The sequence below is a fragment of the Nothobranchius furzeri genome, chromosome 3 (genome assembly GCF_043380555.1).
Source record: "Nothobranchius furzeri strain GRZ-AD chromosome 3, NfurGRZ-RIMD1, whole genome shotgun sequence".
NCBI lineage: Eukaryota > Metazoa > Chordata > Actinopteri > Cyprinodontiformes > Nothobranchiidae > Nothobranchius > Nothobranchius furzeri.
Genome location: NC_091743.1, coordinates 86,021,825 through 86,093,913, shown reverse-complemented (window position 1 = coordinate 86,093,913; position 72,089 = coordinate 86,021,825). Strand labels below are relative to the sequence as shown.

Genomic DNA, 72,089 nt, shown 5'->3' with positions numbered 1-72,089 from the left:
ATTACATTTAGTTTTAATTTTAGAATTCTAAACTAACATTAAGTTCCATTTAGAATTCTAAACTAACATTTAGTTCCATTTAGAATTCTAATAATTACATTTAGTTTTCTTTTAGAAATCTAATAAATACATTTAGTTCAAATTAGAATTCTAATAATTACATTTAATTTACATTTAGAATTCTAATAAATACATTTAGTTTACATTTAGAATTCTAATAATTACATTTAGTTTTCATTTTAGAATTCTAAACTAACATTAAGTTCCATATAGATTTCTAAACTAACATTTAGTTCCATTTAGAATTCTAATAATTACATTTAGTTTACATTTTGAATTCTAATAATTACATTTAGTTTTAATTTTAGAATTCTAAACTAACATTAAGTTCCATTTAGAATTCTAAACTAACATTTAGTTCCATTTAGAATTCTAATAATTACATTTATTTTACTTTTAGAAATCTAATAAATACATTTAGTTCAAATTAGAATTCTAATAATTACATTTAATTTACATTTAGAATTCTAATAAATACATTTAGTTTACATTTGGAATTCTAATAATTACATTTAGTTTTCATTTTAGAATTCTAAACTAACATTTAGTTCCATTTAGAATTCTAATAATTACATTAAGTTTACATTTAGACTTCTTAAAATTACATTTAGTTTTAATGTTAGAATTCTAAACTGACATTTAGTTCAATTTAGAATTCAAATAATTACATTTAGTCTACATTTAGAATTCTAATAATTACATTTAGTTTACATTTGGAATTCTAATAATTAGATTTAGTTTACATTTAGAATTCTAATAATTACATTTGGTTTACATTTAGATTTCTAATAATTACATTTAGTTTACATTTAGAATTCTTAACTAACATTTAGTTCAAATTAGATGTCTAATAATTACATTTAGTTCCATTTAGAATTCTAATAATTACATTTAGTTTACATTTAGAGTTCTAATAATTACATTTAGATTACATTTGGAATTCTAATAATTACATTTAGTTTTCATTTTTCAATTCTAAACTAACATTTAGTTCCATTTAGAATTCTAATAATTACATCTAGTTTACATTTAGAATTCTTATAATTACATTTCGTTTACATTTTGAATTCTAATAATTACATTTAGTTTTCATTTTAGAATTCTAAACTAACATTTAGTTCCATTTAGAATTCTAATAATTACATTTAGTTTACATTTACAATTCTAATAATTACATTTAGTTTTCATTTTTCAATTCAAAACTAATATTTAGTTCCATTTAGAATTCTAATAATTACATCTAGTTTACATTTAGAATTCAAATAATTACATTTAGTTTTCATTTGGAATTCTAATAATTACATTTAGTTTTCTTTTTAGAATTCTAATAATTACATTTAGTTTACATTTAGAATTCTAATAATTACATTTAGTTCCATTTTCAATTCTAATAATTACATTTAGTTTACATTTAGAATTCTAATAATTACATTTAGTTTACATTTAGAATTCTAATAATTACATTTAGTTTACATTTAGAATTCTAAACTAACATTAGTTCCATTTAGAATTCTAATAATTACATTTAGTTCCATTTAGAATTCTAATGATTACATTTAGTTTACATTTAGAATTCTAATAGTTATATTTAGTTTACATTTAGAATTCCAATAATTTCATTTAGTTCCATTTATAATTCTAATAATTACATTTAGTTTTCATTTTTAGAATTCTAATAATTACATTTAGTTTCCATTTAGAATTCTAATAACTTCATTTAGTTCCATTTACAATTCTAATACTTACATTTAGAATTCTGATAATGACATTTAGTTTTCATTTTAGAATTCTAAACTAACATTTAGTTCCATTTAGAATTCAAATAATTACATTTAGTTCCATTTAGAATTCTAATAATTACATTTTATTTTCATTTGGAATTCTAATAATTACATTTAGTTTTCATTTTAGAATTCTAATAATTACATTTAGTTTACATTTAGAATTCCAATAATTTCATTTAGTTCCATTTCTAATTCTAATAATTACTTTTAGTTTTCATTTTAGAATTCTAATAATTACATTTAGTTTACATTTAGAATTCTAATAACTTCATTTAGTTCCATTTAGAATTCTAATAATTACATTTAGTATTCTGATAATTACATTTAGTTTTCATTTTAGAATTCTAATAATTACATTTAGTTTTCATTTTAGAATTTTAAACTAACATTTAGTTCCATTTAGAATTCTAATAATTACATGTAGTTTACATTTAGAATTCCAATAATTACATTTAGTTTAGATTTAGAATTCTAAACTAACATTTAGTTCCATTTAGAAATCTAATAATTACATTTAGTTTTCATTTCAGAAATCTAAACTAACATTTAGTTACATTTAGAATTCTAATAATTACATTTAGTTTACATTTAGAATTCTAATAATTACATTTAGTTTTCATTTTAGAATTCTAAACTAACATGTAGTTCCATTTAGAATTCAAATAATTACATTTAGTTAACATTTAGAATTCTAATAATTACATTTAGTTTACATTTGGATTTCTAATAATTACATTTAGTTTTCATTTTAGAATTCTAAACTAACATTTAGTTCCATTTAGAATTCAAATAATCACATTTAGTTTACATTTAGAATTCTAATAATTACATTTAGTTTTAATTTTAGAATTCTAAACTAACATTAAGTTCCATTTAGAACTCTAAACTAACATTTAGTTCCATTTAGAATTCTAATAATTACATTTATTTTACTTTTAGAAATCTAATAAATACATTTAGTTCAAATTAGAATTCTAATAATTACATTTAATTTACATTTAGAATTCTAATAAATACATTTAGTTTACATTTGGAATTCTAATAATTACATTTAGTTTTCATTTTAGAATTCTAAACTAACATTTAGTTCCATTTAGAATTCTAATAATTACATTAAGTTTACATTTAGACTTCTTAAAATTACATTTAGTTTTAATGTTAGAATTCTAAACTGACATTTAGTTCAATTTAGAATTCAAATAATTGCATTTAGTCTACATTTAGAATTCTAATAATTACATTTAGTTTACATTTGGAATTCTAATAATTAGATTTAGTTTACATTTAGAATTCTAATAATTACATTTGGTTTACATTTAGATTTCTAATAATTACATTTAGTTTACATTTAGAATTCTTAACTAACATTTAGTTCAAATTAGATGTCTAATAATTACATTTAGTTCCATTTAGAATTCTAATAATTACATTTAGTTTACATTTAGAGTTCTAATAATTACATTTAGATTACATTTGGAATTCTAATAATTACATTTAGTTTTCATTTTTCAATTCTAAACTAACATTTAGTTCCATTTAGAATTCTAATAATTACATCTAGTTTACATTTAGAATTCTTATAATTACATTTCGTTTACATTTTGAATTCTAATAATTACATTTAGTTTTCATTTTAGAATTCTAAACTAACATTTAGTTCCATTTAGAATTCTAATAATTACATTTAGTTTACATTTACAATTCTAATAATTACATTTAGTTTTCATTTTTCAATTCAAAACTAATATTTAGTTCCATTTAGAATTCTAATAATTACATCTAGTTTACATTTAGAATTCAAATAATTACATTTAGTTTTCATTTGGAATTCTAATAATTACATTTAGTTTTCTTTTTAGAATTCTAATAATTACATTTAGTTTACATTTAGAATTCTAATAATTACATTTAGTTCCATTTTCAATTCTAATAATTACATTTAGTTTACATTTAGAATTCTAATAATTACATTTAGTTTACATTTAGAATTCTAATAATTACATTTAGTTTACATTTAGAATTCTAAACTAACATTAGTTCCATTTAGAATTCTAATAATTACATTTAGTTCCATTTAGAATTCTAATGATTACATTTAGTTTACATTTAGAATTCTAATAGTTATATTTAGTTTACATTTAGAATTCCAATAATTTCATTTAGTTCCATTTATAATTCTAATAATTACATTTAGTTTTCATTTTTAGAATTCTAATAATTACATTTAGTTTCCATTTAGAATTCTAATAACTTCATTTAGTTCCATTTACAATTCTAATACTTACATTTAGAATTCTGATAATGACATTTAGTTTTCATTTTAGAATTCTAAACTAACATTTAGTTCCATTTAGAATTCAAATAATTACATTTAGTTCCATTTAGAATTCTAATAATTACATTTTATTTTCATTTGGAATTCTAATAATTACATTTAGTTTTCATTTTAGAATTCTAATAATTACATTTAGTTTACATTTAGAATTCCAATAATTTCATTTAGTTCCATTTCTAATTCTAATAATTACTTTTAGTTTTCATTTTAGAATTCTAATAATTACATTTAGTTTACATTTAGAATTCTAATAACTTCATTTAGTTCCATTTAGAATTCTAATAATTACATTTAGTATTCTGATAATTACATTTAGTTTTCATTTTAGAATTCTAATAATTACATTTAGTTTTCATTTTAGAATTTTAAACTAACATTTAGTTCCATTTAGAATTCTAATAATTACATGTAGTTTACATTTAGAATTCCAATAATTACATTTAGTTTAGATTTAGAATTCTAAACTAACATTTAGTTCCATTTAGAAATCTAATAATTACATTTAGTTTTCATTTCAGAAATCTAAACTAACATTTAGTTACATTTAGAATTCTAATAATTACATTTAGTTTACATTTAGAATTCTAATAATTACATTTAGTTTTCATTTTAGAATTCTAAACTAACATGTAGTTCCATTTAGAATTCAAATAATTACATTTAGTTAACATTTAGAATTCTAATAATTACATTTAGTTTACATTTGGATTTCTAATAATTACATTTAGTTTTCATTTTAGAATTCTAAACTAACATTTAGTTCCATTTAGAATTCAAATAATTACATTTAGTTATCATTTGGAATGCTAATAATTACATTTAGTTTTCATTTTAGAATTCTAATAATTACATTTAGTTTACATTTAGAATTCTAATAATTACATTTAGTTCCATTTTCAATTCTAATAATTACATTTAGTTTACATTTAGAATTCTAATAATTACATTTAGTTTACATTTAGAATTCTAATAATTACATTTAGTTTACATTTAGAATTCTAAACTAACATTCAGTTCCATTTAGAATTCTAATAATTACATTTAGTTCCATTTAGAATTCTAATAATTACATTTAGTTTACATTTAGAATTCTAATAATTACATTTAGTTTTCATTTTAGAATTCTAAACTAACATTTAGTTCCATTTAGAACTCAAATAATTACAATTAGTTTTACTTTTAGAATTCTAATAGTTACATTTAGTTTACATTTAGAATTCCAATAATTTCATTTAGATCCATTTATAAATCTAATAATTACATTTAGTTTTCATTTTAGAATTCTAATAATTACATTTAGTTTACATTTAGAATTCTAATAACTTCATTTAGTTCCTTTTACAATTCTAATAATTACATTTAGTTTGCATTTAGAATTCTGATAATGACATTTAGTTTTCATTTTAGAATTCTAATAATTACATTTAGTTTTCATTTTAGAATTTTAAACTAACATTTAGTTCCATTTTGAATTCTAATAATTACATTTACTTTACATTTGGAATTTTAAAAATTACATTTAGTTTACATTTGGAATTCTAATAACTACATTTAGTTTACATTTGGAATTCTAGTAATTACATTTAGTTTTCATTTGGAATTCTAATAATTACATTTAGTTTTCATTTTAGAATTCTAATAATTACATTTAGTTTACATTTAGAGTTCTAATAATTACATTTAGTTTACATTTGGAGTTCTAATAATTACATTTAGTTTTCATTTTAGAATTCTAAACTAACATTTAGTTCCATTTAGAATTCTAATAGTTACATTAAGTTTACATTTAGACTTCTTAAAATTACATTTAGTTTTAATTTTAGAATTCTAAACTAACATTTAGTTCAATTTAGAATTCAAATAATTACATTTGGTTTACATTTAGAATTCTAATAATTACATTTAGTTTACATTTAGAATTCTAAACTAACATTTAGTTCAAATTAGAATTCTAATAATTACATTTAGTTCCATTTAGAATTCTAATAATTACATTTAGTTTACATTTAGAATTCTAATAATTACATTTAGTTTTCATTTTAGAATTCTAAACTAACATTTAGCTCCATATAGAATTCAAATAATTATATTTAACTTTCAGTTAGAATTCTAATAATTACATTAAGTTTACATTTGGAATTCTAATAATGACATTTAGTTCCATTTAGAATTCTAATAATTACATTTAGTTTTCAATTTAGAATTCTAAAATTTACATTTAGTTTACATTTAGAATTCTAATATTTTCATTTAGTTCCAAGTAGAATTCTAATAATTACATTTAGTTTTCATTTAGAATTCTAATAATTACATTTAGTTTTCATTTTAGAATTCTAATAAATACACTTAGTTTTTATTTAAGAATTCTAATAATTACATTTAGTTTTCATTTTAGAATTCTAATAAATACACTTAGTTTTCATTTAAGAATTCTAATCATTACATTTAGTTTACATTTAGAATTCTAAACTAACATTTAGTTCAAATTAGAATTCTAATAATTACATTTAGTTCCATTTAGAATTCTAATAATTACATTTAGTTTACATTTAGAATACTAATAATTACATTTAGTTTTCATTTTAGAATTCTAAACTAACATTTAGCTCCATATAGAAATCAAATAATTACATTTAACTTACAGTTAGAATTCTAATAATTACATTTAGTTTACATTTGGAATTCTAATAATGACATTTAGTTCCATTTAGAATTCTAATAATTACATTTAGTTTTCATTTTAGAATTCTAAAATTTACATTTAGAATTCTAATATTTTCATTTAGTTCCATTTAGAATTCTAATAATTACATTTAGTTTTCATTTAGAATTCTAATAATTACATTTAGTTTTCATTTTAGAATTCTAATAAATACACTTAGTTTTCATTTTAGAATTCTAATAATTACATTTAGTTTTCATTTTAGAATTCTAAACTAACATTTAGTTCCATTTAGAATTCAAATAATTACATTTAGTTTACAGTTAGAATTCTAATAATTACATTTAGTTTACATTTGGAATACTAATAATTACATTTAGTTTTCATTTGGAATTCTAATAATTACATTCAGTTTTCATTTGGAATTCTAATAATTACATTTAGTTTTCATTTTAGAATTCTAATAAATACACTTAGTTTTCATTTAAGAATTCTAATAATTACATTTAGTTTTCATTTTAGAATTCTAAACTAACATTTAGTTCCATTTAGAATTCAAATAATTACATTTAGTTTACAGTTAGAATTCTAATAATTACATTTAGTTTACATTTGGAATTCTAATAGCTACATTTAGTTTTCATTTGGAATTCTAATAGCTACATTTAGTTTTCATTTGGAATTCTAATAATTACATTAATTTTCATTTGGAATTCTAATAATTACATTTAGTTTTCATTTTAGAATTCTAATAATTACATTTAGTTCCATTTAGAATTCCAATAATTACATTTAGTTTTCATTTTAGAATCCTAAAATTTACATTTAGTTTACATTTAGAATTCTAATAATTTCAGTTAGTTACATTTAGAATTCTAATAATTACATTTAGTTTACATTTAGAATTCTAATAAGTACATTTTGTTCCATTTAGAATTCTAATAATTACATTTAGTTTACATTTAGAATTCTAATATTTACATTTAGTTTTCATTTTAGAATTCTAATAATTACATTTAGTTTCATTTTAGAATTCTAATAATTACATTCAGTTTTCATTTTAGAATTTTAAACTAACATTTAGTTTACATTTAGAATTCTAATGATTACATTTAGTTTACATTTAGAATTCTAATAATTACATTTAGTTTTCATTTTAGAATTCTAATAACTATATTTAGTTTTATTTTAGAATTCTAATAATGACATTCAGTTTTCATTTTAGAATTTTAAACTAACATTTAGTTCCATTTAGATTTCTAATAATTACATTTAGTTTTCATTTTAGAATTCTAATAATTACATTTAGTTTACATTTAGAATTCCAATAATTTCATTTAGTTCCATTTCTAATTCTAATAATTACTTTTAGTTTTCATTTTAGAATTCTAATAATTACATTTAGTTTACATTTAGAATTCTAATAACTTCATTTAGTTCCATTTAGAATTCTAATAATTACATTTAGTATTCTGATAATTACATTTAGTTTTCATTTTAGAATTCTAATAATTACATTTAGTTTTCATTTTAGAATTTTAAACTAACATTTAGTTCCATTTAGAATTCTAATAATTACATTTAGTTTACATTTAGAATTCTAATAATTACATTTAGTTTACATTTAGAATTCTAAACTAACATTTAGTTCCATTTAGAAATCTAATAATTACATTTAGTTTTCATTTCAGAAATCTAAACTAACATTTAGTTACATTTAGAATTCTAATAATTACATTTATTTTACATTTAGAATTCCAATAATTACATTTAGTTTTCATTTTAGAATTCTAAACTAACATGTAATTCCATTTAGAGTTCAAATAATTACATTTAGTTAACATTTAGAATTCTAATAATTACATTTAGTTTTCATTTTAGAATTCTAATAAATACACTTAGTTTTCATTTAAGAATTCTAATAATTACATTTAGTTTTCATTTTAGAATTCTAAACTAACATTTAGTTCCATTTAGAATTCAAATAATTACATTTAGTTTACAGTTAGAATTCTAATAATTACATTTAGTTTACATTTGGAATTCTAATAGCTACATTTAGTTTTCATTTGGAATTCTAATAATTACATTAATTTTCATTTGGAATTCTAATAATTATATTCAGTTTTCATTTTAGAATTCTAATAATTACATTTAGTTCCATTTAGAATTCCAATAATTACATTTAGTTTTCATTTTAGAATTCTAAAATTTACATTTAGTTTACATTTAGAATTCTAATAATTTCAGTTAGTTACATTTAGAATTCTAATAATTACATTTAGTTTACATTTAGAATTCTAATAAGTACATTTTGTTCCATTTAGAATTCTAATAATTACATTTAGTTTACATTTAGAATTCTAATATTTACATTTAGTTTTCATTTTAGAATTCTAATAATTACATTTAGTTTCATTTTAGAATTCTAATAATTACATTCAGTTTTCATTTTAGAATTTTAAACTAACATTTAGTTTACATTTAGAATTCTAATGATTACATTTAGTTTACATTTAGAATTCTAATAATTACATTTAGTTTACATTTAGAATTCTAAATAAACATTTAGTTCCATTTAGAAATCTAATAATTACATTTAGTTTTCATTTCAGAAATCTAAACTAACATTTAGTTACATTTAGAATTCTAATAATTACATTTAGTTTACATTTAGAATTCTAATAATTACATTTAGTTTTCATTTTAGAATTCTAAACTAACATTAAGTTCCATTTAGAGTTCTAAACTAACATTTAGTTCCATTTAGAATTCTAATAATCACATTTAGTTTACATTTTGAATTCTAATAATTACATTTAGTTTTAATTTTAGAATTCTAAACTAACATTAAGTTCCATTTAGAATTCTAAACTAACATTTAGTTCCATTTAGAATTCTAATAATTACATTTAGTTTACTTTTAGAAATCTAATAAATACATTTAGTTCAAATTAGAATTCTAATAATTACATTTAATTTACATTTAGAATTCTAATAAATACATTTAGTTTACATTTAGAATTCTAATAATTACATTTAGTTTTCATTTTAGAATTCTAAACTAACATTAAGTTCCATATAGAATTCTAAACTAACATTTAGTTCCATTTAGAATTCTAATAATTACATTTAGTTTACATTTTGAATTCTAATAATTACATTTAGTTTTAATTTTAGAATTCTAAACTAACATTAAGTTCCATTTAGAATTCTAAACTAACATTTAGTTCCATTTAGAATTCTAATAATTACATTTATTTTACTTTTAGAAATCTAATAAATACATTTAGTTCAAATTAGAATTCTAATAATTACATTTAATTTACATTTAGAATTCTAATAAATACATTTAGTTTACATTTGGAATTCTAACAATTACATTTAGTTTTCATTTTAGAATTCTAAACTAACATTTAGTTCCATTTAGAATTCTAATAATTACATTAAGTTTACATTTAGACTTCTTAAAATTACATTTAGTTTTAATTTTAGAATTCTAAACTGACATTTAGTTCAATTTAGAATTCAAATAATTACATTTAGTCTACATTTAGAATTCTAATAATTACATTTAGTTTACATTTGGAATTCTAATAATTACATTTAGTTTACATTTAGAATTCTAATAATTACATTTGGTTTACATTTAGATTTCTAATAATTACATTTAGTTTACATTTAGAATTCTTAACTAACATTTAGTTCAAATTAGATGTCTAATAATTACATTTAGTTCCATTTAGAATTCTAATAATTACATTTAGTTTACATTTAGAGTTCTAATAATTACATTTAGATTACATTTGGAATTCTAATAATTACATTTAGTTTTCATTTTTCAATTCTAAACTAACATTTAGTTCCATTTAGAATTCTAATAATTACATCTAGTTTACATTTAGAATTCTTATAATTACATTTAGTTTACATTTTGAATTCTAATAATTACATTTAGTTTTCATTTTAGAATTCTAAACTAACATTTAGTTCCATTTAGAATTCTAATAATTACATTTAGTTTACATTTACAATTCTAATAATTACATTTAGTTTTCATTTTTCAATTCAAAACTAATATTTAGTTCCATTTAGAATTCTAATAATTACATCTAGTTTACATTTAGAATTCTAATAATTACATTTAGTTTTCATTTGGAATTCTAATAATTACATTTAGTTTTCTTTTTAGAATTCTAATAATTACATTTAGTTTACATTTAGAATTCTAATAATTACATTTAGTTCCATTTTCAATTCTAATAATTACATTTAGTTTACATTTAGAATTCTAATAATTACATTTAGTTTACATTTAGAATTCTAATAATTACATTTAGTTTACATTTAGAATTCTAAACTAACATTTAGTTCCATTTAGAATTCTAATAATTACATTTAGTTCCATTTAGAATTCTAATGATTACATTTAGTTTACATTTAGAATTCTAATAGTTATATTTAGTTTACATTTAGAATTCCAATAATTTAATTTAGTTCCATTTATAATTCTAATAATTACATTTAGTTTTCATTTTTAGAATTCTAATAATTACATTTAGTTTCCATTTAGAATTCTAATAACTTCATTTAGTTCCATTTACAATTCTAATACTTACATTTAGAATTCTGATAATGACATTTAGTTTTCATTTTAGAATTCTAAACTAACATTTAGTTCCATTTAGAATTCAAATAATTACATTTAGTTCCATTTAGAATTCTAATAATTACATTTTATTTTCATTTGGAATTCTAATAATTACATTTAGTTTTCATTTTAGAATTCTAATAATTACATTTAGTTTACATTTAGAATTCCAATAATTTCATTTAGTTCCATTTCTAATTCTAATAATTACTTTTAGTTTTCATTTTAGAATTCTAATAATTACATTTAGTTTACATTTAGAATTCTAATAACTTCATTTAGTTCCATTTAGAATTCTAATAATTACATTTAGTATTCTGATAATTACATTTAGTTTTCATTTTAGAATTCTAATAATTACATTTAGTTTTCATTTTAGAATTTTAAACTAACATTTAGTTCCATTTAGAATTCTAATAATTACATTTAGTTTACATTTAGAATTCCAATAATTACATTTAGTTTAGATTTAGAATTCTAAACTAACATTTAGTTCCATTTAGAAATCTAATAATTACATTTAGTTTTCATTTCAGAAATCTAAACTAACATTTAGTTACATTTAGAATTCTAATAATTACATTTAGTTTACATTTAGAATTCTAATAATTACATTTAGTTTTCATTTTAGAATTCTAAACTAACATGTAGTTCCATTTAGAATTCAAATAATTACATTTAGTTAACATTTAGAATTCTAATAATTACATTTAGTTTACATTTGGATTTCTAATAATTACATTTAGTTTTCATTTTAGAATTCTAAACTAACACTTAGTTCCATTTAGAATTGAAATAATTACATTTAGTTATCATTTGGAATGCTAATAATTACATTTAGTTTTTATTTTAGAATTCTAATAATTACATTTAGTTTACATTTAGAATTCTAATAATTACATTTAGTTCCATTTTCAATTCTAATAATTACATTTAGTTTACATTTAGAATTCTAATAATTACATTTAGTTTACATTTAGAATTCTAATAATTACATTTAGTTTACATTTAGAATTCTAAACTAACATTCAGTTCCATTTAGAATTCTAATAATTACATTTAGTTCCATTTAGAATTCTAATAATTACATTTAGTTTACATTTAGAATTCTAATAATTACATTTAGTTTTCATTTTAGAATTCTAAACTAACATTTAGTTCCATTTAGAATTCAAATAATTACATTTAGTTTTAATTTTAGAATTCTAATAGTTACATTTAGTTTACATTTAGAATTCCAATAATTTCATTTAGATCCATTTATAAATCTAATAATTAAATTTAGTTTTCATTTTAGAATTCTAATAATTACATTTAGTTTACATTTAGAATTCTAATAACTTCATTTAGTTCCTTTTACAATTCTAATAATTACATTTAGTTTGCATTTAGAATTCTGATAATGACATTTAGTTTTCATTTTAGAATTCTAATAATTACATTTAGTTTTCATTTTAGAATTTTAAACTAACATTTAGTTCCATTTTGAATTCTAATAATTACATTTACTTTACATTTGGAATTTTAAAAATTACATTTAGTTTACATTTGGAATTCTAATAACTACATTTAGTTTACATTTGGAATTCTAATAATTACATTTAGTTTTCATTTGGAATTCTAATAATTACATTAGTTTTCATTTTAGAATTCTAATAATTACATTTAGTTTACATTTAGAATTCTAATAATTTCATTTAGTTCTATTTAGAATTATAATAATTACATTTAGTTTACATTTAGAATTCTAATAATTACATTTAGTTTTCATTTTAGAATTCTAATAATTACATTTAGTTTACATTTAGAATTCTAATAAGTACATTTTGTTCTATTTAGAATTCTAATAATTATATTTAGTTTACATTTAGAATTCTAATATTTACATTTAGTTTTCATTTTAGAATTCTAATAATTACATTTAGTTTCATTTTAGAATTCTAATAATTACATTCAGTTTTCATTTTAGAATTTTAAACTAACATTTAGTTCCATTTACAATTCTAATGATTACATTTAGTTTACATTTAGAATTCTAATAATTACATTTAGTTTTCATTTTAGAATTCTAATAACTACATTTAGTTTCATTTTAGAATTCTAATAATGACATTCAGTTTTCATTTTACAATTTTAAACTAACATTTAGTTCCATTTAGAAATCTAATAAATACATTTAGTTCCATTTAGATTTCTAATAATTACATTTAGTTTACATTTAGTATTCTAATAAATACATTTAGTTTACATTTAGAATTCTAATAATTACATTTAGTTTTTATTTTAGAATTCTAAACTAACATTTAATTCCATTTAGAATTCTAATAATTACATTTAGTTTACATTTAGAATTCTAATAATTACATTTAGTTTTAATTTTAGAATTCTAAACTAACATTTAGTTCAATTTAGAATTCTAATAATTACATTTAATTTACTTTTAGAAATCTAATAAATACATTTAGTTCCATTTAGAATTCTAATAATTATATTTAGTTTACATTTAGAATTCTAATAAATACGTTTAGTTTACATTTGGAATTCTAATAATTACATTTAGTTTTCATTTTAGAATTCTAAACTAACATTTAGTTCCATTTAGAATTCTAATAATTACATTAAGTTTACATTTAGACTTCTTAAAATTACATTTAGTTTTAATTTTAGAAATCTAAACTGAAATTTAGTTCAATTTAGGATTCAAATAATTACATTTAGTGTACATTTAGAATTCTAATAATTACATTTAGTTTACATTTAGAATTCTAATAAATACATTTAGTTTACATTTAGAATTCTAATAATTACATTTAGTTTTCATTTTAGAATTCTAAACTAACATTAAGTTCCATTTAGAGTTCTAAACTAACATTTAGTTCCATTTAGAATTCTAATAATTACATTTAGTTTACATTTTGAATTCTAATAATTACATTTAGTTTTAATTTTAGAATTCTAAACTAACATTAAGTTCCATTTAGAATTCTAAACTAACATTTAGTTCCATTTAGAATTCTAATAATTACATTTAGTTTACTTTTAGAAATCTAATAAATACATTTAGTTCAAATTAGAATTCTAATAATTACATTTAATTTACATTTAGAATTCTAATAAATACATTTAGTTTACATTTAGAATTCTAATAATTACATTTAGTTTTCATTTTAGAATTCTAAACTAACATTAAGTTCCATATAGAATTCTAAACTAACATTTAGTTCCATTTAGAATTCTAATAATTACATTTAGTTTACATTTTGAATTCTAATAATTACATTTAGTTTTAATTTTAGAATTCTAAACTAACATTAAGTTCCATTTAGAATTCTAAACTAACATTTAGTTCCATTTAGAATTCTAATAATTACATTTATTTTACTTTTAGAAATCTAATAAATACATTTAGTTCAAATTAGAATTCTAATAATTACATTTAATTTACATTTAGAATTCTAATAAATACATTTAGTTTACATTTGGAATTCTAACAATTACATTTAGTTTTCATTTTAGAATTCTAAACTAACATTTAGTTCCATTTAGAATTCTAATAATTACATTAAGTTTACATTTAGACTTCTTAAAATTACATTTAGTTTTAATTTTAGAATTCTAAACTGACATTTAGTTCAATTTAGAATTCAAATAATTACATTTAGTCTACATTTAGAATTCTAATAATTACATTTAGTTTACATTTGGAATTCTAATAATTACATTTAGTTTACATTTAGAATTCTAATAATTACATTTGGTTTACATTTAGATTTCTAATAATTACATTTAGTTTACATTTAGAATTCTTAACTAACATTTAGTTCAAATTAGATGTCTAATAATTACATTTAGTTCCATTTAGAATTCTAATAATTACATTTAGTTTACATTTAGAGTTCTAATAATTACATTTAGATTACATTTGGAATTCTAATAATTACATTTAGTTTTCATTTTTCAATTCTAAACTAACATTTAGTTCCATTTAGAATTCTAATAATTACATCTAGTTTACATTTAGAATTCTTATAATTACATTTAGTTTACATTTTGAATTCTAATAATTACATTTAGTTTTCATTTTAGAATTCTAAACTAACATTTAGTTCCATTTAGAATTCTAATAATTACATTTAGTTTACATTTACAATTCTAATAATTACATTTAGTTTTCATTTTTCAATTCAAAACTAATATTTAGTTCCATTTAGAATTCTAATAATTACATCTAGTTTACATTTAGAATTCTAATAATTACATTTAGTTTTCATTTGGAATTCTAATAATTACATTTAGTTTTCTTTTTAGAATTCTAATAATTACATTTAGTTTACATTTAGAATTCTAATAATTACATTTAGTTCCATTTTCAATTCTAATAATTACATTTAGTTTACATTTAGAATTCTAATAATTACATTTAGTTTACATTTAGAATTCTAATAATTACATTTAGTTTACATTTAGAATTCTAAACTAACATTTAGTTCCATTTAGAATTCTAATAATTACATTTAGTTCCATTTAGAATTCTAATGATTACATTTAGTTTACATTTAGAATTCTAATAGTTATATTTAGTTTACATTTAGAATTCCAATAATTTAATTTAGTTCCATTTATAATTCTAATAATTACATTTAGTTTTCATTTTTAGAATTCTAATAATTACATTTAGTTTCCATTTAGAATTCTAATAACTTCATTTAGTTCCATTTACAATTCTAATACTTACATTTAGAATTCTGATAATGACATTTAGTTTTCATTTTAGAATTCTAAACTAACATTTAGTTCCATTTAGAATTCAAATAATTACATTTAGTTCCATTTAGAATTCTAATAATTACATTTTATTTTCATTTGGAATTCTAATAATTACATTTAGTTTTCATTTTAGAATTCTAATAATTACATTTAGTTTACATTTAGAATTCCAATAATTTCATTTAGTTCCATTTCTAATTCTAATAATTACTTTTAGTTTTCATTTTAGAATTCTAATAATTACATTTAGTTTACATTTAGAATTCTAATAACTTCATTTAGTTCCATTTAGAATTCTAATAATTACATTTAGTATTCTGATAATTACATTTAGTTTTCATTTTAGAATTCTAATAATTACATTTAGTTTTCATTTTAGAATTTTAAACTAACATTTAGTTCCATTTAGAATTCTAATAATTACATTTAGTTTACATTTAGAATTCCAATAATTACATTTAGTTTAGATTTAGAATTCTAAACTAACATTTAGTTCCATTTAGAAATCTAATAATTACATTTAGTTTTCATTTCAGAAATCTAAACTAACATTTAGTTACATTTAGAATTCTAATAATTACATTTAGTTTACATTTAGAATTCTAATAATTACATTTAGTTTTCATTTTAGAATTCTAAACTAACATGTAGTTCCATTTAGAATTCAAATAATTACATTTAGTTAACATTTAGAATTCTAATAATTACATTTAGTTTACATTTGGATTTCTAATAATTAGGCCCGAGCAGTGAAGCTGCGAAGGCCTATTGTATCTGCTCCGTTTATTAGGCCCGAGCAGTGAAGCTGCGAAGGCCTATTGTATCTGCTCCGTTTATTATTATTATTTATTATTATTATTATTATTTTTTTTCTTCCGCGTCTTTGGGTGGCCTTTAGGGGGTCTTAGCATATCCAAAAAGTCACCAAATTCTGGCCCAATATAGAAAGTGCGTGAAATTTACGTATTTCACTGGCGATGTGAAAGTTCATAAAAAAGTGGCTGAACAGCGCCCTCTAGAAAGTGAAAAATACCCCTCTCCATAAAGCTTAGTTTATCGTACAGTTATGAAATTTGGTTTACTTGTAGTACTCAACAGTCCGCACAGAAAAGTCTCTTGCAACCATGGTCAATATCAAACAGGAAGTCGGCCATTTTGGGTTGAAATGGAGATTTTTAGCCGTTTTGGCCATTTCTAGGGTCTATATTTGGTTGAACAGTTTGGTCATTTTTAGCACGATCGTCTCAAAAATAGTGTGCAATCGAACAGAAGCGATGGACGATTAAAATGAGACAATAAAATTGACTTTTCGTAAATACTGAAGGGGCGGGGCCAGGCCTCAAAGTTCGAGCACTCGTCAAAAAAATTCAAATTGCTATAATTTCATAAATGAAAGAATTACAGTTAAAGTAACTTTCTATGGACAATCGGCATCGCCCCCCGAAGACAAATGAATGGTCGATTGATGATGTCACATAAGCCCCGCCCCCTCAGGACTTAAAAGGTCAAGTTTTACTGGGAAATTTTCAAAAATTCGCCCTTTCAAATAATCATCCCAAATTTGTAGCAGTTAACTGAAGACAAGTTGGGGTTGCTTGGCGTCACTTTATGGGAGTTTTCTGCAGAAGGCGGGGCTGTGGCGGCGCGGCGAAGTCAGGCGTACAGACGTGGCCTTACGTTTGCCTTCCATTTCGTCATTTCTAGAGATATCGCCACGACACTTCTTGGGAGTGATCCTAGTCCGGCCCCAAAAAGAATCTGATGTGAACATCTGGTGGGCGTGGCCTATTTTCTGAAATAGCGCCCCCTAGGACCATTTAAACTGTCAGCCCCAAGCCATGCTTTGACTGAGGAGTACCAGATTTGGTACACTAATATGGTGTCTCAGGACCTACAAAAAAGTCTCTTGGAGCCAAGTGCAAAATCGCACAGGAAGTCGGCCATTTTGGTCCAAGTACTCGATTTAGTGGTTTTCGCACACGTTGTTTGGAGAGTGATGCTCCATCACCCTTTTCACCAATCACCTTCAAACATCTGCTATACACTCTTAAGACATAGAAGAAAAAATTCAACCGTCGGATTTTAAATAAGTATAAAGGTGTGGGCGTGGCTAAGCCTCAAACTTTGACTTGTCGCCACGCCACTCTTTTTTTCACAGCTTTCTATTGGACTCCTTTTACTCAATCACCAGCAATCACTGACAAATAGCAGCAGACAAGTTGAGGTCACTTGGTCTATAGTACTGGCAGGTTTCGAATAAAGGCGGGGCTTTGGGAGCATGGCGAAATTTGCCATCATGCCATGGAAATACGTTTGTCTCTCATTTCTTCAATCATTGTGACATCGCCACACAATTTCTGATGAGTGATCCTACTCTGACCCATAATAGAAATGGACAGCTGAAGTTTGTGGGCGTGGACTATTTTCTGAAATAACGCCCCCTAGGACCATTAAAACTGTCAGCCCCAAGCCATGCTTTCACTGAGGAACACGAAATTTGGCACACTAATGTGGTGTCTCAGGACCTACAAAAAAGTCTCTTGGAGCTAAGTGCAAAGTCGCACAGGAAGTCGGCCATTTTGGTCCAATACTCGATTTAGTGGTTTTCGCACACGTTGTTTGGAGAGTGTTGCACCATCGCCGTTTTCACCAATCGCCTTCAAACTTCTGCTACTTACTCTTAAGACAAAAGGGGAAAAATTCAACCATCGGATTTCAAATAAGTATAAAGGTGTGGGCGTGGCTAAGCCTCAAACCTTGACCTTTCGCCATTACATTCCTTGACTTAACAACTCCCATGTGCATGATCAGATCTATATCAAACTGTGTCTGTGTGATCATTGACCAAATCTCAAGACAATGACAATGTGGACAGCTGACATCACCTAAGCCCCGCCCCCTGACTACAGGAAGTCGATTTTTTCATGGTGAAATGCCCATATTTGTCCCCTCTAATTTAGTGAACATGACACTAAGGTAATGCACTGTCTTCATGATGTTGTAATGACCATTCAGATCTGATAGCTTTTCAGAAAGGGAGGGGATTTGATGCCATGGCGAATTCTGGCGTGACGCTGTGACCTTACGTTTGACTGTAACTTCCACAAACAGCCTCCGATTTGCCCGAGACTGAACATCACATCACCAGTGTGGTAAAGATAGAGTATCTCCTAGTGGTGAGACGTGTAATGGTGGGCTCAGAGGGGATGCTGAGTCAGGGTGAGGTGTGGACGAGGAGGCCGTTCACGGTTTCTGGTGTCGGGGTGGTTGACTTTCTGTTCCGCCAGACGTGCCCTGGAGCCCCCGGCTGCCGGCCAGGACGGAGAAGCGCGGAGCTGGGTTTGGAGAGCATCTGGGATGGAGCGGAGGGGGCACGGACGGAGGACGAGCAGCTTCGCTGCGAGGGCCGAACGACGCTGCTTGCAGCTTTAATTCTTTTTTTTTTTTCTTTTTTTTTTTCTTTTTCTTCCGCGTCTTTGGGTGGCCTTTAGGGGGTCTTAGCATATCCAAAAACTCACCAAATTCTGGCCCAATATAGAAAGTGCGTGAAATTTACGTATTTCACTGGCAACGTGAACGTTGGTACAAAAATGTTTCGACAGCGCCCCCTAGAAAATTAAAAATACCCCTCTGCTTTGACCTTTTTTCATAGTAGAACGATGAAATTTGGTACACTTGTAGAACTCAACAATACGCACAGAAAAGCCTCTTGCACCCATGGTCAATATCAAACAGGAAGTCGGCCATTTTGGACTAAAGTGGCCATTTTGACCCCGTTTTGGCCATTTCTAGGGTCTACATTTGGTTGAACAGTTTGGTCATTTTTCGCACGATTGTCTCAAAAATAGTGTGCGATCGAACAGAAGCGATGGATGAATCAAATGAGCAAATAAAATTGACTTTTCGTAAATACTGAAGGGGCGGGGCCAAGCCTCAAAGTTCAAGCACTCGCCAAAAAAATTCAAATTGCTTTAATTTCATAAATGAAAGAATTACAGTTAAAGTAATTATCTATGGACAATCGGCATCGCCCCCCAAAGACAAATGAATGGTCGATTGATGATGTCACATAAGCACCGCCCCCTCAGGCCTTAAAAGGTCAAGTTTTACTGGGAAATTTTCCAAAATTCGCCCTTTCAACTAATCACCCCAAATTTGTAGCAGGTAACTGAAGACAAGTTGGGGTAACTTGGCGTCACTTTATGGGAGTTTTCTGCAGAAGGCGGGGCTGTGGCGGCGCGGCGAAGTCAGGCGTACCGATGTGGCCTTACGTTTGCCTCCCATTTCGTCATTTCTAGAGGTATCGCCACAAAACCTCTTGGGAGTGATCCTAGTTCGGCCCCCCACAAAATGTGATGTGAACATCCAGTGGGCGTGGCCTATTTTCTGAAATAGCGCCCCCTAGGACCATTAAAACTGTCAGCCCCAAGTCATGCTTTGACTGAGGAGTACGAAATTTGGTTTCCTAATGTGGTGTCTCAGGACCTACAAAAAAGTCTCTTGGAGCCAAGTGCAAAGTCGCACAGGAAGTCGGCCATTTTGGTCCAAGTACTCGATTTAGTGGTTTTCGCACACGTTGTTTGGAGAGTGATGCTCCATCGCCCTTTTCACCAATCGCCTTCAAACTTCTGCTATACACTCTTAAGACATAAAGGAAAAAATTCAACCGTCGGATTTTAAATAAGTATAAAGGTGTGGGCGTGGCTAAGCCTCAAACTTTGACCTGTCGCCACGCCACTCTGTTTTTCACAGCTCCCTATTGGACTCCTTTTAACCAATCGCCAGCAATCACTGGCAAATAGCAGCAGACAAGTTGAGGACACTTGGTCTTTAGTCCTGGCAGGTTTCGAATAAAGGCGAGGCTTTGGGAGCATGGCGAATTTCGCCATCACGCCATGGCAATAAGTTTGCCTCTCATTTCTTCAATTATCGTGCCATTGCCACAAAATGTCTGGTGAGTGATCCTAGTCTGACCCCCAATAGAACTGGACAGCTGTAATTTGTGGGCGTGGCCTATTTTCTGAAATAGCGCCCCCTAGGAACAATAAAACTGCCAGCCACAAGCCATGCTTTGACTGAGGAGTACGAAAATTGGTACACTAATGTGGTGTCTCAGGCCCTACAAAAAAGTCTCTTGGAGCCAAGAGCAAAGTCGCACAGGAAGTCGGCCATTTTGGTCCAAGTACTCGATTTAGTGGTTTTCGCACACATTGTTTGGATAAGGATTCCCCATCACCCTTTTCAACAATCACCTTCAAACATCTGCTATACACTCTTAAGACATAGATGAAAAAATTGAACCGTCGGATTTTAAATAAGTATAAAGATGTGGGCGTGGCTAAGCCTCAAACTTTGACCTGTCGCCACGCCACTCTTATTTTCACAGCTCCCTATTGGACTCCTTTTAACCAATCACCAGCAAACACTGGCAAATAGCAGCAGACAAGTAAAGGTCACTTGGTTTATAGTACTGGCAGGTTTCGAATAAAGGCGGGGCTTTGGGAGCATGGCGAAATTTGCCATCACGCCATGGAAATACGTTTGTCTCTCATTTCTTCAGTCATTGTGACATCGCCACACAAGTTCTGAAGAGTGATCCTACTCTGACCCCTAATAGAATTGGACAGCTGAAGTTTGTGGGCGTGACCTATTTTCTGAAACACCGCCCCCTAGGACCATTAAAACAGTCAGCCCCAAGCCATGCTTTGACTGAGGATCACAAAATTTGGCACACTAATGTAGTGTATCAGGACCTACAAAAAAGTCTCTTGGAGCCAAGAGCAATGTCCTACAGGAGGTCGGCCATTTTGGTCCAAGTACTCAATTTAGTGTTTTTCGCACACGTTATTAGGAGAATGATATCTCCTCGCCCTTTCCACCGATCACCTTCAAACTTCTGCTATATACTCTTAGGACATAGAGGAAAAAATTCAACCGTCGGATTTTAAATAAGTATAAAGGTGTGGGCGTGGCTAAGCCTCAAACTTTGACCAGTCGCCATTACCTTATTTGACTTAACAACTCCCATGTGCATGATCAGATCAATTTCATACTTTGTCTATGTGATCACTGACCACATCTGAAGACAGTGACAATGTGGACAGCTGACATCACCTAAGCCCCGCCCCCTGACTACAGGAAGTCTATTGTTTTATGGTGAACTGCCCATATTTGTCCCCTCTAATTTAGTCAAGATGACACTAAGGTCATGCACTGTCTTCATGATGTTGTAATGACCATTCAGATCTGATAGCTTTTTAGAAAGTGAGGGGCTTTGATGCCATGGCGATTTCTGGCGTGACGCTGTGACCTTACGTTTGACTGTAACTTCCACAAACAGCCTCCGATTTGCCCGAGACTGAACATCACATCACCAGTGTGGTAAAGATAGAGTATCTCCTAGTGGTGAGACATGTAATGGTGGGCTCAGAAGGGATGCTGAGTCAGGGTGAGGTGTGGACGAGGAGGCCTTTTACTGTTTCCGGTGTCGGGGTGGCTGACTTTCTGTTCCGCCAGGCATGCCCTGGTGCCCTCGGCTGCCGGCCAGGATGGAAAAGCGCGGAGCCGGGTTTGGAGAGCGTCGGGGATGGAGCGGAGGGGGTGCAGAAGGAGGGCGAGCAGCTTCGCTGCGAGGGCCGAACGACGCTGCTTGCAGCTTTAATTACATTTAGTTTTCATTTTAGAATTCTAAACTAACATTTAGTTCCATTTAGAATTGAAATAATTACATTTAGTTATCATTTGGAATGCTAATAATTACATTTAGTTTTCATTTTAGAATTCTAATAATTACATTTAGTTTACATTTAGAATTCTAATAATTACATTTAGTTCCATTTTCAATTCTAATAATTACATTTAGTTTACATTTAGAATTCTAATAATTACATTTAGTTTACATTTAGAATTCTAATAATTACATTTAGTTTACATTTAGAATTCTAAACTAACATTCAGTTCCATTTAGAATTCTAATAATTACATTTAGTTCCATTTAGAATTCTAATAATTACATTTAGTTTATATTTAGAATTCTAATAATTACATTTAGTTTTCATTTTAGAATTCTAAACTAACATTTAGTTCCATTTAGAATTCAAATAATTACATTTAGTTTTAATTTTAGAATTCTAATAGTTACATTTAGTTTACATTTAGAATTCCAATAATTTCATTTAGATCCATTTATAAATCTAATAATTAAATTTAGTTTTCATTTTAGAATTCTAATAATTACATTTAGTTTACATTTAGAATTCTAATAACTTCATTTAGTTCCTTTTACAATTCTAATAATTACATTTAGTTTGCATTTAGAATTCTGATAATGACATTTAGTTTTCATTTTAGAATTCTAATAATTACATTTAGTTTTCATTTTAGAATTTTAAACTAACATTTAGTTCCATTTTGAATTCTAATAATTACATTTACTTTACATTTGGAATTTTAAAAATTACATTTAGTTTACATTTGGAATTCTAATAACTACATTTAGTTTACATTTGGAATTCTAATAATTACATTTAGTTTTCATTTGGAATTCTAATAATTACATTTAGTTTTCATTTTAGAATTCTAATAATTACATTTATTTTACATTTAGAATTCTAATAATTTCATTTAGTTCTATTTAGAATTATAATAATTACATTTAGTTTACATTTAGAATTCTAATAATTACATTTAGTTTTCATTTTAGAATTCTAATAATTACATATAGTTTTCATTTTAGATTTTTAAACTAACATTTAGTTCCATTTAGAATTCTAATATATATATATTTAGTTTACATTTAGAATTCTAATAATTACATTTAATTTACATTTAGAATTCTAATAATTACATTGAGTTTACATTTGGAATTCTAATAATTACATTTAGTTTACATTTGGAATTCTAATAATTACACTTAGTTTACATTTAGAATTCTAATAATTGCATTTATTTCGATTTAGAATTCTAATAATTACATTAAGGTTTCTAGTTACTGCAATCATTCACATTTAGCCTATTAACTAGTCAGGGAAGCTGGCTTTTTCTGTCAAAGCTCCAATAAATTGAAACGAGTCAATTTCATCTTTTCATCAGTTTAGAACTTCTGTGTAAGAACATATAATGCCCATTTGGAACAGTTTCTGATCTTCTTTGTGGTTCAATATGATATTTATGCATTTATAGTAACTCTTACTTTAACTTGATATTGATCTGTGCTACTTGTTTTCTGTTATGAATGCATTAATACGTTGTGTCGTTTGTATGTTTATGTATATGTGTGTTTGTGCTACTTATTGACTTATTTGCCCCATTGATATTGTGTTCACATGAAAATTGTTTATTATCCGGGTCTTTTATTCTCATTGTAAATTTATATGGAGGACCCACTTAAAAACTATATAGTTCCTCTCAGTTAGTTCTCATCCTCCTAAAATCTAAATGCACAAACAAATAAAATAATTACATTTACTATCCTAAAAATTACATTTATCCACATTTAACATTTTAGTTCTACTGTAAATGTGGTGACAGCTTCTCTTAATAAAACTAGTGTGAAATTTTATTGCTTTTTGATCATATTTATTTAGACTCTGACATCATGTTAGCGGCAACAGCAGCTCAGGAGGTAAGGTGGTTTGTCCAGTAATTGGAGGGTTGTAGGTTCGATCCTGGCTCCCTGCAGAAAACGTTGCTGTTGTGTCCTTGGGCAACACACCTCACCCTTCTTGCCTGCTGGTGGTGGTTGGAGGGACCGGTGGGGCCTGTGCACTGCAGCCTTGCCTATGTCAGTGCGCTCCAGGGCAGCTGTGGCTACAATGTAGTTCATCACCACCAGGGTGTGAATGTAATGTAAAGTTCTTTGTCCTCAGGCTCTGAAAGGTCCTATACAATTAAAGGTTTTTATAATTTATGTGTAAATGTGAAAATTTAAATATATTTTTAGAAGCAAACCTTTCAATTTATCAAGTTATATTTAAATGTTAAAAAAGAAATATTTTACCAAAATGTGTATTGTGTAGCGTCCACAAATGGTCAGTTTTTCATCTACAGTTTGACCTCTTCAGTATCCGGTCATTTGGAGACAAAAGTCTTAACTGGAGCCTTTAATCTGCAAGAAAGATACTGTTGCTTGACCAAGGTCCCTCTCAAGTTTCCTCTTATCTTTATCTTCTTTGCTTCACAGAACAAGAAGAATGAGCTTTTATAAGAATGAACCGTTATAATAACGAATACTTGATGATGCAATGAAATATGTAAATAATCATTTGGTTGAATGAACAATAATGGCTGAAGAATAATAACAATGTTTTGATTAATTTGTGCTTAAATTACTGTAGTTGAAATGAATATTATTATATTATGATCAGTAAAGTTTGATTTAACAAGTGAATCACTATCTACTGACAGCTCACACACTCACACACATGACGATGACAAGGTTAAAGTAATCTCATGACACATTGCTTTCTGGTCCACAAATCAGAGCTCCTGTATCTGAGCAAGGCGTGGTTTCTGAGGTTTGTTGTCTAAACCCATTTACATGTCAAATTCTGATTTGTCAGTAAGTCAAAACATGGCAAATATTAAAACAGAACTCACTTCCTCGTGAGTCAGTTGAGCAGACTCTGGACTGGCCACCGGAGGAAAACTCTTCTACCATCGTATCTATTGACAAGCTGTCAAAACCTGTTGCACACTACAGCTGACCGCAAACAGTTCCTTCAGAATAAAGCTGACAAAGCTCCGACTCCTTAAGAGTCCTTCCATGGACGTAAATAACAACCTGTTGTGACTTGGAGACGATTCGAAGACCGGTCTAGTGGTGCTGCGGTTTCTCCTACGGACTTCGGTACCTTTGGGGTCCACGGACTTCCTGACATTCCAGATATACAACGGGGGTCTCCGAAAGGGTACGTAGGCTTGACAGATTGTGTCTGATGCTGTTTTATTAGAAATCAACTTTCTAGTTTAATGCAGACCAAATTCACTCCCACTCAGAACTCAGTTTCTTCAGATACAAGGGTTCACTGGATCCCCAGTGAGTCATGGTGGATGGCTGCTTATACTGAGCCAGGGTCCTCTGGAGGTTTCTTCCTGTTAAAAGGGAGTTTTCCTCTCCACTGTCGCTATATGCTTGCTTAGTATGAGGATTGCTGTAAAGTCACTGACACTAGTCAGTGACTTGATGCAATTTGCTGGGTTCCTTATATAGGAAACATTATTTCTGATTGGCTTAATGAACTGACCTGAATTGGAATGTTTATTATGTGAAGTGCCTTGAGACGACTCTTGTCGTGATTTGGCGCTATATAAATAAAATTGAATTGAATTGAATTCTGATAACATCACATTCACATCATCACACCTCACATTACATCCACTTAGATTCATCCATCACATAAGTTGTTTCCTCGTTGTCATGTTTTTAATTGTTTAGAAAATAAATTTCTTACTTTTGATAAACTTGACTGTCTGAATTAACACGAAGTGTCTTACGATCCCTGAATGAACAAAGAATTCTAATTCTTCTAGTTAAACATTCAAAGATCAATCAGACTGATACTCTTTATTTACCGGTATATAGAATCATCACATCTTATTGATCATAATTAAAAACCAAAATACATCTGTAGTCTAACCTACGGTTGTATATTTTAACATTAAATATGAATAGCTAACCAAAACAGCTATAATTTATCTTTTAGTGCTGAAAAATTAGTTTAGAAGTATATTTGAGTCAGGATAACAGAGTTAATACCAAATAGCCTTTTTTTGGGTGTTTTATTCAGTAACAACCTGACATGTCCTCTTGCTCACTGACGTCTAGCTGCTGTTGTAAAAGCAGGCTATTATAATTCTGAATAAGAGATAAGATTCATAACTATGATCCTGGAGTCGACCAGCTTGTGAATGAGGTATTTTTTTTAGTTTAACTATAGAATCCATGTGTGAGGCTACTTGATTAATGAGTTCCATTAACTATTCCTGGCATGTCTAGAAATACACATAGAAAAAATATTTTATAAGCTCTCATTCATCACCCCTGCTTTTTACTAACTGAAGCTTTGTTTAAACATTTCAAAGAAAGGCTTCTTTGCAGACTGAGGTTTGAATCTTAGAAGATTTTTTACACATTCTAGCACTGACTCGTGTATTATTTATAACACTGGAGACAGACACAGTGACAGCTTTACTTTGAGTTGTTGATGTTTGAAAAATAAAATCTGAGCTGCAGGTTTCAGGGTTTCAGATTCAATTAAATTAAATTCAAAAATACTTTATTAATCCCAGAGGGAAATTGATTGCTGTAGTAGCTCAGAATAATAACAATAATAATAAAGTCATCAAAGACTCCTCCTTGAACCGTCACCTTATCGTGGTGGAAGGGTTTGATTGCCCTAATGATCCTAGGAGCTATGTTGTCTGGGGCACTTTGTGCCCCTGGTAGGGTCTCCCATGACAAATTGGTCTTAAGTGAAGGGTGAGACAAAGAACGGTTCACAGGATCTTTCATAGATGTAAATTCAAAGAGTCGGAGTACCCGGCCCGGAGGGTTACCGGGGTCCCACCCTGGAGCCAGGCCTGGGGTTGGGGCCCGTGAGCGAGCGCCTGGTGGCCGGGTTTTCACCCATGGGGCCCGGCCGGGTCCAGCCCACACCGGATACATGGGCTCGTCCAACTGTGGAGCCACCACCCGCAGGAGGAACATGAAGGGTCCGGTGCAATGTGGATCGGGTGGCAGACCAAGGTGGGAGCCTTGGCGGTCCGATCCCTGGACAAGAAAACTGGTTTTTGGGACATGGAACGTCACCTCGCTGGCGGGGAAGTAGCAGGAGCTTGTGGCAGAGGTTGAGCGGTACCGGCTAGATATAGTCAGACTCACCTCGACACATAGCATTGGCTCTGGACCCCAAGTCCTTGAGAGGGGTTGGACACTCTTCTTTGCTGGAGTTGCTCTGGGTGAGAGGCGGAGAGCTGGGGTTGGCTTTTTGTTAGCCCCGAGACTCTCTGCCTGTGTGTTGGGGGTTTACCTCGGGGAACGGGTCCTGACTGTTGTTTGTGCTTATGGGCCAAATATCAGTTCAGAGTACCCACCCTTTTTGGAGTCCCTGGGACGAGTGCTAGATAGTGCTCCATCAGGGGACTCCAACGTCCTGCTGGGGGACTTCAATGCTCACGTGGGCAATGGCAGCATGACCTGGAGGGGTGTGATTGGGAGGAACGGCCCGCCTGATCTGAACTTTAGTGATGTTTCGTTATTGGACTTCTGTGCAAGCCACAGTTTGGCCATAACGAACACCATGTTCGAACATAAGGATGCCCATCGGTACACTTGGTACCAGGGCAGCCTAGGTCGCAGGTCGATGATAGACTTTGTAGTAGTATCATCTGACCTGCGGCCGTATGTTTTGGACACCCGAGTGAAGAGAGGAGCGGAGCTGTCAACTGATCACCACCTGGTGGTGAGTTGGATCAGATGGCAGGGGGAGATGCCACGTAGACCTGGCAGACCCAAACGCATAGTGAGGGTCTGCTGGGAACACCTGGCTGAAGAACCTGTTAAGAGGGTCTTCAACTCCAACCTCCGGCAGAGCTTTGACCGCGTCCCGAGAGCAGTGGGGGACATTGACTCCGAGTGGGCCTTGTTCCACTCTGCGATTGTTGAGGCGGCTGTTGCTAGCTGTGGTCGCAAGGTGGCCGGTGCCAGTCGTGGTGGCAACCCCCATACCCGCTGGTGGACACCAGAGGTTTGGGGAGCCGTCAGGCTGTAGAAGGAGGCCTACAGGGCGTGGCTGGTCTGTGGGTCTCCGGAGGCAGCGGACAGGTACCCGATAGCCAAGCGTGGTGTAGCAGTGGCAGTTGCCGAGGCAAAATCTCGGGCGTGGGAGGAGTTTGGTGAGGCCATGGAGAAAGACTATCGATCGGCTCCAAAGAGGTTCTGGCAAACTGTCTGGCGCCTCAGGAGAGGAAGGCAGCAACTCGCTCACGCTGTTTACAGTGGGGATGGGGAGCTGCTGACGTCAACTGGGGCTATAGTCGGACGGTGGAAGGAATACTTTGAGGAGCTCCTCAATCCCACCTATGCACATTCCGAGGAGGAACCAGAGCTGGGAGACCTGGGGATGGACTGTCCAATCCGGAGGCAGAAGTTGCTGAGGTAGTCAAACAACTACACAGCGGCGGAGCCCCGGGGGCAGATGAGATTCGTCCTGGGTATCTCAAGGCTATGGATGTTGTAGGGCTGTCATGGTTGACACGTCTCTGCAACATTGCGTGGTCATCGGGGGAAGTTCCTGTGGAGTGGCAGACCGGGGTGGTGGTCCCCATCTTTAAGAAGGGTGACCTGAGGGTGTGTTCCAACTATAGGGGGATCACACTCCTCAGCCTCCCTGGAAAGGTCTACTCCAAGGTACTGGAGAGGAGGGTCCGATCGATAGTTGAATCTCTGATTGAGGAGGAACAATGTGGTTTTCGTCCTGGCCGTGGAACTGTGGACCAGCTCTATACCCTTGCAAGGGCGATGGAGGGGGCATGGGAGTTTGCCCAACCATTCCACATGTGTTTTGTGGATTTGGAGAAGGCTTATGACCGTATCCCCAGGGGCACCCTGTGGGGGACACTCCAGGAGTATGGGGTGGGTGGCTTTCTGTTAAGGGCCATTCAGTCCCTTTACCAGAGGAGCGTGAGTTTGGTCCGCATAGCCGGTAGTAAGTCGGACCTGTTCCCGGTGAGGGTTGGACTCCGCCAGGGCTGCCCTTTGTCACCGGTTCTGTTCATTACCTTTATGGACAGAATTTCTAGGCGCTGCCGTGGTGTGGAGTGTGTCGCAGTGGCCGCAAACTCCCTAGTGTGCATGCAGCCTCTGAGTTCCCTGGTGCTCTAAACATTGAAAGAATAATTTAATTTTCTGTTCCTCTGTCACGAACAGAACTCAGAAGACCAGTAGTGACGCCAAACACAGTAAAGTTCCTTACAAGTCTTTATTAGATATGGCGTTACCGTAGAGGGCGAGGCAGGAGACAGAGTCGGAGAGGAGGTGAGGTGCAAAACCAGATCGGACAAGCAGGTACAGGGAACAGGCTGGAGACGAGGTAGAGGACAGGTGAGGGTCGTGATGGGAGGCAGAGTACAAGGCAGGGGTCAGGCGAGAAAACGAGGTCCGGAGACTGAGACGAGGCAGGGTGAATGGCTGGAAGATTTACTAGCAAATGGCGTTCAATAATCTGGCAGTGACTGGATAGCTGGATGGTTCTTATAAAGCAGGAGGAACAGGTGAGATGAATGGAGTAGATGAGGTGCAGGCTGAGGTTGCTAGGGAAACAGGGCTTGGCTGGAGCTTGATGAGGGGACCAGGTGTGCTGCATGAAGGCTGAAAGATTGGGAGTCATGACATCCTCACTCTGTGTAATGACCACCCTCGGTGGTGTCTGTTTGTTGCAAACACCAGGTACAAATAGCGCCCAAAACGGCAGCACATAAGCTGTCTCAGCAAAACACTGAACGTCCACCGGATTAAGAAAAAAGAAAGCAGCTGTCTCTCAGCAGGACCATCCGAGAGAAAAAAATTAAACCAATATTTCACAAAGACGCACTGAAAGTGGCTTTATTCTTGCCATGGCCCTCGAAATGCCTAATGGTCTTACGAGGGTAGGGTATTACGTACTTATAAATTATTGCCTTAGAAAGTAAAAACGTGTAGTGGGATAAATCTACCTAAATGAACCTTTTCAAACACTGTTTTGTTTTTTATTTGACTATTTTTCTGTCCTGTCTATCATCTTCCTGCATCTCCTCTCAATCCCAAAGAAAAACTGCTACCTGGCTTCATGTTTTCACCTCAGCGATCTACCAACCATAAAAATAGCAGAGTGCGCGCAGTGCGCCGGCTCTGCGCCTCTCAGCTCAAAATAATCCCCGGAGAGTCTGCATAAATAATGTAATATAAGTAGAACCAGGATATTTTTCAGGCTCCCCCTGGGTGTGTAAGTCGATGGCTTCCAGGGGAGCCCATAGATATGTGTATAAACACGTGTTTATATACATATCTATGGGGGAGCCTGTCACCCTTTATGGGTCAGCCAGGCTCCCTTCAGCTCACTCGTAATTTGAACCCTGCGCACACGTTGGTCGCGTGAGGTGCCGGTGTAATGTCGATGTGTTCACCCCTCGAGATCTGTTTCTTTTGCACCCAGCAGCAAGTGGAAACGACCCAATCACAAAAATAACCCTCACCCTTACCCTAACCCCGGCACCAGAAATGTATGTTTTGCATAAATATAGTTTTTGAAAATATGTGTAGCACAGTTTTTATGTTTATTCAGAGTTACGGTTAGGATAAGGGTTGGGGTAAGGGTTAGGACACATTTTTTGAGAGTGGATGGTTCTAACTCGCAGCTGGGTGCAAAAGAAATGAGTAGAACCTGGCTGCAGACATCAGACGGCGTGTCACCGGAAGAACTTTCTAGCGAGAACAAGATGGCGTGTCATTACTTTTACCGGAAAATCGACGAGCGAAAGACCTCGGCCGGAAGTTGGTCTTTTTTGGTGGCCGCTTTTGTTTCAACAAAACTCGGCGAGTTTCAAAGAGGAAAGGTAAGGATGAAATTAACTAATTGTTGTAACCGTTTAGTTCTTAAAAGTAGGCACTATAGCATTTAAAGCTTCACCAGAGAATTGTAATTGTATCAATATTAACATGCAGTCTTAAAACTAATGCAGGGAGTTCACAAGCTAACACAAAAGCTACATATATAAAGCAGTCAGCAATTGTAGCTTAGCTTTAACTTAGCTATTTGATTTTTCTGGTCTCCGTTTGTTAAAACAGTTAAAGTAATAATATTAACTTTATACATAATTTAGATGTGATATAAAGACATGGACGTAAATTTGGGGGGTGGGGGGGTGGGCATGTCCCCCCCACTTTTTCCAAAGTCAAGCTTTGACCCCTGCACTTTCCACCATCCAAAAACAATATTACGCTATATTTAATTGACACTGGTTGAGCTCTAGGACCAAGCAGAAAACAACCATTTGTGTTGAAGCCTGTTTCCTATTAGAACATACTGTAAAGATACACCCCCCCCCCCCCACACACACACACACACACACACACACACTTCTAAAGTGAAAATTACGTCCATGTATAAAGACCACGATTCTAATACTGACTTGACTGAAACGTTAATACCCTTTTTTCTTAATTAAAAAAACGTAGATTTTCAGAAATTTGTAAGTGGTTTCAATCACTAGTTTTCATACAAGCTAGATAGCTTCCGATTCGGGAAATGGCTAATACACACAATTTTTCTCTATTCTGACCATTTTTAATCTGCTCTAGCTCAAATACTACAACACGTACACTCTTCAAACCTGTTCTAGATTATTCTAGGCTTGTAGCAGAATGCATAAAAATAGCTTGATTTGTGAAACCTTTCTCTTATTTGTGAAAGTTAAAAAGACAGATTTATGAATTTATTTTTCAGCATCTGGCCCACACGAACTGGTCCTGTGCATCCAAAAATTACACGTTATCCCACTACACATTTTTAATTTAAACAGATCTTTGAGATATTGACTTTTTTCTTCTAAGTGGTAAAAATGAGCTTCCATAAAAATTGAATCCTACACATTTACAAAAAACTTTTATTGACAACTCATAGAAGGAAGATGCCAAAAACACTAAATGTAAGCAGTTATGTTTTGTGTGGAAAATAAAAGCAGACGAGACGGTAAAACAGACAAGAAAAAACGTAAAAATATGAAGCTTGACACAGTGCAAGAAAAAAAATTGATAGCTTTGCCTCTTTGAGAAACTTGAATTCAAATTGTGTTCCTCGACTTATTTTATTTCCTGTAAATAAATTATAAAAGGCACACAAAGGAAATTACCAATAATTGTATTTTTTATTTTAAAACATCCATTGTTGTTGGATAAAATCTTTCTTTGGTGCATCTTTTACAGAAAAGACAAATGTTTTTTTTTTCCTGCAATGTGTCAGGGAACAGGAGCAACAGGAAACACGTTTCTCTTGGTTCACTATCCTCAGCGCTGCCGGTCCCAACGCCAGATGGATGCATCGTCGCACACGGCGATGAGGATGCTGCTGTCGCGGCTGAAGCTGGTCTGTCTGATGGCTGAGGTGCATTTAGGGAAGGTCAGCGTGGTGCACCTGAAGAGCAACAAACCAGATGGTTCCATGAACATACATATCTCTACATGTATGAGATTCCAGGACGTTTGTGACTCTTCTTAAAAGCAGCCATGTCCTTTAATAACCCTAAACTGTTGGTCTGTTCTCGATCCAGGTCCCAGCTGTCGTCAGCTGAGATATCTCAACTCCAACAGCGTATTTATTTTAGAAGAACCGGTCAGAAAAAGGAGATTCCATTTAGAATGAAAGACTGATCATCTCAGGTCGCTGACGTTCCAGTTGTGATGACCTAATTCTCTTTCCTCCATCGCATGAATCAGCATGGTGTCCGCCAGTAATAACCGTCCTCGTCAAGCATCAGATGATCTTTTTGATGGTGTGTTGCTTTATTATTGGGTCACTAAAACTTTATATTATCAATGAAACTCTGAAATGTTTGAAGAACTTTGGATAATTAGTTTTAAAGACTTCATTTAAAATTTTTGACACGTTTAAGCCTCCAGACCAGTCACACCTCCAACTTCCTGTTACTCTCAAAGCTGAAAAACATCTCTTAACTCATCCAAAATCAAACACCAGCGTGTAAGTAAATCTCCTTAGCGTGAGTGAACGGAGGAACGCGTCTGATAAAAGGAGACTTACTTTGCTTTGTGAGGATCTTCCACCTCCAGGTCCCAAACGTAAAGCTTCCCCACCTGGTTCCCCAGAGCCAGCATCTGTGTGATCACACGCTCATCCAGTAAACACATCCTCCACTAATACCGACGCACCAACAGACGAAAAGCTCCTCCACCTTCTGCCAGAAGTCCATGGAGAACCTCATGTACCAAATGTCACACTGGCTGTAGTCGAACCGCCCCAGAATCGTCACGTTTGACTCATTGGGTTTGATGTGGTCGACGTCGTCCTCCATCTTCCCTGGTTTCCAGCAGACGATGGCGTTTTCACAGGACTGCAGAAAGAAAAACCAGCGTCAAGTTTGGAGTCTACATCGGCTGTTACCAGCAGACTAAACTTAATTCCTCTTGCCTTTGAGAGAATCAGATCTCCCAGCCACCGAACACAGTCCACGTAGTTCCTGTGGATGTCTCGCGTTGAAAAGTCGGGGAAGTGAATCTTCTGCGAGACAAACGGCCTGAAGAGGTGATTTGATTTATTTAATTAATTATCGAGACTATTTTAACGACACGCCACCAACAACAACACAGGAGGGCCCCCTCACCTGTTTGTCTTCGAGGGGTTGTACTCGTATGAGCCGCGAATCGCTTTCTGCATTCGCTCGGAGTCGATCCTCCAGAGCTTCAGCGAGTGGTCCATCCCACAGGACATGATCTTCTCACCCAGCAGATCAAAATCCTGACGCATGAAAACAAGAGATTCTTGTTACAATTCCTGGAAGTAAAATTCATCAGATCCTACGAAATGAACAAAAGACAAAACTCTATTTAACAAAAACGGTTTTCAGCTCCAGCAGAAGAAAATCTCCATCTTGGATCACTAACAATCACTTCAGTGCACCTTGATTTTTTTATTTTTCCATCAATCAGGTTCCAGGTGTCTTCATTAGCCGTCACATTTCAGGGCAAACATCTTGTTCATATAATATTTAGGTCATTTATGCACAATCTAAACTGTGCAAGTCCACCAAAAACATTTCAAATGGACATTTTAAGACCGACTTTGAACAGAAAGTCTTATTTTAAAAGAAAACATAACAATAATGACTGGAATCCAGGTCAAACCTGGCAGAAATGTAGTAATATTTCTGCTGAGACCAACTACAGCCTACAGGTTTATGAAATAATGCTGTGATTTGTGTTTAGTGCAATTTTAGCTTGATCTTTATTATTGTTTAATATAGGGCTGCACAATATATCGTAAATATATCGTTATCGCGATATCATGATGCACAATATGCATATCGCAAAGAACAGATAAATATCGCAATGAACGGTCAGCTCAAATGTTTTCTACACAATTTATTCTGTCAGTCAAACGGAAGCATGATGTTTTTTTAACACATCAAATAGAGCTCTGCACCCATTTGGCCAATCGGGTGGGTTCTCATAGGTCAGATGACCGCCCCTGAGGCGGACGGCACTTAATTGTGCTGGTTAGCAAACACCTGACTTAGCTTTGCTCTGCTCTTTTTGCTGATTCCGGTTTTCCCGGGATCCACGGATTCCCTTTTCTTTTTCCCTTTCCTCACATCTTTTGCTTTTCTCATTTTTATCAGTTTTTTGTTTCTTTGTTTTTGATTATTTTTATTCCTGAGTTAAGTTTTTATTTATCGCAAGTAATATCGTCATCGCAATATTAATCACTGTTATCGAATATCGCAGGTTTTCCTAATATCATGCAGCCCTAGTTTGATCAATTTTTAATGTTTCATTGTTCTTGTGGTGCGCCTGACTTTTATTTTGAAAAGCACCGCATTAAAAAAAACTGTTAGTGTACCTAGCCGTTAGCTCATCAATCCTAAAGGAAATAACCCTCTTCTCTGAACTGAGGCTGAATACTGACCCATTTTATATAAAACAAACCTCAAAAATACTTTAAAAAAATAAAATAAAAATAAGTCAAAATCAGCATCAACAAAAAGTGCAAACCGTGTTTTCTGTTCCGATTAAAATCTGACAGTTTAAATTGTGATCAAATGTAATGAAACACCTACAGCGCTCAGGACTTCGTCTCGATGGCCTTCTACACCTCCAAATATGGCCACCAGTGTATCCGTCTGGATGTTCCACAGACGAAGAGCGTGATCTAAAGAAAATTTCAAATGTTACAAATCATCATTTATTCATTTTCACACAAGTAAGCTTTTACTAAAAACACTGAATCTGTCAGGGAAAAGATCCAGGAGCATCTGGAGGCGTGTCGATGACCATCACCATCAGGGGCTTTACCTTTGCTGACAGACAGGAGAAGATTCGGATCCCTTGGGTGAAACTTGAGCTCGTTGATGGCGTTCCCGTGACCCACGTAGTGCTGGATGGGAAACAAACACACTACTAAATGACCCTCAAAGCCACATTTTCAAAGAGGTTCTCTACAGGAAGACTACCTTGATGCACTGCATTGTGATGTGATTGATGACCCGAATGATGCCGCGGGACCCGGCTACAGCCAACAGCGGGTGGCTGGTGTTGGTGTCATAGGTCCAAGCACACGTGTAGAAGTTCTCATCTGCCTTGGAACGCGTTCAGTCAAGAAAATCGCAGAAATCAAAAAGTTTCTGACATTTCTGCAGCTACTGATCAACTCTTGGGTCTTTCCAAAATAGATGTTGAGAAAAAGATGATTAACCCTTTAGGCGCCATAGTTTTTTCAGTAAAATATAAGTTTTTCATATCACTACTTAAAGAGCTTGTAGCTTAAATCTGGTTAGAGATAGAGGAATATTGTAAATTAGAAAAATCTTCAGTATGAGCCAAATTTTGTGATAGGAACAAATTCACTCACACAATTTTCATACTATGACATCATCAGATAGCAGCCATATTGGATTGCATCACATTTGCGGATTTGTTTGTCTTATTTTCTTAGTGTTGTTATTGTTTATGATACATATATGTGTACATAGGAATATGTATATAACTATGTATGTGTATATATATATATATATATACATATATATACACATATTACTTTATTGGTATTTTGTTATGTTTACTGCGTATCAATCAAGAACACTGTTTTTGGTGCTTCAGTGTCATGAACACATTTCACTCATCCCTTCTTTAATTATAGTTTATTTGGTTTATAATTGTTATATATATATATACACACACACACACACACACATGGTTACTATAATGGTTAGTTTTACCAAACTCACAGGACACACCCACTCTCTCAGGAAGAAAGCTTTGGTCATGCGTCAAAAACATGTGAAGTTATGTTTATCTGAACTCTGTTAGCTGGATAAGGTGAACTTGACCTCCTTTGCTGAACACATCTTTTACTGTCATCATAATCATTATTATTATACACACATTTATATAGCTAGATAGATGATAGCTAGATAGATGATAGATATAGATAGATAATAGAGGATAGCTGATAGACAGGGGCTGAATTGATCACCAGCAGAGTTTTCAACGGCCCGATCACCGCCACCACATTCCCCATGCATGAGGGCTCATTTCTGCTGCTGTGGCTTATTAAATCCAACATTGCTGCTTGTCGCAATTCTGCGACTTTGGCGCTTAAAGGGTTAACATATCTGTAAATCTTCATTTACTGATCTGTATCTAAATTAAAGAACAACAGATTCCTTTTTGTGAAGTTTAGTTTGAGCCAAAGCAGGAAGGATACATCTGCATCAACGTACGACTGCAACAGTCGGATCTCTCCCTGAGAGTGGCATTCATACAAGGTTACCTGTTAGAGAAATCAGAAATATCATTTATGTAAAACTAAATGTTTTTCACAACAAGAAATGTGTATTTTTAATGAAAAAAGTCCTGAATAATCATCATTCTTTAAAATTTGTCAAATCTCTTATTTTCTGTAACAGTAAATTAAGGACACTTGAAGCAGCTTATCAGACACAAAAGGACGTCTGATTGCTTGAAAGGCATCACCATCTTTCTATCATGCAAGATATGGAACTGATGAGCAGAAAATTGATTCTGAACTAGAAAAATTCATGAAAACACCCAGAAAAAGCCAAATAAAATCTGTCTGCTTGGGGTTACCCTGTTACTCCCGACTGTGGCGAACACCAGTGGGTCTCCTTCCTTACTGTGCCAGTTAAACTGGACTCCAAACAGTGGCTGGCCATGGTCCTCCTGAAAAATATCCACAAAGTTTCACTCCCACTTCACCTGTAAACTAAATTCTGTAAATGATGATATTTGAATGTATTTAGAACAGCAGACATTCTCACTCTTAAACTGTTAACACATTTAAAAGAATATCTGCACTTCTTGGACTTCCACTTGCCCTTGCCCCAGCTCTTCCTGCCTGGGGCATTGGCGGTGTTGGTGGGGGTGTCTGGACGCTCAGTGTTGGTCCCACTTTCAACACTGACCGCATCATCCTGTAAACCAGAGATGCGGTTACTGAAAGACAAGATGTCCAAAACAAAACACCCAACCTAACCACATTCATTTTATTGGACAAGTACCAGTAAACCTAGGCTTTATTTGGACAGAAATAAGTGAAACAAATGTTTGAAGCACTTTTAACATGAAAAACAGACTACCAGCAAGTTTTTCCTTTCCTCAAAATGAAAAATAAACATTATAAACTGCATTTGAACACTTATTTTAGGAATTTGTAAATAAATACAAGCTTCTAAATCACTCCTGCTGAAGCTAAATCGAACAAGCCAGGCTTTTTGAGGTTAAATATAAAAGCCCATGCTTCTGTGGGTCACATAGACTGATTTAGAGCCATTACCACCATCAGAACCACAGCTGCAGGTGAACAAAGATGCCAGCTAGCTAAGCTCTTTAGCTTTCCGGCTTCTTGCTTTAGCGCTGAGCTAACCGGCTAAAACGTTCACTTGTAGTTGCAGAAATGTTTATAGAGCTCTTACGTTCTCGTCTCCTGACAAATCGGGGTTGCTGTTCTCGTCACTGCTTAGTTTTTGTTTTTTGGCCGGTAATTCTTTTCCCGCTTCAGACAGGCTCTTGTCTCTCATTTTAGCTCCGAAGGCTAACCCGCCCGCTGTTCCTTCTTCTTCAATCTAATTTAAGGCAAGGTGAACTTTCAGAAGGCGCTCTGTCACCCCCTGTTGGTCACGTTTAGTTACTGACGGAGAAGCTTCCACTTTTTGAGTTTTCTGCTTTATTTCACTTTGGACAGGATTCAGATCGGTTTAAAAATAGTAAATCCCGTGTTTTTTTTAACTCCCTAAACAACCTATTTGTTAAAAAGAATACATTCTGCTCTTAAATTGTACATTTAAATGTCTAACACAGTAACTTGGGACATTTCAAGGCAATATTTCCACATTCTTCAGCTGTAAAAATGTATTTTTTCCTTGAAAATGTCGTACTATTTACCTTTGTTAGTATTAAATAAAAATAATATTTTAGATTTGTTCTTTTATATTTCTAGAAATACTTCTTTTGACTTAATACTGCCCAGCAAAGCTAGTTTTAACCACAAATGGCAATTCAGTCTTTAAGTGTAAATTTCTAATATAAGTAAGAAATAACTCCAAAAATATTTTTTGCGTGCCAAATTGAAAGATTAACCCGTAGCAGCCTCTCAAATGAATAAATTTACCAGAAAAAAGCCAAAAACAAGAAAGACACTTTTACTGAATTTATTATAAAAACAGGCTATTTTAATATTTAAAGTATGGAAAAATGGACTTTTACAGTTGAACATCTGTCAATCTGAGACATTTTTAGTAATCAGACTACAAGATCATCTCTGAGTCATCTAAAGAGGCTTCGCTCATCTCCTCCGACAACCCTTCATCCTGCTCTTCTTTCTCCTCCTCCTCGGCAGGCCTCTTTACACACTTCTGCTTTGAAAGCGCCACAGCGTAACGGATGTTGTACATGTTGAAGTTGCAGCTGTGGAAAAAAAATATATATAAATATATATATTTAATGACTTAATGCTTCATTTTAGTTATGATGATTAATGGAGCAACAGTGTTGAGACGTACAGCTTTGACAGGTTGTCAAAGTGTCTCTGGATGCTCTTCTGAAGCGCCTGCAGCGTGGGCAGAACCGAGCCAGACCTGCGGACCATAAGAGATCCAGTTAAGACACTGATGATGATAATGATGATGCGAGTCGAGGCAGCCGTGTCGACCTGTTCTTTAGTTTCTGTCCGTGCAGCATCAGCAGGTTCTGGGCCCAGGTCATGTAGAACTGCAGGTGACCTGACTTCTCCAGACAATCGGCCACGAAGCCCAGGAGCTTCTCCACGTAGACGTCGGGCAGAGAGCCACAGACCACCGGGACTGAAACACAAACTCAGTCAGGCGTCAGAGGTCCAAACTCTCCTGGCCGACGGTTTTTAAAGCCACTCACTCTGATCGTGCGGCACCGTTTCCAGAACTTCCTGCTTCAGGGCGTTCTCGTTGAGTCGGAACGCCAGGACAATGGCCGCCATCCACTCCTTTAGGCGCAGCTGTTTTCGGATGCTGGTCGGCGTCACGTCCAGATCCAGATCGTATGGGTCGAAGACCAGAGACCCGTCTAGGGAGTAGATCAACAGGCCCTCGGTGGTGGTGGCGGCCCAGCTTCGACCTGACAGGAGGAACCAGGTCAATCGTTTTAGATCGGACTTAAAATGATAAAGTAAGGCCCTGTGAGTTACTTGGCACCCACCGGTTGGAGAAAACCGAAGCGAGCTGACTCTGATCTCTGGCTTGAAGTTACGAGAACTCATGTCACCTTTAAAAAAAAGACAATCATCAGATCAAACCAAAAACTCACTGACACTAAAGAGCGCGACAGCAAATGGAACTGGATCGGTACCTTTCCTGACTCCCGGCAGGCTGATGTTGACCTCGTCTCCATCCCCAGCTCCTTCGTCCACCAGAGCCAAGCTGCCGAACTCCGTCATCTTCCTCCTGTCCAGGAACTCCTGCGGGAACCAACCGACACGCAGGTTCAGGTCTGAATGCTTTGATTCGGTGTGACTCCAGGTGAAGGTGGGGGCCGTACCTCCATGGCGTCAAACGACAGGTTGCAGGAGATCTCAAACTTCTTCATGAGCATCTGCTCCTTCACGTTATAGATGCAGACAAACTTGGACTGTCCTCCCGCCAGCACCGACTCCCCGTCCGCAGAGTAGCAGAGCGCCGTGAAGGCCCTTCGTGACGCACAAGCAGAGTTAAAACCTGAAACAAACCGGAACCAACCGGCCAGCTCGTGTCCACTCACTTGGCCTTGGCCAACTGCTTGGCGGTGATTTTGTCCGTCTCTTTGCGGCCGGTCTCCAGGTCGTGGCGTCCAGCTACAGAAGCAGTTTGAGAGGCGGTTTGGGGGTTCCAGAAGGAGATGTCGCCATTCAGGGTGGCTACGGCCAACTCCTGACCGTCAGGGCGGTACGTCACACACAAACCTGAAGGAAAAACGTTTAGTTTGCAAAGGACAAACAGCAAAAATAGAATAAAAGGAACACAAATCTAACTTTTCCGTGACGTTTAAAGGGGCATTATGGAAGTTTGACAGCCAAAACATGTATAGAAATAATAAATGTCTTCTTCATACATTCTCCTGCAATGCCCTGGTCCTGTAGAATGAGCCCTGGCATTTTTACTGTGATTGCCTGTTTTTCTGTAAAATGACAGAAAAAGAGAGATGCTCGGGTCGAGCAGGCTGCTTCATGCGCGTTCACGCTCAGGCATAGCCCGTAGCATTTGCTATCCGTAGCTTTAGCAGCAGAGAGAGAGGCAGGGCCACTTTGTCGCTGTTCCTAACGCCTAGTGACAAAGCTAGCTACATTTCTGAGGACCCTTAGCTACTTTCTGTAGAACTTTCTTCTAGATATTTCCTGCAAATTAGCAACAAAATAGACATTTTCACTCCGAACCGTTCTTTGAACGTTGTTTCAGCTGTCATCAAGGATATAAATGTTACAGATACAAAGGATGTCACTGGCGCTTTAGCTCACCTAGTAAGACGTCGGACTCTCGTGCAGAAGACCCGGGTTTGATTCTGGGTGTGAACATTTAGAGTTTCTTTTTTACATTAATGGTATATTTTTTACAGTAAGAAGCCCAAATTTTTATTTGAGACTCGCTGAACGGCATTGAATTCACAGATAAAAAAGATGTGGGTTCAACTTTCATTTTGGAACAATTTTTCAAGCAAGGGAAGGGAATGATCTGAGCATGCAGGAGGACTGACCCATCATAAACCTTTGTCGGCTGTGCTGAAGAGAAAGGTACAGAACCAAATTATTTAATTAATTAGCTGTGCTTTCTCCTGTCCTCTGTCCTCCGGGCCCCCCCCACACACACACACACACACACACACACACACACACACACACACACACACACACACACACACACACACACACACACACACACACACACACACACACACAGGACTGCCTCAGCTGTTATTATCGTTAAGGAGTGTGCACGTACAGCATGCGTGCACGAGCCTACTATTGAAGCTGCTGTTACGCTTTTGGCCTGAGGGGGCGATCGCGAGCATAAAAATTCAAAACTCCGTTAAATCCCTTTAAACGATGAATCTCCCCATTTGGCGCCCTCTAGTGGCAGCATTCATGAATGAATTTATATCAACAAAGGTTTTCAAATCACCATCAGATGTGAGGGAAAGCGTTTCTTTGACCTGCCAGCTGTCAGACATGTCCCACAGCCGGACAGTGCGGTCCCATGAGACGCTGGCCAGGATGGACTGAACCGGGCTGAAGCACAGGCAGCTGACCGGACCCTCGTGTCCCCCAAGGACCTGAACAATCACACACACAGTCAAACACTCCAGAAGCTTGACTCCTCCACCTGATGTTGGGAGACGTCCTCACCTCCAGGAGACGGCCCGTCTGCATGGACCAGAGGAAGATCTCAAAGGAGTCCTGTGCTCCGGCGCTCACCAGCTCTCCACTGACATCTACAGCGAGGGAGGAGAACTGAGCAGGACGAGGAGAGGTGAACGTCCTGAAGTTTCGATACCTACAATAAATAAATAAATAAATAAATAAAAACATTCCACGTCATTTCCTGTCCATCTCTGATACGTGAGCGAGCGTCGCCTCCCGCGGCTGCGAGCTCACCTGTGCAGGTCGAACGCTCGGACCGTCCCGTCCAGAGACGCGCTGACGATGACGAAGCCACTAGAGGTGAAGGTGACGTTTGTGACGCTGCTGGTGTGCTCGGTGAAGGTGACGAAGCAGAGGCCGCTGTTGCTGTTCCACACTTTAACCTGAACACAAGTCAGACGCTTTGAGAATCGCACCTTTTCAAGAGCTTTTTTTCCTGATTTCTTATAACAGAGAAAATAAATCAACTAAACAAAACAATTTCCAAAAATATGAAGAAGTTCAAATAAAACATTAAAATTTTCAATTACTTTAATATTAACTCGTTCACTGCCAGTGACTAAAGTCGTTATTTGCATTTTTTTTACTGTGTGGGCGTTGTAACGAGCCCCCGCACCGTGAGAACAAACATCCCAGCACTAAAGCCGATCTTCATCCGCATACATCACACGTCACGTGATCAGGAAGCAGAAAATCCATGTGTTAGGAGATCTTTTTGGGCCGCTGCTGTAAAAAAAGTGAGGCGTGAACCGGAAAAGCTTTTGCTGATCACAATTCAACAACGGATTATGAAAGAACGGATAACGCTCGAAACGTGCAGATTCTTCCTGATGTAAGAAGCGAGTTCACTCACTTGACACCTTGTCAATCAGTAATCTGATTGTTCCATACGTTCCTAACCGAGCACTTCGCTCTTAGACTGCAGGTTTACTGGTGGTTCCCAGAATATCTAAAATTAGGATGGGAGGCAGATCTTTTAGTTATCAGGCTCCTCTCCTGTGGAACCAGCTCCCAGCTTTAGTCCGTGAGGCAGACACCTTGTCTACTTTTAAGAATAGGCTTAAAACATTTTTATTTGATAGGGCCTATGGTTGAAATCTGATGTTAGCCTAGATCTGGACAAGTGGGGGAGTAGAGGGAGGTGGAGTGTACAGTCAGTAAAGACGGCTCTCCCTTGCCCTTACTCCAAAATTCTTCCATCTAAATAGGATAGATTATCCAGAGTTACTGTATCTCTGTAGTTATGCTGCTATAGGCTTAGACTGCTGGAGGATACACTGACCACTTTCCACACTCTACTACTTTCTTCTACAATCTGCTCTTTAACTGTATTATTTTCTGCAATTTCAGCTGTTAACTTTATTTTCTCTCTAAGTGTTTTTCTTCCCCAGAAGAAGCTACAATGATGTTCTGCTGAGCTGTGGTGGCCTCATGGAGGGGGCATCGACTAGCACACTGCTGCTAACCACTAAAACATTCTCCCTCTCCTGATAATAACTTTTTTGCTTTCCTTGACGTTGGATGTGCTACTACTAGTTTACCCGTTTAATTATAGATCCACTAGGATAAATACAATAAAGTGTATCTCTCGTCAAATAGAAAATTTACTAAGAAATCACAATGTAACCATAGAAATATTGCTTGGTGTGTGTGTGTGTGTGTGTGTGTGTGTGTGTGTGTGTGTGTGTGTGTGTGTGTGTGTGTGTGTGTGTGCGTGCGTGTGCTCTATCTTCTCGATCCCCAGTGAGTCGTGGAGGATGGCTGCTTATACTGAGCCAGGATCCTCTGGAGGTTTCTTCCTGTTAAAAGGGAGTTTTCCTCTCCACTGTCGCTATATGCTTGCTTAGTATGAGGATTGCATCAAGTCACTGACACTAGTCAGTGACTTGATGCAATTTGCTGGGTTCCTTATATAGGAAACATTATTTCTGATTGGCTTAATGAACTGACCTGAATTGGAATGTTTATTATGTGAAGTGCCTTGAGACGACTCTTGTCGTGATTTGGCGCTATATAAATAAACTTGAATTGAACTGAGTCTCTGCTTTGTTTTGGCGTCAACATCATCCTAGCGCGCAACGTTCTGTGACTCTTATAAAACAGTAAAAACGGTGAGAAACGGCTGGCAGTGAATGAGTTAATGTTACTAGGCATGTGTATTGGTGAAATGATAAATGACCCGCACTTGTACAGCGCCTCTCAGAGTAAGGACTCCAAGCACAGGCGTCACCGGTCCCTCCGACCACCACCAGCAGGCAGGGTGGGTTAAGTGTCTTGCCCAAGGACACAACAGCAGAATTATCTGTCCGGAGCCGGGATCGAACCTGCAACCTTCCGATTACTAGACAACCCGCTCAACCTGTTGAGCTACTGCTGCCCAATTCGGGTGATTCGATACGCATCACGATACAGGGGCGATGATACGATATATAACAATATATTGCAATTCATTCAGCCAGACGATATTAGCAGTTTTGTTAGACTGAATTTATTTTAGGAAAATTCAATCCAAACTGATACATGGCATGATTAACATGAGGTATCTGAACCATAATAGAGGGACTTACATTTCAGTGGTGGAAACAAAACCCATTGTACTCTGCTGCCAACTAGTGGTCGGTGTTTGAAATCCACCAAAAGAAAAGAAAACGTTTGCACGTAAATTCTTTCAAAAGTTCGATACCCGGCTTTTGAATATTGATATAATACTGCAGGAAAAAATATCACCATACCTCGCCATACGGATATTTTCTTACATCTCTAAATGTTACGGTTGTGTAGAAAAGCCCATTTTTAAGGCTGGATTTAACTGCCAGACTAGGACCCATGTGGTGGTTCCTGCTGCTCCCTGGCAGTCAGACTATGAACTGCACCCAAAAATAAAAAACAATATAGTAAATGTCTATACTGTATTCTGCTCTTAAATATTAAATTATATCATAACATGAACTAAAATATTTCAATGTATCAATGTTTTCTTACATCCCTAATTATTAATTTATTTTTTTGCCCCAAAGGATGATAAAAAAGCAAAAACTCTCGTTGTTAAGAGTAAAAAACTTTAAATGGTTTTAAAAACATTTTGTTGCATTTTGTGAAAATAGGAACAGAGGACTTGTTCTGGGGAATAAAACCATCGCGATGTTTTATCGAGGGGGGAAAAAACAGACGATGACAAAAGTACAACAGAGCCTAGCACTGGGAAGTAGATCCCGACGCAGATGTCCAAGGAGCAGACGGCCGCAAACAGACAATTCCCAAAATGGACTGTATAAAAATAAAGAGAAGAGCAGAGCCACCTAGAACAGAACCCACTAAGCTACATATTAAAGTCAGACAATGACATGCTGGACCCAAGAGGTTTTTGGTTAATATTAAATTATATTATACATGGACGTAATTTAGGGGGGGGGACGGGGGACATGTCCCCCCCCCCCCCACTTTTTCCAAAGTCAAGTTTTGACCCCTGCACTTTTTACCATCCAAAAACAATATTACACTGTATTAAATTGACACTGGTTGAGCTCTAGGACCAAGCAGAAAACAACCGTTTGTGTTGAAGCCTGTTTCCCATTAGAACATACTGTAAAGATACCCCCTCCACTTCTAAAGTGAAAATTATGCCCATGATATTATAATAATTATCAAATAATTGTGAAGAGTAGAAAATAGTTGAAAGAGGACCCACTTTGCCGTCGTCTCCTCCTGTGACGATGTGCTGCCCGTCTGGCGAGTACGCCAGCGACGCCATGTTGTTGAAATGTCCCTGCTGCTTGAAGACGTACGACTCGCTCTGCCACTCCCACACCAGCAGCTGACCCATCCCTGGAAACCATTTTAACTCCTGAATCTGACTCAATCACACCAAAATGCTCAGAACACTGCAAGGCGATCCTTACTCGAGCATCCTAAAGCGATCCAGTCTCCGGAGCTGTTGAGAGCCACCGAGGCAATCTTCTGATCTGAAATGCTGAAGGACAGGTCCGTCAGACAGACAGACAGAGACACACACACACACACACACACACACAGTAGGGTCGTCACGGTAACCGGTGTAGCGGTAAACCCCGGTAAAAAAGTTGACAATAATAATAACCGTCTTGTTTTTTAAAATATATATTATCTCGGTGGATTACCGTGGCTGCGGTGTAGGCGCGGTGACCCTTACCAGCCACCGTATCATCTGCTGAAGTTGCCGGCGGCACATGCGCACTTTGTTGTTTACAACCAAAACTTTCTTGAGGCTAAAGCTGAAATAATGGCCAAAGGAGGAGACGGCAGCACTCAGGACATTTATTATCCCTCAAAGAAGACAAAGTGGGAAGTACGGGCATCTTTTGGATATTTGAAGAATGCCGAGGGACAGCTGATAGAAGACGGCTATCCTGTTTGCAGCACGTGCAGAAAAAGTGTCTGAAAGGCAGCAACGCTTCAAATCTCATGACACATCTGCGTGACCATCACCCACAACTCTACAGTCAACGCAAGGCAAGCTAACGTTAGCGTTTTAGCTAAAATGCGTGATCCGAGGATTTGGGTTGAGGGAGAATGCAACGAGTCGCTATATAAAGCAGCCGCAGCGCCGCTACCTGCATATAAACCGTGTCGCGGACACCGCCATGTTGAAATGACGCTATGCATTACGGGGCTCCCAGGGGCCGATAAGAGTTGGTCTCTCTCCGAGAATAATTATGAATTTAACAACGATTACTGCCTGATGACATTTTCCCACATCTGCAAAGCTCACTGGAAGGACACAAACCGAGGATGATATTTTCCTGATATAGGGTTTATTACTCAAGTAAGGGTAAAAAAAAGTATTTGATTAGAAGGCTACTTGAGTACTGAGTATCATCTGATCTAATATTTTTAAATGATGACATCAAACAGACATAAAATAAGAAGTTATGGGCAAATATTGGTATTTTAAAGACTAAAGGGGAAACATGTAAAAAATAAACAACATAATTACAAAATAACATATTTTAGGCAAAATTTAGACACAAACTGAGGATAATATTTTCCTGACATACAGGGTTTATTTAGTTGTGTGAAAATGTAGCACGTTCAAAAAAATGCCACGATAATTTTGGTCACAATAACCGTGAGGTTAAATCTTCACACCGTGACAACCCTAACAGACACAGACACAGACGCACGCACGCACGCGCACACACACACACACGACTCAGGTTTAACGCCTTATTCCAACCAGTCCAGACCTGAGAGAGTGGATCAGGTTGAATTCTGGGAGTTCGTGCAGGTGGAATATTCCGGAGGCGAAGCCTGTGACCAGGATGTGAGTCAGTTTGTGGTATGAAGCAGCAGTCAGGTTGTTGAAATCCCCTTCTTTATTGAAGAAATGCCTGAAAACGGATAGAAATACATCTTTTTTTAGGACAAATATTCACATAAAGTATCATTTTACAGGAATCTTCTCATAATACATGAAGAATTGCCCTCTGAGGCACCAGACAGAATCTACGTCAGAACTTACTTGCTCCTCTGCTTGTATCGAACATTTTTTACTTTGTTTTTCTCTTTGGGAGCTTCAGATTTTCCTCTGATCACCTCTCCTTCCTCTCCCTCCACCCGGCCTTCGTCATCCTCCTCCTCCTCCTCCTGTCTCAGCGGTTTAGGACTGTCCTGGGTCTTTTTTAGAACGAGTCCTTCCGGGTCGGTGTCGCTCTCCCAGACACACAGCGCCCCGTCCTGACTCACCGTGTACAGCTAGACCAACACAAACCAGGTGTGTTTAAGTGCAAGTCGAGAAGCACTGTTGGCATAAATCAAGCAGATGTTTACACACGTCTAGACTGTCCTTCTCAAAGAAACAGCCGACGACAACGTCCTTATGTCCACCCAGGGAGTAGTAGATGAGGTTGGCCCAGCGCTCCGCACCAAACACCCACGTAGACATGTCTTTACTTCCCACAGCAAAACACCTAATAGGAAACATTAGTTATAACTCTGCTATAAGCTCCCGTGTCTCAGTCTCCACGTCTTACTCACTTGGAGTCGTCCGTCCAGTCGATGCAGGTCGTCTCATCGTACGGACCGTAGTAGCTCTTGTCCAAAACAAAGGCGTTAAACTCTCGCTGCTTCCCAGGAGCGTGATACATCAGCGCAACATTCTCCTTGGTGACAACAAACTTTCTGCAGATGAAGATACGATTCTTATTGATCTGTACATCCAGTTACGTTAGAGACATGCGAGACTCACGGCTACCTGCCATCAGGCGAGAAGCGGACACTGCTGACGGGTTTGTGAAAGTGGAAGTGATGGAGGACAGCTCGACTGATGAGGCTGATCAGCAGCGCCGCGCCATCTGGAGGACGTAAACCGTTGGGTCACCGCATCTCGTTAAAGCAGCTGCTCTTTATTAAATTATACATTTTACCTTCATCCACCACAATCGCCAAGTTCCCATCAGGAGACAGACCCACACAGGATATATTCTTTGTAGTGGAGACGGGTAATGTCTCTGATGTGTTGCTGAAAAACAAAAATCTTTGGTCTTATGGCTTTTTTTTCGTCATAAAATATAAGAAAATTATAAAATTAATAAACTACCCATCTTACATGTCTGAGATCTGGTTATAAACAAATGCTGTGAGTTGATATTGGATGAAAATAGCTGAAAATATTGCCACATTTTAGAGGAAAGACGTAACAAAGAAATTCTTACTTCTTCAGGTCAAAGATTGAGATTCTGTTTCCAACTGGACTGATCACAGCGTTCCCATCTCTGGAGAAATTTAGGTTTCCCTGACGATAAACTGCTCCGAGCAAGTTGGAAAACTTCAGAAAGCAAACAGCGGTGCTATTACAGCCAACAGAAGCCGTTTTCTCCAGATACAGACTCAAAGTTTGTGTTTTATATGTACAAAATAAACCGAATTATCCGTGATAAACGGATACGTTGGTCAGATAATCAGTAAATGTAGCTGACATATCTATGATAGCAAAAACAACCTAACACGATCTTAAATTAGACTTTTTAATGGGATTTGTTTGGACGTTCTCACAAACTCGATAATAAAAGCCAGGCGACATTTTGACGTCATATTAGTGCGCGGTACTTACCCTATATGCAAACTTCATTTTAATAGATACTCGTCCGTTTTTTTTTTTTACATGTATTATGTTCTTAAATAATCATAATTGCTCGCAGAAGCCTGAACGGCAAAGCATGCAGCTTCTTCCTCCGCACGTGCGTGCGTCTTGTTGATACACGTAACTTCCGGTTTTAGTTCTTGAAAATCCTACAGCGCCACCCTCTGGACAAATGAAGTCCCAACAACGTGACAGAAATTCTTTACACAGAATAAATTCAGTCTGTAGCGGATGATGGAGCTTTGGTCTAGTTTGTGCCATAATTCAAGTTACGTCTTATTTGGGTCATTTTGGATAGAACAAACCCATTAAACTAGCCTAGGTCAGATGTTTTTGAAAGCAGAAGCTCCTTTATTATTTTTACTTGCAGTTTTGTTTCAAATTCTGTAAATTTTATATTTTGCAGCTCTGGGGGAAAAAAACATATTCTTCATAAAAAGAAGTGAGGGTTTTCCTTTTTGTGAACCACTTTGTGATTTTCTCTGTGAAAGTACTACTACTCTGTCAGTGGCAAGAACAAGTAAACGACTGGATGCAGTCAAACGTCATTCAGCTAAACAAAGACAAGACTGAAGTTATTGTCTTTGGCAACAAGAAGGATAGAATGGATGTTCTTGTTCAGCTAGACTCCAGGGGAATAAAGACAAAGACCCAGGTTAGAAATCTTGGTGTTATCATTGACTCCGACCTGAGCTTCTCTGGACATATTAAGGCTATAACTAAATCAGCGTTTTATCACCTTCATCAAACATCAAGAGTCAGAGGTCTCATGTCCAGACCAGACTTAGAGAAACTTATTCATGCTTTTATTTCCAGTCGGCTGGACTATCGCAATGGTCTCCTAACTGGTCTTCCCAAAAAAGCTGTGAAGCAACTGCAGCTTGTTCAGAATGCTGCTGCTAGAGTCCTAACAAGAACTAAGAAAATGGAGCACATCACTCCTAGATCCCTACACTGGTTACCAGTAAACTACAGAATTACTTCAAAGTGCTCCTACTAGTTTATAAATCACTCAATGGCATGGGACCAAAATACATGTCAGATCTCATTCCTGTAGGGCTCTGAGATCCCTTGGAAACAATCAGCTGGTAGAACTACGGGTCAGAACCAAACATGGTGGAGATGCATTTAGCTACTATGCTGCTCACGTATGGAATCAGCTCCCCCATGACCTCAGATCTGCCCCGACCCTAGTGTTGTTTAAATCAAAACTAAAACCCTCATGTACTCATCAGCATTTAAAAGCATCGTTTATCATGAGTCATCTCCACCGTAATCTGCGCTGTAACTTTGTCTCCTTCAGCTCTAAACTGTAATTCCATCTGTGTGTATTTTAGTTTGTGTATTTATGTTGTTTTCATATCATGTCCTGGTAATTGTAAAGCACATCGAATTGCCTCTGTGTTTGAATTGTGCTTTAGACATAAAGCTGCCTTGCCTATATGAATGCTTCTTTCTCTTCTTCTTCTAATTCTTAACTTCAATCTCCCCCAAAAAACTGTCAAAACATAAAAGTCCTTATGTGTGACCATCTGAGCCTACTGCTGCAGTTCAAGAATCTTTGTTTTTTTAACAACTTCTACTTTACATACATCAGTTGTTTGCTTGAGACTCAGTTTCTGTGTAGTTTTTAATATTATTTCTTTTTTTTTTTGACTTTTTTGCTTGGATTATTATACAATTATTAGCCAATTTGTGTAGAATTTTTCTTTAAAGCGTCCTTTTGTCATTGATTGATCTTTGAATTATTTATTTATTAATTTTTAGCAATTTTCTTACATGTTTGATAAATTGTGATTGTTGTGTCACATACGTTAAAATGCTAAAACTATTTTGGCTTTAGATGTTAAATTTAATCTAATCATCTCACAATTAGCTTCTTTTTTGGTGCATTTTATCTGGAATATTTGTTATTTCTGAGTACAAATTTAGTCTGACCTTTGGTGTTACCAAAGTCTTGAGAATGTTAAAAGACAAGCATTCAACAAAACAGGAGACAAGTTTAAGTCAAAAAACAAAACAAACAACAGGAACAAACTGAGCATTTGTACAAAGTCATGGAAGGTGGTTTTTTTAGAGGGAATCATCCATTCCTCCATTTTAAATTACATTTGACCCTTTTTACACAAATCTTATTCACTTGAATGCATGAATGCAACCTTAAGGAAATCATAGATGAAACAAACAGAACAACAAACGTCCCTGCAGGATGTCCTGTCTGCTCTGGAGAGCTGCTTCAGTGACAGACTGATCCATCCTCGCTGTGTGAAGGACAGATACCACGGGTCATTACCATAATGGTCACTGCTAATATGGAACCCATCCATCCATCCATCCATCCATCCATCCATCCATCCATCCATCCATCCATCCATCCATCCATTGTCTGAACCCGCTTGTCCATGTAGGGTCGCGGGGGGGCTGGTGCCTATCTCCACCGGTCAATGGGCAATCAGGCGGGGTACACCCCAGTCAGCTTGCTTCTCACACCAAACCTTCTGTCAGGAATCTTGGTGTGACCTTTGACCCAGCTCTCACCCTGGATTCTCATGTCAGTTCTCTTGTTCGCTCTTCCTTCTTCCATCTCAGGAACGTTGCTAAGCTGAGTCCCATTCTGTCCCGCTCTGAACTTGAGACAGTTCTCCACACCTTCATCTCCTCACGCTTAGACTACTGTAACTCTCTTTTCACTTGTCTGAGCAGAACCTCCCTGAACCGTCTACAGGTAGTTCAGAACGCCTGTGCTCGGCTTCTGACCAAGTCCTCCAAACACACCCACATCACCCCGCTTCTCCTCCAGCTTCACTGGCTGCCAGTCAACTTCAGGGTTCATTTCAACATCCTGGTTCTGGTCTATAGGGCCTTACATGGTCAAGCACCATCTTACATTGGTGATCTTCTCAGTCCCTACACCCCCAGCAGGTCCCTGAGGTCCAGTGATCAAAGCCTACTGGTTGTGCAGCACCAGGCTAAAGACCAAAGGTGACAGATCATTTGCTGCTGTGGCCCCCAGACTCTGGACCTCTCTCCCCCTGAGCCTGAGATCAGTGGACTCAGTGGTCTCCTTTAAAAAGCAGCTGAAGACTCACTTGTTCAAGCTGGCTTTTGTATGACCTTCTTCACCACTCTCTTTCTTAACATTTTTAATCACAATTGCCTATTTTTGCTCATTTTAAATATATTTTTAACTTTTTCTAAATGCTTTTTTATATTTTTACATTTTTTGTTTTTTTTGTGAAGCGCCTCGCGATTTTTTATCTTGAGAGGCGCTATAGAAATGACACTTTCTTCTTCTTCTTCTTCTAGACAGAGAGCCAGTCCGTCGCAGTAATATGGAACCCATACATCTGTAACATTCCACTACTAATATCATCGCTGACATGTGCAATATTACTACTGCTATTGTTAAAATGTGCAACAATTATGCTAATTTACAATTATACTCTTGTGTGACGTCTTTTGTGTTTCCCACTGAGGGATAAATAAAGGTATTCTTATTCTTATTCCTCTTTGAAATGACTGCTGGCACTCATGGTGCAAATGAGCATTGAATAAAATTTTTAAACTGTGATGCTTGGATTCTTCTTCCGAGGCACATCAACGAAGATGTCCAAAAACGTTCCTTTTTCACCTGAGAGTTTTGTGCCACAGGTCAAAGCAAGGCACCGCGTGCAGCCGCACGTACTTCTGTCCTCCGGTGGAACACTCCAGGCAACCGTAGACGGTTTCCCGCCGCTGGGTTCCCATGCCGCACAGCGCGCAGGGACCTTTGGGGATGTTGTGTTTGAGGAGGTTGACTCGCGTGTGGGAACTCTCCCTCAGGTAGGCGGTGGACACGTCCGTCATGCTGGCTGCCTTCTCGTAGTAGTCGGCCACCGCGTCGTCCATGTAGGTGTCGGTGTGGGTCAGCTCCTCGAACGTTCGCTCATCTGCAAAAAGGGGCTGCATATGAGCAAAGAAGCTACTGAGGGCAGACCTTCTCAAATCTACTGTGACCCTACCGGCTCTGAAGGGATTTCCGTAGATGATCCCAGACAGGAAGCGGCGCAGTCGACCCATGGAGAAACGACCGACGATTCCCCCCAACTGTTCCCGGATCTGTTCCCTTTCAAACCCACCCTGAGACTCTGGAGCAACACAGATATCTAACAACACAGAACATGGGTCCAGTTTAACACCGCCTTCAACTGGACATCATCTGAACTCTAACAGTTGATTAAATGATCATTTTTGCCTATAAAATGGAAAATTGGAGGTCTGCTGAATAATTTTTACGGAAGATTCCCAGAGTCTCATTAACCCTCTCAGGCTCAAAATAAGTTTTGATAAAAGGACGAACAACTAAGTCCTTCAGGGGTACTTCTGAGTTAAAAAATGCTCATGATATACGTCTGTGGAGTAACCAGGTAGGTAGGTTTTAACCTTGCTAATCTGCAACGCCTGCCTCCAGAGGGTTAAGAAGCCAGAGCTCGCTACACCTCACAGTCAGATCTGTTAAATGCTCCTCCTACCGAGTCGCCCATCCAGTCGGATGAACAGCTCACAGATCCCATAGGCTATGGTAGTGTGAGCCGGAATGACAATGGCTTTGTCCCGACCTTTGGGGTTCCTGCCGTCATCGATCTGAAACTGCAGCCGAGAGATCTCTCGTGAAAATCAAACAAAGGACATTTGTAAAGATTTCTTTGAAAACATCTCTGTAATAAAAACCTGACGATATTTTAAAGGTTCCTGAACTGTTGTTTATCTCCATCCATTTACCATTTTTGACTTATTTTGGCAGAAATATTAGGGACTCGTGAAGGCCACAATGAAAGCGTAGCTCTTTAGGCATCTAGATTGGTCTGCAGGTTGGTCTAGCCACGCTCCATTGTAGCATCAGCAGGTCCACCATTGGGCTAAACAATTTTAGGTCGGGCCAATCACTGCACTCTCTGTTTGTAGTGAAACTTTGGACGGCCTTAGCACCAGAACTGTGATGGAGAAACGCTACAAAGGTGGTGTAGTTTTTGGAACGGTGCTTGCTTGAAATGAAAATTAAGACCTGGGATATTTTTTGAGGCATGAGCATATTTAGGTATTTAAGTCTTTTTGAAACAGGATGTATTTGCTTCTTCTTTCTTCTTCCTCTTTCTCTGCCCCATTAACTAATTACAGTAATGATGAATATGTCACATTGTTCTTTGCTCTGATTGGTCCTAGCATTGTCAAATTGCTTACAGAGACCATTTGAAAGTCAATCGTATTCTACCTCATGACTGAGCTTTGTCTATGTGTCGTGGCCAGACTACAACATATACAGTGATCCCTCGTTTATCACTGTAGATGCGTTCCAGACCTGGCCGCTATAGGTGAAAATCCGCGAAGTAGGGACTCCATATTTACAGTACAGTACTATATTGAATTATCGTATGATCACATTCTCTTTTTGGGGGTAAAACTCAAGAAAAACATTTTTTTACTTGTTTTTTTTTTTATAGTTTTATTACAAAAAGTGCATTTTATGATGAAATTGGTGAAAAAAACAGGAATTTCTTGATATTTCGCATAGAAAAATACTGCGAATCGGTGAAAAATACCGCAAATCGGCAAATTTGCCTTGAATAAGGCTCCTAAGAAAAAATCCGCGAAGTCGCGAATCCGCGATAAACGAACCGCAAAGTAGCGAGGGATCACTGTAGACATACAATACCAGGCTAGATGTTTGCACTAAATAACATAGAGCTCAAGATCTACAACAGATATATGATATTTATAAAATATATCATGGGGCGACGGTGGCACAAGAGATAAGTGCTCGTCCCGTAATCGGAAGGTTGCAGGTTCGAGCCCCGCTCAGTTTGTCGCTGTTGTTGTGTCCTTGGGCAAGACAACTAACCCCCCCTGCCTGAAGGGACCGGCAGCTGTGGCTACAATGTAGCTCATCCCCACCAAGGTGTGAATGACGTAATGTGTGTGTGAATGGATGAATGACTGATTGTGTTGTAAAGTGCCTTTTGCCATATATGGCAGAAATAAAATAAATAAAATCAACATGTAAAATTAATATTTTATGCGACTTGTAAAATGATGTTTGTTTTAGAATTCTGGTGCGTTCTAGATGAGAAAACGCAGGTCTCTAGTTAATATTTATGTTGTAATAATGGTATAAATACCCTCATGGTTGTCCCTCGCATGCCAGCATGGACGGTGAGAGAGCACTGGCGTGTGGTTCTGATGCTCTCAACAACAACACAGAGGACAGTTCGTCCGCTCTCCTTGGACTGTCGGACCAAGCAGTGGTCCAGGTCCACTTTCCTGGAAAGAACAAACAAAACAACTTCTACAGGATAATTCTTTCTACTCCCCGTCAGCTTTTGTAATACAGCATTGGCATGAGCTGCAGTGTTGGATAACACAATCATTTATTCATCCTTACAGCGAATCCCCTGTCTCACATTCCCTCCATACCCGACATGTCTGAAGTCAGGCGTCGACTTATTAAAGACGACGTTTGACCCTGGGAAGAGTTAGCCGCTCAGGCTAATGAAGCTGCGGATGTTTGTGATACCTGGAGTTAAGTTCCCGTAGCAACGTGGGCACCTCCAGCTCGTGTTTGGTCACAATGCCAAAGGAAGCTTTGACGGCCACAGAGTCCGACCCGCTGATGTTGAACCCCACATCGTTGATGATGTGGTTACCTAGGCGACCGTTAACAGCTACATCAGACTTGTCCTCGTAGTTGAGGAGCTGATAAGAGGACACTCCTGAAAAAAAAAACACTCATTTATGATTTTATTACGCATATTATTATTATTATTATTATTATTATTATTATTATTATTATTATTATCATTATTATTATTATTATTATTATTATTATTATTATTATTATTATATTTCTTGTCTAATTTTGATCTTCAGCAATCTTGGTTACGTTTATCCTGGACAAGCCTCCCAACTGTTTCACTCCCTTGGTCTAAGAGGTGTGGAGGTTGTTTTTTTTATTTCTGTATTAATAGTTTCCTGTTTTTATTGCTGATATTTCTTATTTTATGGCAGGTCTCGTTCTTAATGCTGAAAAGCTTTTAATTGTTGGTGATTTTAACATTCACGTCTGCTGTGCAACTAAACCTCTGGTTAAGGAGTTTTTGCAACTACTTACCTCTTTTAACCTTATTCAATCTGTGTCAGGCCCTACACATGAGGCAAAGTTTGTAAAGGTCGGTCACTGTATCAGAAAGTATCACGAGTAGACAAAAATTTATTTTCCAATCTTTATTCGAACCTGCGCCACATGTAGCAGAATCAGGCATCCATCTCACTCACCTGCTTTCTTTCTATTCTAGGTTGCCCCCTAGAGGTGGACACAACAAAGTTGTTTCCCTTAGCTCATGGTTCGTTCCAGTTGTCCTCGGAACTCGTTTTTCTGAGATAAGTTAGCAGGAAATGACGCAATGAACTCGGAGCTGCAAGCTTGTAGGTTTCAGAGAACTCAGAGATCCCAAATTTAAAGGGACTTTACGGAGTTTTGAATTTTTATGCTCGCGATTGCCCCCTCAGGCCAAAAGCATAACGGCAGCTTCAATAGCAGGCTCGTGCATGAGGCGCGCATGCTGTACATGCACACTCCTTAACGAAAATAGCAGCTGAGACAGTTCCGTGTGTGTGTGTGTGTGTGTGTGTGTGTGTGGCCCAGCGGACAGAGGACAGGAGAACACGCAGCTAATTAATTAAATAATTTGGTTCTGTACCTTTCTCTTCAGCACAGATGACAAAGGTTTATGATGGGTCAGTCCTCCTGCATGCTCAGATCATTCCCTTCCCTTGCTTGAAAAATTGTTCCAAAATGAAAGTTGAACCACATCTATTTTATCTGCGAATTCAATGCCATTCAGGGAGTCTCAAATACAAATTTGGGGCTCTTACTGTAAAAAATATACCATTAATGTAAAAAATGAAACTCTAAATAAACTATGTTCACATCAAGAATCAAACCCGGATCTCCTGCACAAGAGTCTGACGTTTAATTAGGTGAGCTAAAGCGCCAGTAACATCTCTTGTATCTGTAACATTTATATCCTTGATGGCAGCTGAAACGTCAAACCAAAGAACAGTTCGGAGCGAAAATGGCTATTTTGTTGCTAATTTGCAGGAAAAATCTAGAAGAAAGTTCTACAGAAAGTAGCTAAGGGTCCTCAGAAATGTAGCTAGCTTTGTCACTAGGCGTTAGGAACAGCGACAAAGTGGCACTGCCTCTCTCTCTGCTGCTAAAGCTACGGATAGCAAATGCTACGGGCGATGCCTGAGCGTGAACGCGCATGAAGCAGCCTGCTCGACCCGAGCATCTCTCTTTTTCTGTGATTTTACAGAAAAACAGGCAATCACAGTAAAAATGCCAGGACTCATTCCACAGGACCAGGGCATTGCAGGAGAATGTATGAAGAAGACATTTATTATTTCCATACATGTTTTGGCTGTCAAACTTCCATAATGCCCCTTTAAAGATGGCTGCGCCCAGTGCTACCAATAAGTAGTTATCATCTTTATTCTTTTCTCATTTTTATGTTCTCTTTTCTTTTTTCTTTTCTTTTCTTTTCTTTTGCTATATAACAGCACCACGTAGTTGTATATTGTTGTTATCAATAGTTACATTGTTGAAAAATTCAACATTGCTGCCAAAATTGACCGGTGTTTATGATTTTTCCTGTGTTGGCGTTTATATATTTACATTTGAATTGTAATGTTTTTCTGGTTGTATGTGGCAACTGTCGGAGGGCGTGTGTGTCATTATTATTTAGGTGCAGAGAATAGGTTAGAAGTTTGGTTAAGTTCTTTTAACAACACTGGCGGCGTCCATTTTTTCCGAGTTGGAAGCTGGAACGATAAAAGAGCCCGTTACGTAATTTCCTGCTCAGAAATTCCGAGTTCAGAGGACAACTGGAACGCAGCACAACTCCTACCTAACATTATGTAACAGAATGAAATGACTGTTTTCCATCAAAAGTCATTTTCCCCCTCTCCTCTGACACAGGACTAGTCTGCATGAGATATGGTCTCAAGGTCTCATGCATTTGCTTATAAACTGCTTCTTTTCAGCTCAACAAAAGAACAAAGAAAGGATTCTCTCCTTTTAATTAATCAAATAACTCTATTTTAATAAGCTAATCACGCAAAGTGTTAGTCAATAAATAAGATGTGACCAATCTGTGAAATCATAATATTAATTACTTTATTATAATCCTATAGAATATAAAAGTAATATGACTTTATATGTTTCCACTAGGACTGATCTCACGTAGCGTTAAGAGATGACACATTGCTTTTACTGATCCATTCAGAATCTGCCAGATATGACGGAGGAGTGGTTTTGGTGGTGTTTGGTAAATCTGTCATCTTTTCATTCGACCATAAACCAAAACATCTGACGTATAAAACTATGCCCACGCCATCTTTAACGCCAGTTCAAAGCGTTCTAGAGAAGTTGTCGGAGTGGCCAATCCGTAACTTTCCTCTTTAACCGAAAGAACCAACGACAAGCTGGATAAAATCTGTTGCTGTTCCACCTGCTGCAAAGGTTCCTTTCAGAATAAAAGCTGAACCATCACGACCCAGGTTTGGGTCTCGCTAGATGCCAACAAACTTGTTGTGACCCGGAAGTATCTCAAGACGGGTGGTCGGTTGCCACGGCTGCTTCTACCGGCTCCGGCTCCATAAGGTCCAGCTGGACCTTTACACCTCCTGATCTAGACGGGGACTTCCGCTCAGGGTAGGTAGACGACAAATGGCGTCGAATGTGTTTATGAATAACCAAAGCTTAGCGCGAAGACATCACCTTCATTCCCATCAGAACTAATCGTTTCTTCGGATTTGTTGGTTCTGAACAACATTCCACATCACACCATTCTCCATCTCATCCACCTTAGTTACACCATACATTTAGTGTTAAAGTTAGTCTAGTTTAATTGTTTTTTAATAAATTTTTAAACTTTTAAACTCGACTCTCTCTCTTTTCTGTTGTCTCTGAGTGAATACGAAGCGGTTATTTAATCCCTGCAATAAAAAGTTCCAATCTTCTGGTTTAAATAACCTCACAGATCCGTAAGGTTGATTTCATATTTCCTATGGAATCATATGCCTTATGGCTTATTAAATAACATGTAATTTAAATCATTACAATTAAAATTGCAGTAAATGCTAACTTAGCACAGCCTCCCCATTATGGCTGAAAGCTAACAGCTAACAAGCTAATAAAGAACTTAAAAATCCCGCACACTGGTTTGAAATCTACACAAACTCTCATAAGTTACCCATTCATGCACATATAAAATAACAGTATAGACTACTGATGATGAAGAGCTCATAGGCCAAAAAATCAAAAGAATGAAACAAAAAAGTTGTAAAAAAGCAAGCGCACAACTAAATGTCTGTTTATAGGTTTAATGCCTAAAATTATTTTCATGCTAGCTTGAAGTTTGTTTGAACCCCTTTTTGAAATAGTTTTAGAAGCTATTTTGTTTGGTTCAGAGGTAATGAGAATTATTGTCTATTTGGAAAAATAATACAAGTAATAACCTGCAGAGTAAAAATCTAAGGCAAGAACAACCAGATCAAGGTCAGAATTTGTTTATCTGTGTTCAGTTACTTTGTAAAAATGTCTGAACAGTGTCTTTATAGAAAAAAAGCACTTTCTGAGATATTATACAGTACAATAATACACACATTGACTACATATTATATTACATTATTTTTCATTTTACAATTCTAAATGGCATTAAAAGTAATCCATTATTTTTATTATTATTATAATTATTATCTGGTCATAGTTGAGGCTTGAGACCTTCCTTTACCTGCCGTGATCTCCTTTTCTCCAACAAGAATGTCCTTCAGGGAGAAAGGCGTGGATGCGTACTTGTTCTTCTTCCAGAAATGTCTCTTTCTCTTCCTGGTCACCAGGCTGAGGGGCTGGTAGCGGTCCGCCTCGCTTAGACTGGGGACTGGGATCAGCCTCCCTGTGTCTCCAACCTGCTTCACGAAGTTTTTAGTTGCTGCAGCAAACATCTCACACAGCTTAAAGCAACAACGTTGAGTTCATGCGCTGAACTGTGATCTCCTCGATGGGGAGTATGTGTTTGGAGTGTTCTTTCACACTCATGACATCATAAAAAATGCAGGTGATGTGTAAGAGAATATGCAGCAAGGTGTGTGTTACATCTGCTGGCCTCAACTTCCGGTCACATGACCATTTAGGTGAAGTCGGGAGCTGTAAGATCATCCTTAGACTTTCTGTATGTACTTTTGTATACATTTAAACATGTTTTATAATACCTAGATACACGAAGCATCCATGGTTTAGTTTGAATGTATGAAAAACAATTTAAGCTAATCATTTTTCCAAATTAGCCACTGCAGCTTCAAATATTGGCTTATAAGTTACACAAAAAATTCAACTCTGTGTGGTTGAACTCAACTGGTTTTACCCATTTTTTATATTTGCTAACAGAGAGTCAGGGTTGACTTCAGCAAACTTTTAAACACAGATGTGATTTATTAGCTTTCAGAATGTGGGATGTGGATGACTCCAAATTCAAGCTCAACATCTGTATATTTCACCAAGTTTTTGCCATTTTAGTACTTTCTAGGGTAATGTCTGCTTTGGTGGCCATGTTGAATTGTTGTGTTAGTTCAATATTATTTGAAAAACATGTTAAAATAGCAACAGGGTGTGTCTGCCATTCCCAAAACACATTAGCCAATTCTAATTGACCATGCTAACATTCATTTAGCCTGTTAGTTAGCATCTAACACCTAACTGTTGTTGAATTTAGTGCTTTATTTTCTAGTTTTATATCTGAAATTTAGGGTTTTTATTCTAAAATATAAGTTAGTTGAACATATATATATATATATATATATATATATTATCTAAATCTAAACATTTAATTTAGCGCTTTTAGGCATTTTAGGTATTTTTACATTTTTATTTATTTATTTTTTTAAGTAATGAATTTTTCACCAAACTTGTTCACTTTGGTGTCCCATCTTCAGGACATGTTCTCTGATCTCTAGAACATTACATTTCTGAAAAGAACAAATGTAAAACAGCTTTTCCAAGACAGGAACTGTCTTCCCATCCATCCCTGTGTGGCTGTCTCTGGTTCACTAATGAGAAATCAGGCTGTTACTGAAGCACCTGAAAGACTTCCTGACTAGTTCAACAAAGGAAACAAACTAATTTCAGCTCATCCACAAAGAGAAAAACTGCAATTAAAACTCTTTGAGGGCCCAGGTAAAGCTGACGTCCCTAATGAAGAGGACGGTTTCCTGCGGGGTTTATCTAACTGCCTCTGGTGCATCACTGACAGCCTGCTTGATGTCCTGAACCTCATCCTGGAAAACACATCAAATGGATGCTGGAGACACACTGTAAACTCCTCAAGGAGGAGGCAGGAACTGCTTTAGCCCAGCAAGCTGAATTCTTTCAGGTTTAGCTGTCCAGCTGTTGGTTAATCTGTTTGTTCAGTTTAAGCAAACCCCCCAAAACAGTTGGGATTTCCTAATTCAGGGACCAAACTAGCACACTCAGAAATCCATATGCACTCTAGCAGCATGCCCACCCACTTATCAGACAGATAAGGGCTGTACCCAAATTTAGGAGATGCATTCTTGGAAGAATGGAGCCCTGCATTGGGATTGGGGTCCTGCAGAACCTAATGCAAATTTTATTTTTGGAGGTTGCAGAAGGCGGGAGTGAGAGTCTAAGGAATAAACAGCAGGATCCGAATTATCCTGCTAGAAGATGGAGATTGCACCTGAAGTAGCTAATCAAACGAAGGCAGGAGAATATTAAACTGAAGAAAACAAAGGGACTTTATTTATATCTATTTATATCTATCTATCTATCTATCTATCTATCTATCTATCTATCTATCTATCTATCTATCTATCTATCTATCTATCTATCTATCTATCTATCTATCTATCTATCTATCTATCTATCTATCTATCTATCTATCTATCTATCTATCTATCTATCTATCTATCTATCTATCTATCTATCTATCTATCTATCTATCTATCTATCTATCCATCCATCCATCCATCCATCCATCCATCCATCTATCTATCTATCTATCTATCTATCTATCTATCTATCTATCTATCTATCTATCTATCTATCTATCTATCTATCTATCTATCTATCTATCTATCTATCTATCTATCTATCTATCTATCTATCTATCTATCATCTATCTATCTATCTATCATCTATCTATCATCTATCTATATATATATATAGATATATATAATATATCTATATCTATATCTATAAATATATATGTATATACATACATACATATATATATACATATACATACATATATACATATATATACATATATATGCATATATATGTATATATACATACATATATGTATATAAATATACAGTGGGGCAAAAAAGTATTTAGTCAGCCACCGATTGTGCAAGTTCTCCCACTTAAAATGATGACAGAGGTCAGTAATTTTCATCATAGGTACACTTCAACTGTGAGAGACAGAATGTGAAAAAAAATCTATGAATTCACATGGCAGGATTTTTAAAGAATTTATTTGTAAATCAGGGTGGAAAATAAGTATTTGGTCAATAACAAAAATTCAGCTCAATACTTTGTAACAAAACCTTTGTTGGCAATAACAGAGGTCAAACGATTACTAAAGGTCTTTACCAGGTTTGCAGTGCAGTGCCCTGCACTGAAGCCCTAGGCCCTTGGGTCAGCCCGGCCCTCGGGCCGGGCTTCGGGCCAACGACTGTGTAATTACCTCGGACACGGGCCGGGCACCTTTATTTTTAATCGAATTCATTAAAAAAACCTGAAACACTTAAACGCAGCAGCACCTGCCTGCTTCTCACGCACCAGTACCCGTTAGCTCATAAATGCACCTATATAAACGAATTTTCGAACTGCTGATTGAAACATGTGCCCCTATTCTAATATGCCTTTTTATGTCCACTTTGATATGTCACAAACCATTCGTTTATTCTCATGAAAAAGGCAGCATTCTATTTTTCTGTGAATAAATTCGTTCTGCAGTAAAAAAAAAATACAGCATTCATTGCTGGGTTTTTTTCTAACTGGAGAGCGCATTTTCAGAGCGGCAGATTAAATTCACAAACGCTATATTAACTGGGGGCGTTTATTTAATCTGCCGCTCTGAAAATGCGCTCTGCAGTTAGAAAATTAGAATGCTACTTTTTTTTCTAATTGCACAAGAGCGCGTTTTCAGAGCAGATTTAATTTACAAACGCATCCAATTAATAAAGTGTTCGTAAATGGGGCAAAAAAGTATTTAGTCAGCCACCGATTGTGCAAGTTCTCCCACTTAAAATAATGACAGAGGTCAGTAATTTACATCATAGGTACACTTCAACTGTGAGAGACAGAATGTGAAAAAAATCCATGAATTCACATGGCAGGATTTTTAAAGAATTTATTTGTAAATCAGGGTGGATAATAAGTATTTGGTCAATAACAAAAATTCAACTCAATACTTTGTAACATAACCTTTGTTGGCAATAACAGAGGTCAAATGATTACTATAGGTTTGCACACACAGTAGCTGGTATTTTGGCCCATTCCTCCATGCAGATCATATCGAGAGCAGTGATGTTTTGGGGCTGTCGCCGAGCAACACGGACTTTCAACTGCCTCCACAGATTTTCTATGGGGTTGAGGTCTGGAGACTGGCTAGGTCACTCCAGGACTTTCACGTGCTTCTTACGGAGCCACTGCTTTGTTGCCCGGGCGGTGTGTTTGGGATCATTGTCATGTTGGAAGACCCAGCCACGTTTCATCTCCAAAGCTCTCACTGATGGAAGGAGGTTTTTGCTCAGAATCTCACAATACATGGCCCCATTCATTCTGTCCTTAACACGGATCAGTCGTCCTGTCCCCTTAGCAGACAAACAGCCCCAAAGCATGATGTTCCCACCCCCATGCTTCACAGTAGGTATGGTGTTCTTGGGATGCAACTCAGTATTCTTCTTCCTCCAAACACGACGAGTTGAGTTTATACCAAAAAGTTCTACTTTGGTTTCATCTGACCACATGACATTCTCCCAATCCTCTGCTGTATCATCCATGTGCTCTCTGGCAAACTTCAGACAGGCCTGGACATGCACTGACTTCAGCAGCGGAACACGTCTGGCACTGCAGGATTTGATTCCCTGCCGTTGTGTGTTACTGATGGTGACCTTTGTTACTGTGGTCCCAGCTCTCTGCAGGTCATTCACCAGGTCCCCCCGTGTGGTTCTGGGATTCTTGCTCACCGTTCTCATGATCATTTTGACCCCACGGTATGAGATCTTGCGTGGAGCCCCAGATCGAGGGAGATTATCAGTGGTCTTGTATGTCTTCCATTTTCTGATAATTGCTCCCACAGTTGATGTTTTCACACCAAGCTGCTTGCCTATTGTAGATTCACTCTTCCCAGTCTGGTGCAGGTCGACAATTCTTTTCCTGGTGTCTTTCGAAAGCTCTTTGGTCTTGGCCATAGTGGAGTTTGGAGTCTGACAGTTTCAGGCTGTGGACAGGTGTCTTTTAAACAGATAATGAGTTCAAACAGGTGCCATTAATACAGGTAACGAGTGGAGGACAGAAAAGCTTCTTAAAGAAGACGTTACAGGTCTGTGAGAGCCAGAGATTTTCCTTGTTTGAAGTGACCACATACTTATTTTCCACCCTGATTTACAAATAAATTTTTAAAAATCCTGCCATGTGAATTCATGGATTTTTTTCACATTCTGTCTCTCACAGTTGAAGTGTACCTATGATGTAAATTACTGACCCCTGTCATCATTTTAAGTGGCAGAACTTGCACAATCGGTGGCTGACTAAATACTTTTTTGCCCCACTGTATATACACATATATATGTATATATACATATATATGTATGTAAATATATATACACATATACATATGTTTTCTTACGCTTGAGCTAATAAATGGTAAGTCTGAAAGCTCTATCGTATTGCAAAGTGTCTGTTCTATATCTAACCAGGACTCGTCTAATGGGTTATCTTGCAACCATCTTGGTATATATTGCAGCCTGTTGGCTAAAAAATAATAATAAAAGTTGGGTAGATCCAGTCCTCCTCTGTCTTTGCTCTTCTGAAGCGTTTTTAAGCTAATTCGTGGAGGTTTATCCTGCCAGAGGAATTTGGTAATTGAGGAGTCCAGAGATCTAAACCAGTCAGCTGGTGGTTTGTTTGGGATCATTGAAAATAAGTAATTTATTCTGGGTAAGACCATCATTTTAATTGTAGCAACTCTTCCCATCAGTGATATTGGTAAGGATTTCCATCTAGCAAGATCATCCTCCACTTTCTTTAAAAGTGGGATGTAGTTTAATTTGGTTAGATCTGCTAACTTGGGAGAGACATTAATTCCCAGGTATGTGATATTACCTGACTCCAGTTGAGTATTAAGTAAATTGACAAAAGAGAAATTAATTGGTAGAACTGTTGATTTTAACCAGTTTATAGAGTAATCTGAAACTTTTGAAAAAGAGTTTATCAGTTCTATTGAATGAGACAGAGACGATTGAGAATTCTGGAGGAAGAGTAAAACATCATCTGCATAAAGACTGATCTTATGTTCTATTTTATTACACTTTATCCCTTTAATACCTGTTGTTTGCCTAATTGCTGCTGCTAGTGGTTCGATAAAGATAGCAAACAGTGAGGGGGAGAGTGGGCATCCCTGCCTGGTCCCCCTCTGAAGACAGAAGCTAGCTGATATTTGGTCGTTCGTCCTAACACGTGCAATTGGCGAACTGTATAATGTTTGTAGCCAGTTTATGAAGAAGTTCCCAAAACCAAATTTATGTAAAGTTGCAAATAAGAACTTCCAGTTAACTCTATCAAAAGCCTTTTCTGCATCTAGAGATAATATACTAGTTTCTATATTTCTACTGTAAGAGAAATCTATCAAATTAAGTAATCTACGCGAATTAGTGGACGACTGTCTACCCTTTATGAAACCAGTTTGGTCAGGGTGTATTAAGAAGGGGGTTACCTTCTCTAATCTTTTTGCCAGGGCTTTACAAATTATTTTGAGATCAACATTAATAAGAGAAATTGGGCGATAGCTGGTTGGAAATGCTGGGTCTTTGCCTGGTTTTAACAAGAGACTAATATTGGCTGAGTTCATGTTTGGCTGTAATCTGCCGCTCTCTTCGATTTCCCTCACCATTCTGAAAAATGTTGGAGCCAAAATGGTCCAGAATTCTTTGTAGAACTCTGCTGGGAACCCGTCTGGACCTGGAGCTTTCCCATTAGTCATGGATTTAAGGGCTTCCTGGAGCTCTGCTGATGTTAGTGGCGAGTCCAGGACTGCAACTTGGCTGTCTGTTAATTTAGGAAGTGTTATCCTATCAAGGAACTCATCGATCTCGTCATCTGATGGGTTTATCTGTGGTGAGTACAAAGTTTGGTAAAAGTCTCTGAAAGTGTTCAAAAGTATTAGTATCAGCACTTCTCTGACAGCATGGTGGGAGTATCTTAAAATGACAGAGTCTTCACTAGTACCATGCAGACGCACACCTATCTGGAATAATCCTGATATTTTGCAAAATAATAAAATGATGAACCTTCTGGACTGGAAAAATAAAGGAATCCTATACCTGGAAAACATATATGAAGGATTGGACTTCATCCCATTTAATAGAATAGTCTCCCAATTTGGAATAGAAAAGAATAGCTTTTTAGAATACCACCAAATCAAATCTGTAGTCAAACAAAAATTTAAGCTCAATAAAATAGAATTACAAACCCCGCCAAGGGTTTTAGACTTCTGCAATCTCAAACCCCCTAAACTACTGTCTAAAGTATATAAGACACTGTCCAAAATAGACGATAGAATAGCAATCCCTATTGAAAAATGGGAGGTGGATCTATCAGTCAGCTTTGACCAGAACTTCTGGTCCCAAACTTGTTTAAAAACTTTTAAAATGATCAGACACCCCAATTTACAATTAATTCAGTACAAAGTTCTACACAGAGTACACTATACAGGTCATCGGATGTTCAAGATGGGGTTTGTGTCGTCTGACATCTGTACACACTGCACAAACAACATTCCTGACAATTACGTTCATGCACTGTGGTCCTGTCCACCTGTCCAGGAATTTTGGGGTAGAGTATGTGAAGACCTGTCAAAGTCTCTGAAATGTCATATCCCAATCACCCCCTCTCTTTGTTTACTGGGAAACCTGGATGATGTCCCGATTGAAAAATCTTTGGTTCACGTGGTTCTGACTGCCATATGCATCGCTAAGAAAACTATCCTCTTGAATTGGAAAAATAGAGAAAATCTCTGCATTAACCAGTATAGAAATCTTTTGTTAGATCATATTGCACTTGATTTAGCCTCTGCTTCCACTTCAAATAAATCTCTCTGGGCTCCTTTGATCGGTTCCATCACATGGCGGTGATGGGGGGCCGTTGATGATGTCCTGCGGGATGATGTGGGTGGGGGGGTGGAGGGTCTGAGTTTGGAGTATCTGGATGTTCCCTGGGGATGGGTTCACTGGGGATGTCTGGCACTGGGGGGCCGTTCCCCCCCTCTGGAGGTGCTTGGGTTGCCTCGGGGGGTGTACTGCTGGCGGTTGTGAGTGGAGCCCCTTGGAGGTCTTGGCGGCGGCCATGGGTCACTGCCTGGCGGCTGCATTGCCCCTGGGTGGGTCTGGGTGGGGGCCTGGGGGCTCGGGGTGTTGGGGTGGCCGGCCCCGTGTGGGGATCTGGGCTGGGCCTTGGGGGTCGGGTCCCTACATGTACGCTGCCGGGAAGAAGGCAGGAATACGCAGAAGTACCTGGCCCGGGTTCGGGGGCGTAGGGCAGGCCCTGGCTCCTCTGTTGTCCCATCACAGGGGAGGGGGAGGTCCAGGAGGGGGAGGACCCAACCTTACCTGGATGTCTTATGTCTTATATATTCTGGAAGTTGTGCAAATGCAGGGATGGGCATAGATATTCTGCTGGGGTGGGGCTGGGTCGGCTCCCTCGGGCTCTGTGGGGCTCTGTGATGCTGCTGCTTTGGGCCCTGGCAGGATGGGCTGGGGTCTCCATGCCCTGGGCGGCGGTATGACAACGGAGGTGCCTATTGGGGTCAGTGGGGGAGCTGGCTCCCTGGAGGGCTAAGCCCTACCAGCCATTCCTCCCCATCCCCGTTTATTTCTCTCCTCCTGCTCCCTCACATCATCACACAAACATGCACATAGGACCTTGGGGGGTGGACAAGTCGAGGAGTGCGGGTATGGACCCCATTTCCGCATTCCTGTGGCTTCCTGCCCCCCAATTTTATTTGCACCTTATGCACTTCCACCGACGACATTCCACGCAAACATACACTTAGGGCCTTGGGAGTGAGCACATTCAACGGCACTTGGCAGGGGGAGTTCTCAGCCTCCTCCCGAGTGCCGGTGCCCACTTCGAATTTTAAACTGCATTTAGACACCAAGGGCTGTGGGTGCAAGTAGGGTGGTGCAGTGGCATCAGCTGGCATAGGCCAGAAAATGCCCGCACTGCCCGCTCACCACAGCAATAGAATACACCTCATTAACACACAACACTATGTTGGAGCAGGTGGAGGGAGACCAGGGGGTCTTAGCACACCTCTGTTGTTGCTTGGCTGCCTGGGGCTGGAGACTAGGAGGGAGATCTGGCCGTCTGGTTGGGGTCTGGGGTGGTGGGTTGCTGTGCTCGGCGGTGGGCGGGGGAGCCTGCTCATCAGCACCCCAGCAGAAAGGGTCAAACTCTGGTAACCGGTGGTGGTTGTACCCCATGTGCAGCATTACCGGGACCAGAGTGAATAGGGTGTGTATGGGGAGCATGAATGGGTGTCCGGCGTGTATTTTTGTAAGTCTTTGGTTGTATGTGCATGTGTGAGCATGAGGGAGGGAGTGTGTGACTGTGTTTGTGTATGACTGTATATGTCAGGTGGGGCCTTTGACTCCTCCCTTCTCCTGGGACCTCCTTTGATGATATAGATCTTCGTCTCCCCTCCCCCCTGTCACACCTGGTGTGGGTGTGATGCCTTGGTCTGCCTGAGTGTTCGTGGCTCCCGGGTCAGGGAGTTTAAGATTTTTGGCATCTGCCTGATCAATCCCGGTGGCGGCCTGGGGGGGTCTGGGTCCCTGGGCTCTGCTGGGTCCCCGGCGGGGGTGGTCGCCCCTGGGTCCCGGGTCGCTGGGTCCCGGACTCGGCCGGCTAGGGGGTGGGAGGCTGCGGGCAGGCCTGAGGACTTGCCGCTGATATCTCCCGGGGCTCTGCCGGCTGCTGGTTGTGGCCTCCCGGGGCGATCCTCTGTGCCTCTCGAGGGGGGCGGGGGCCTTTCTGGTTGCGGGCTCCTTGGGGTTCCTGTGTTCTGGGGCAGCGCCTGGATCTCTGGGACTTGGAGCTCCCCCCCCGTCTCCTACGCGTCTTTGGGGGGCAGATCTGTGGTCCCTCACACTCTCTATTGGACGCTCCTATAGATAAACCTTACATAAACAAGCGCATGTACACACACAGGTGCTCACATGGTGCTCTCATAAGTATGGGCTTGGGCACGTTCAACACATGTCTTAAGACTATGGTGGGCACTCAATGCACTGTGGTATATTATCGTGTGACTGTTTAGTTAAACAATGATTGATTATATATTTCTTCATCAAGTTGATGCAGTGATAGCTTGATTTTGTTATATTGGTGTTGTGTCCCATTTTTTTGTTATGTTTTGCTTTTTTCTCGTCTCATTTTGCAGGTCTAGAAGCAGACTCTTGTTCATTATTGTTTATTTTTGTTGAATCCCCCCCCCACCTAACCCCCTCTCTCCCCACCTTTTCTCTTTTCCTTTCTCTTTCACCTCTGTCTCCGTGTCTGGTCGAAATTACAAAGCATTCAAAAACAATAACAATAAAGTTTTAAATATCAGGTGCGACATTAAAAGCAGACTCTTTGATGCTCCACCTGAGACATTAAAAGCAGATGCTCTGATGCTCCACCTGAGAGTAAAACTGTAAGGCTTGTTACCAGCATTCAGACATCAATTCTGCTTGCTTCACAGCCAGACAGGACACGTTAAAAAAAAAAAAAAAAAAAAAAAAAAAAAATACACATATACATATATAAGTATATATACATATATGTATATATACATATATGTATATATACTTATATATGTATATGTGTATATATATTTACATACATATATATGTATATATACATATGCATATATATATATATATATATATATATATATATATATATATATATATATATATATAATGTCCCTTTCTTTTCTTCAGTTTAATATTCTCCTGCCTTCGTTTGATTAGCTAATTCAGGTGCAATCTCCATCTTCTAGCAGGATAATTCCATATATATATATGGACACAACAATGGTGCACCATTGACATTCATACAAACAGTGCTTAGGCATATACACATGCAGATGGAGACGAGATGTACGGAGAGAGAGAGGATTTGTTATTTTAGCACAGCCTTCCCACCTGACCCGACGTTAAAGCTGGCCCGGTGTCATTGATGGTATTACTTTGGCAAATGATTGATTGGTTGATAGGAAGAACCCCGGTCTAACCAGTAACCAGTACACTGGTTAAAAATGTTTGTGTAATTTTGTGCTATTTTTAAGTACATTACACCAAGACTTATGAGATAATTGTTTTATGTGTGTTTGGGTCCTTCAAGGCAAATTTTGCTGTTGTATTAATTCAAAAAGCTTCTTAATTATGTATGAAAAATTTCTCTTGAAATTTGGTCTCCAAGCCCTCTCAAACCCGACTGTGCCTATGATGTGGTGTTTGTTAGAAATTCTAGCAAATGAGAATCTGCAACACCTGAGGACATTGCGACTTATTGCAAACATTTCCAGACCATTAAAAATCGGATTAAATTTTGGCCCAGGTTGATTTTGTCAAAATACTTTCAACACTTGAGTCCATCTCCTCCTAGAAACAGCTGGACAACCTGCCTACATTCAACTTCAGCTCACCTGAATCTCCACCTCCACTGCTCTTCTCTGTCCTCCG

General features: G+C 36.4%; 3 protein-coding genes across 6 annotated transcripts; all 3 read right to left on the bottom strand.

The window, feature by feature from the left end:
* Positions 1 to 32,882: 32,882 nt before the first annotated feature.
* eed (embryonic ectoderm development) lies at positions 32,883 to 39,131 on the bottom strand. Of its 2 annotated transcripts, none has more exons than XM_015958067.3 (12): positions 38,958 to 39,131; positions 38,304 to 38,456; positions 38,113 to 38,205; positions 37,730 to 37,795; positions 36,477 to 36,602; positions 36,319 to 36,400; positions 36,084 to 36,175; positions 34,632 to 34,765; positions 34,439 to 34,544; positions 34,203 to 34,361; positions 34,052 to 34,125; positions 32,883 to 33,427 (listed from the first exon to the last, which is right to left on the bottom strand). In XM_015958067.3, exons 1-12 carry the CDS (start codon positions 39,060 to 39,062, stop codon positions 33,301 to 33,303), a joined length of 1,317 nt encoding a protein of 438 aa, XP_015813553.1. In that variant the 5' UTR covers positions 39,063 to 39,131; the 3' UTR covers positions 32,883 to 33,300. The 2 variants fall into 2 exon arrangements, with proteins under 2 accessions (XP_015813553.1, XP_054590321.1); XM_054734346.2 differs by having other exon boundaries at positions 38,360 to 38,456; positions 38,958 to 39,097.
* A 546-nt stretch (positions 39,132 to 39,677) lies between these two features.
* Positions 39,678 to 50,136, bottom strand: pwp2h (PWP2 small subunit processome component). Its single transcript, XM_054734337.2, has 21 exons — positions 49,992 to 50,136; positions 49,594 to 49,706; positions 49,306 to 49,400; positions 49,134 to 49,233; positions 48,917 to 49,060; positions 48,714 to 48,849; positions 48,402 to 48,634; positions 48,127 to 48,270; positions 46,804 to 46,874; positions 46,593 to 46,729; positions 43,139 to 43,287; positions 42,890 to 43,037; positions 42,666 to 42,816; positions 41,272 to 41,452; positions 41,053 to 41,200; positions 40,864 to 40,972; positions 40,714 to 40,779; positions 40,414 to 40,632; positions 40,193 to 40,343; positions 40,044 to 40,118; positions 39,678 to 39,948 (listed from the first exon to the last, which is right to left on the bottom strand). Exons 1-21 carry the CDS (start codon positions 50,007 to 50,009, stop codon positions 39,789 to 39,791), a joined length of 2,748 nt encoding a protein of 915 aa, XP_054590312.2. The 5' UTR covers positions 50,010 to 50,136; the 3' UTR covers positions 39,678 to 39,788.
* Positions 50,137 to 53,648: 3,512 nt separating this feature from the next.
* Positions 53,649 to 61,098, bottom strand: pjvk (pejvakin). 3 transcript variants are annotated; one of them, XM_015958065.3, is made up of 6 exons: positions 60,851 to 61,098; positions 56,572 to 56,767; positions 56,177 to 56,318; positions 54,533 to 54,650; positions 54,023 to 54,166; positions 53,649 to 53,950 (listed from the first exon to the last, which is right to left on the bottom strand). In XM_015958065.3, the coding sequence occupies exons 1-6, from the start codon at positions 61,059 to 61,061 to the stop codon at positions 53,649 to 53,651; spliced, it is 1,113 nt and encodes a 370-aa protein (XP_015813551.1). In that variant the 5' UTR covers positions 61,062 to 61,098. The 3 variants fall into 3 exon arrangements, with proteins under 3 accessions (XP_015813551.1, XP_054590329.1, XP_054590332.1); XM_054734354.2 differs by having other exon boundaries at positions 53,649 to 53,985; positions 54,109 to 54,166; XM_054734357.2 differs by lacking the exon at positions 54,023 to 54,166.
* Between the last annotated feature and the right edge of the window lie 10,991 nt (positions 61,099 to 72,089).

Excerpts from the sequence above, each read along its gene's own strand:
- pwp2h (XM_054734337.2), bottom strand. Across the intron at positions 46,875-48,126 it reads AACCTGATCCACTCTCTCAG|CATTTCAGATCAGAAGATTG; the intron begins GTCTGGACTGGT and ends CCTGTCCTTCAG. Across the intron at positions 40,119-40,192 it reads GGACAGAAACTAAAGAACAG|GTCTGGCTCGGTTCTGCCCA; the intron begins GTCGACACGGCT and ends TATGGTCCGCAG.
- eed (XM_015958067.3), bottom strand. The coding sequence starts at position 39,062 with ATGAGAGACAAGAGCCTGTCTGAAGCGGGAAAAGAATTACCGGCCAAA. Across the intron at positions 36,603-37,729 it reads AGTCGTACGTTGATGCAGAT|GCAGATGAGAACTTCTACAC; the intron begins GTATCCTTCCTG and ends ACGCGTTCCAAG. Across the intron at positions 34,545-34,631 it reads AACCCCTCGAAGACAAACAG|GCCGTTTGTCTCGCAGAAGA; the intron begins GTGAGGGGGCCC and ends TCACCTCTTCAG.
- pjvk (XM_015958065.3), bottom strand. The coding sequence starts at position 61,061 with ATGTTTGCTGCAGCAACTAAAAACTTCGTGAAGCAGGTTGGAGACACA. Across the intron at positions 56,319-56,571 it reads CTACGGGAACTTAACTCCAG|GAAAGTGGACCTGGACCACT; the intron begins GTATCACAAACA and ends TGTTCTTTCCAG. Across the intron at positions 54,167-54,532 it reads CCGACTGGATGGGCGACTCG|ATATCTGTGTTGCTCCAGAG; the intron begins GTAGGAGGAGCA and ends CTGTGTTGTTAG.